The sequence below is a fragment of the Coptis chinensis genome, chromosome 8, assembly GCF_015680905.1.
Source record: "Coptis chinensis isolate HL-2020 chromosome 8, ASM1568090v1, whole genome shotgun sequence".
Lineage (NCBI taxonomy): Eukaryota > Viridiplantae > Streptophyta > Magnoliopsida > Ranunculales > Ranunculaceae > Coptis > Coptis chinensis.
In genome coordinates this window covers 79,502,073-79,563,020 of record NC_141463.1, presented here as the reverse complement: position 1 = coordinate 79,563,020, position 60,948 = coordinate 79,502,073, and the positions used below count along the sequence as shown (strand labels likewise).

Sequence of the window (60,948 nt, the reverse complement as noted above, 5' to 3'; positions counted from 1 at the left end):
TTTGGGCCAGAACTTAGATTGTTTTGTTGGGCCGGTTTCAGTTAAATTTTCGGGCCGAATCCAATTATGTTTTGGGCCAGGTCAGTATAAGTTTTTGGGCCCGTTTCTAATATTGCTTGGGGCCAGTCCATAGGACTTAATATAGATCCCAATTGGGTCAAGTGGAATAAATAAGTTGGTTTTAGACTTTCGGGTTTTAAGGTTTGGGCTTGGCCAGTTGGGTCCGAACCATGACCTTAGTCACGAGCCATGAGCCATGCATTGACCTTGGCCATGAACCATGGCTATGACCCTGAACCTGTTGAATATAGAAATGACAGTTTGACTTCGACCATGATGGTTGATTTTGACTTCGACCAGGGTTGACTTTGACCAGTTGACCCAATTTGACCTTTTAACTCGGATTATGATTTGGGTTATTAAGATAGGTCTAGGGCTATTAGCATACTTGACTTTAGGCTAAGACCTCTATATATACGTGTGTATGTGTATTAACTACTATGTGATTTTGCTGTATTTTATGCTATGCAACGTTATGACACTAAGACATCCCTGAAATTAATAACGCGTAAATCAAAAATACAGGAATCAAGATACGCATTCGTTATCTTAAATGATATATAAAATAAAGTTCAATAACGCGTAAATAAATTTACCGCACTCTTTTAGAATTCTCCACGCCTCAAGTTTTGGAATTGAGTTTTATGACTGATGATGTCATATGTTAGGTGGGCATTTATTGAATGTGCCATAAATGGCCCGTTAGCGTTATATAAGAGTATTCATTGAATGTGCCATGAATGACCAGATTGTAGTGGACTGCCCTAAAGAGGAACTAAGGTATTCGCCTTGCGGGTTAGTTGTATTCCTTGAGTGTACAGGAATGTAAGGTTAGGTATTCCTTGAATGTGGCGGGAATGACCTAAGGTACATAGGTTGTGAAATATGTGTATAAGAAAAGTAATTGATTAATTAATAAGAGAAATTAATTTGATTGTGCGAGTGTGCTTGGGTTTACTTTTGAATACCTATAGGATATCGACAGATGTTTAGAAGTTCTAACTTTCTTTTGCAGGAGGGTAGGACTTAATAACATTTTGTGCAGGGACGCGGTCCTACCCTTATACAACAGTGGATATCGGTAAGTTTTAATTCAATGGTTTAGATATTAAAATGAGGTATTATAATGAGGTATATAATGGAAGTCTTGCTTGGGAAGAAATTATGCGGTTAAAATGACCGGAACTACACATCTTCCAAGCTGAATGATTGAGTTATGGGATAAAATAAAGTGATTGTTTGAATAATTAAAAGTATGATAATGGTTATATGTGGTTAGTCTACTCATACCAAAGAAATTCCATTTTGTCACCCATGTTTGCTTTGTTTTGCTTGTAACGTGGGTGTGTTCTTGGGAACATAGGTGGAAGGCAATGGAACCATGGCGTGTGATTTGGATTCTCGCCTGGAGCAGTCTGGGAGTTTAGTTTATTAGGTCTGATCTTTTTGGAAGGATGTAATAACGTGAGTTGACATATTTATATGACATGAGAGTACGATGTTGAAATTGTTTTTATTTAAAGTTTGTTTATGTTTGTATTGGGATGGAAGAAAGTTTTTAATAAAGTGATAGTTGAGGAATTTGGAGATTTTTGTTGTTAAGATTCTTTATGATGTGGGTTTTAGGTTTTGACAGGTGTTGTATCCACCCCGTCATAGCCTGGGTTTCTAGACAATTGAACCAAGTGATGTTTGAGATATTTATATTTCAAATATTCATTTATTTTAATTGTTTAGAAAATCGGGCTGTGACATTTTGGTATCAGAGCCTAGGTTAGCCTAGATAGTGAAGTTCTAGGTGATCCTCGGATTGTGGTGAATGGGTAGTAGGAGTGTTTCTTTGTGGTATTTGGTTTGGCTTGTTGTTTTGTATGTACTTTTATAGTGGAATGTTGGGATATGATTAGGAAAATAAAATGCTTGTTTTAACGGTTAATTTCTTATGAAATTATAATCGAATTTTTTTTTGCATGTTATAGTGTTGTTTTCCTAACGGAGTTTTCTATTTTTTAAGTAAGTATTGGCTAAAGAAGAAATTGGTATTTTAAAATTTCATATTTGAGTAAATTGGAATTATCCAAGGAATAAAGAAAACCCTTTTGATAAAGGTTGGATTTGAAAGTTTTTTTATTTTGTCCAAGTTATGTATATCGTTGGTGTGTGATCCAATATACATAACATCTCTCTGTATGCATCGTTGGAGTTTGATCCAGTGTGTACATGTACATCGTTGGAGTGTGATCCAGTGTGCATACCACACATCGTTGGTGTTTGATCCTATGTGATGGTAGAGAATTAGTATGCATCGTTGGTGTGTGAACCAGTGTATACTTGCATATCGTTGGTGTGTGAGCGAGTATGCATGCCTCACATTGTAGGTGTTTGATCCTATGTGATGGTGGACATAGTGTAGGCCGTTGATAATATGAATCGATCTATACATTTTATATTTTTATTTTCGAACATGTGGTGTTTGTGAGACATTGAGAGAAATGTTGATATATGTGTAAACACTAAGGTGGTGGATGAAACATATGAGTTTTTAAACAAATAGTTTTGACATGGAAGATCTTTAAAAGGAAATGATATATATATATATATATATATATATATATATATATATATATATATATATATATATATATATTTAAGCCTTGGATTAGTTGGGAATACTAAGAGTGGAACTAACTGCCTCGGTGTGAGAGGAACTCCATTGCCTTCTTAGTATGACTTAACTCGGAAATATGAATCTGTTGAACTGTGAAAGAATGATTTTAATTAAGTGTTGGCAATTGAGGAAACTAATTATGTTTATTTCTTTCGAGTTGTGTATGCTAGCGTATACACGTATTTCTTGGGTTCAATACGTATATAGACACATTTTCAAAGTATGTGATTTGAATATTAGTATGTCTATCTATATGATATTGTATATGTGTATTCCTTTTAAGGTGTGTATACTTGCGTATACACGTATGTCTTATTTTACTTGTTTGACGTACTGTTTGTTTGGTTAATCTACACTCTACCTTGAATCTCGGGACGAGATCCTTTTAAGGTGTGTATATTATAACACCCCGTGTTTTTCTTATACGTATTTTTCTATTTAATTAATTAAATTAATTGTTTATTTTAAAAATTAAATGGATTGGACTCGGGATCGTGGGCTTGGTTTTGGGCCGAAGTCGGTGTTGGGCTTGGGTTTAGGACCCAAGTATATAAACACATTGTTCTAGAGAATAGGGTTTTGGGAAGATAATAAAATATAAAAAATGGAAGGCGGAAGAAAGAAAGGGTTTGTCGGAGAGGTGGAGCACGACGATTCGGGCTAGGAAAAATTCGTCGAGCTGTTAGTTAAGGTGAGTAGCTATTTTTGCTATTTCACCGGATTTATATTTTTCGGGTATCTGTGTATACTGCCTAAGAGTTCTGCTGATTGATACTGTTTATTATCCTGTTTTATTCGACGTCCTGCGTGTAAGTATTTAATAAACTTTGTTAAATATCAAAATTTTATTGAACTGTTAAAGCTTTGGAAGCTTGAAGCTTGAAATGATGGACGTTAATGGCGTCGTATGTCGTTTGGTTTGTTTTAAATTTGTCGGCTTGTATGGGTTATTGTTGTTTTGTTTTGATTGAAACTTCATGGGCCGAGAATGACGATCGGATCGAGGGGCGACCACTGCGATCTTGTCTGGTGGTAGTGTTGATGTTGTAGGTTGAGCGGTTATTTTTGTCTTGGGGATGATTTGGTGCTAGAAAGGGTTACATCGAAGCTTGAAGCTCGGCAGTAATGGTAATGTATTTGTGGAGGAAAAGGTCGATCCAATTTATGGGGTGGTTGTTTTGGTTATATGGAAATTGATCGTTGAATGTTAGAATTTGGGATGGTGATAAATGTAAAATGAGTAGTTTACCTACGAAATGAACGATGAATTCAAAACGTAAGTAAACTAAAACTTAACTTATGAGCGAGCCTATGTTTATCAAAGATTCTACTCTCAATCCTATGAGATATAGTGGAGTAGAGTGATTCGTTCCACTCCTAGTCCTTCCGCATCTTTGTGTTCTCGCGTGTAAGTATTCTTAAAAGTCTAATGAGAGATTTACGAAAAGGCAACTAGACTACGATGCAACTACCCAAAAATGCAACTAGTCGGCGATAGGAATAACTAACGGAATGCTACGTTGATTCGATGATAAGGAGTTAGAGGGGAATTGATTCCACCTTAACTTCGACTTAATCCTATTAACTACTTAATCGTCATAATCCGAATTGAACTTTCCCGAGAACAATTTGGTTCTTCCTAATCCCTAATTACACATGGCATTTCTACCAATTAATAACTAGCATGTGAGCGATTAAACCCATTCTCATGGTGAACTAAACGTTTCTAGAGTGGAAAGGAAATTACGACGAATCTACGTTAATCGAATCAAGCTTTCATCAAGGTTTCTCAACCCCTCTAATGGAGGTTTAGCCGAGAATCATTACGCAATCATTTCGATTAAATTTAAACTAAACATGATATAAAGAATTGAAATTTACTTAATTAAACAATAATGAAATCTAATTTAATGACTAAAATGCAATAAGGACAGAAATTTAAATTAGATCTAGAAATGGAAATGACAAAAATCGAAGTTGATAGAAATACTACTTTATTGATCTAATCAAAATGAAGAACAAGATTCAAGGGGTTTAATCTAATACAATAATTGGATTTTTAAACTACACTTAATCAAAACAATTAAATATAACTAGATCTAGAAGCTATTTTAATGGCTACTTTTTACTCTAACCTATCTACCATTAACAAAGAGCTAAGCTTTTGTTTTATATGTTTTTAGATCCAAAATCGTGCATGGGCTTGGAGCCATGTTTTTTGGGCGGAGAATCGGGCCCAAAACCCAATTCTTTCAAATCCAAAAGGCCTCTTGACTAGATTCGGCTTCAACAGACTTTTCGTCCACTTCTGCTCCTCTGATTGGGTCAAGGCTTGGACCATTGCAAAGCTCTTTCCGAGCCGGTCGTTTTGACATAAGGTAGGCCCAATTCCGGTGGTCCGAGTCCAAAGATATGGCATTCGGAAGTTCTCACGACTTTTGCTCCTTTATCTCGCTAAAGTGGCACATTTCTCGCACATAATGGACTTTGAAGCCTAAAATGCATAAAAACACGTAATCAGTATTAACTCTTACTTATTATTCACATAATTGGTCTAACAGTATGATTATTAAGGGGTTAAAACTACAGTTTTGGGCTCTTATTAGATGGGTGCTGCTAATAGGTGCTATTAAAACTTAGGAAAGCTTGGAGAGGCCATTAATGGCGGTGGGAATAATTGTAGATCTAGTTTTGGGGAAAGGTTGGATTTAAGGAGTTGGGGGTTTCGGTTTTGTTAATGTTGTGGGGGTTTTTCCCCTGAGCAATTTCGGGTAGATTGGGAGGAGTGGTGATCGGTATTTGTGGTGGCCGGATTTGGTGGAAGAGAGTTGGAGAAGATGACACTGTTCATCTTAGTGGGCTTGGGCCTGGGTCGATTTCTTTGGGCTGAAATTGATTTGTTTAGTTGGGCCTTGGACCTTAGCAAATTTTGAGTTGTGTTGGGCCAGTTCATGTCTATTTGGTTTGGGCCAAATTCTTTGAGTTATTTGGGCCCGGTTTGTTTTAGTTGGTTTGGTCCATTTTCTTTTAAGTCTTTGGGCCAGAACTTAGATTGTTTTGTTGGGCCGGTTTCAGTTAAATTTTCGGGCCAAATCCAATTATGTTTTGGGCCAGGTCAGTATAAGTTTTTGGGCCCGTTTCTAATATTTCTTGGGGCCAGTCCATAGGACTTAATATAGATCCCAATTGGGTTAGGTGGAATAAATAAGTTGGTTTTAGACTTTCGGGTTTTAAGGTTTGGGCTTGGCCAGTTGGGTCCGAACCATGACCTTAGTCACGAGCCATGAGCCATGCATTGACCTTGGCCATGAACCATGGCTATGACCCTGAACCTGTTGAATATAGAAATGACAGTTTATTTCGACCATGATGGTTGACTTTGACTTCGACCATGATGGTTGACTTTGACTTTGACCAGGGTTGACTTTGACCAGTTGACCCAATTTGACCTTTTAACTCGGATTATGATTTGGGTTATTAAGATAGGTCTAGGGCTATTAGCATACTTGACTTTAGGCTAAGACCTCTATATATACGTGTGTATGTGTATTAACTACTATGTGATTTTGCTGTATTTTATGCTATGCAATGTTATGACACTAAGACATCCCTGAAATTAATAACACGTAAATCAAAAATACAGGAATCAAGATACGCATTCGTTATCTTAAATGATATATAAAATAAAGTTCAATAACGTAAAATAAATTTACCGCCTCTTTTTAATTCTCCCACCTCGAGTTTTGGAATTGAGTTTTATGACCGATGATGTCATATGTTAGGTGGGCATTTATTGAATGTGTCATAAATGGCCCGTTAATTATATAAAATGGTATTCATTGAATGTGCCATGAATGACCCAGTTGTAGTGGACTTTGCCCAAAGAGGAGCTAAGGTATTAAGCCTTGCTAGTTAGTTGTATTCCTTGAGTATCTGAGGAATGTAAGGTTAGGTATTCCTTGAATGTATGGGAATGACCTAAGGTACATAGGTTGTGAAATATGTGTATAAGAAAAGTAATTGATTAATTAATAAGAGAAATTAATTTGATTGTCTTGAGTGTGCTTGGGTTTACTTTTGAATACCTATAGGATATCGGCGGATGTTTAGAAGTTCTAACTTTCTTTTGCGGGGAGGGTAGGACTTAATAACATTTTGTCTTGAGGACGCCAGCGTCCTACCCTTATACAAAGATGGATATCGGTAAATTTTAATTCAATGGTTTAGATATTAAAATGAGGTATTATAATGAGTTATATAATGGAAGTCTTGCTTGGGAAGAAATTATGCCGTTAAAATGACTGAACTACACATCTTCCAAGCCGTGAATGATTGAGTTATGGGATAAAATAAAGTGATTGTTTGAATAATTAAAGTATGATAATGGTTATATGTGGTTAGTCTACTTTCATACCAAAGAAATTCCATTTTGTCAATCCATGTTTGCTTTGTTTTGTAGCGTGGGTGTGTTCTTAGGAACATAGGTGGAAAGCAGTGGAACCATGGCGTGTGATTTGGATTCTCGCCTGGAGCAGTCTGGGAGTTTAGTTTATTAGGTCTGATCTTTTTGGAAGGATGTAATAACGTGAGTTGACATATTTATATGACATGAGAGTACGATGTTGAAATTGTTTTTATTTAAAGTTTGTTTATGTTTGTATTGGGATGGAAGAAAGTTTTTAATAAAGTGATAGTTGAGGAATTTGGAGATTTTTGTTGTTAAGATTCTTTATGATGTGGGTTTTAGGTTTTGACAGGTGTTGTATCCACCCCGTCATAGCCTAGGTTTCTAGACAATTGAACCAAGTGATGTTTGAGATATTTATATTTCAAATATTCATTTATTTTAATTGTTTAGAAAATCGGGCTGTGACATTTTTATTCCTACTGTTCCTCTCGTATTCTTAGAAACATATGGGTATGGCTGATAAAGGTTTTTGGCTATATTCCTTGTCTGGAGTTGGGTAAAGGGTAAAGGGTTTTATGAAAGAAAATGGCTTATGATAAGAGCCCAAAACTATAGTTTTAACCCCTTAACAATAATACTTTTAGACCAATTATGCGAGTAATAAATAAGAGTTAATGCTAATTATGTGCTTTTATATATTTCAGGCATTGAAGTCAAATATGTGCAGAAATGTGCCACTTTGGTGATATAAAGGAGCAAAGGGTTGGTTGCTAAGAAGTTCTGGGATTAAAGGCCAAGATGGGCAGAAACATCACACAAAAGTTAGCAGAACTTTCGAAGATCGTATCTTAGGACTTAGGCCTCAGCATTTGGCGTACCTTATGTCAAAACGACCGGCTCAGAAAGAGATTTCCAATGGTCCAAACCTTGATCTAATCAGAGGAGCAGAAGTGGATGAAAAGCCTATTGAAGTCAAAGCCACCTGAAAAGGGGCCTGTGGACTGAAGAAATTGGGCTTTGGGCTCGATTTTCCGACCCAAAACATAGACCCTCAGCCCATGCACGAAAATGTGGATCAGGTCTCCTCCATTTCCACACATAAGACTTAGCTCTTAAGAATAAATTAGCTTAGGTTAGAAAGTAGCCATTAGAGTAGCCATTAAAAAAGCTTAGTTCTAGATCTAGTTTTTGGATTTATTTAATTAGTTTCCATTCCATTAATTAGTTTCATTCCTTGTTTTAGATTAGTTATTTGAATCATTGAATATCATTCATTAGATAAATAAAATAGTTAGTTCTTGTTAAATTCGATCTTGTTATTTAATGATTGTTTAGATTAATTTAGATTATTGTTATTTAATGATTTATTAGTTGTTAATTTAGATTTCAATTATTGTTTAGTTAAATTTAATAAAGTTAGAATTTTTATATTATGTCTTATTCAATTTCATTTGGAAATGATAGTTTGATGAATCGGTGCTAAACCTCCATTAGAGGGGTTTGATGAAGCCTTGATGAAAACTTGATTTTTGTTAGCTTAGAATCGTTGTAAGAGTCTATTCCACTCTAGAAGGACGTTGATTCGCCATGAGAATGGGTGGATGTCCTCACATGCTAGTTATGAATTGGTAGAGATGCTATGTATAATTAGGGATTAGAACGACCAATTCTTACCGTAAGAATATAAGAATTAGATTACAACAATCTATGCTAGTTTCTTAAGTTGGATTCAAGGTGGATTCAATTCCCCCCTAATTCTTATTATAGATTCAAACCATAGTATTCCGTAGCATTTCGTAGTATATTTCGTAATTCTCTCATTGACTTTGGTAGGATTGATAGTCGTAGGAAACTTGAATGTTAAAGAACTAGGAGTGGAACGAATCTTCTATTCCAACTCTAGTTCAATAGTATTGAGAGTAGAAATCTTTGATAAGTCTAGTATAAGTTCAGTTTTTAGTTTTACTTTCGTTTAGAGTTTCAACGCTTTATTCATTAGTAAAACTATCATTTTACTATTATCAAATGGCGCCGCTGCCATCTTAGTTGCCTTTAGCAATGTTTTCTTTAGAATTGTTAATTTTCCAAAGTCCCATAACCCACCCACCCTTGTTTGATTCTCACTGTGGTTGTCCATTTCAGCACTGGAAATGAAAAATTACATGGAGCGCGACCCGCGCCCTGGGTAGGCATAATTGGAGCGCGACCCGATCCCTAGCGCCTGGAACTCCACTATTTGGCTGAGCGCGACCCGCGCCTTGCCAAGGCAAAACACGGGCGCCCCCCCCCCCCGTGCTTTGAAGCGCCTAGACCTCGAGGTTTTCCCTGAGCTCTACCTGCGCCCTACCAAGGCTAAATTGGAGCGCACCCTGCGCCCAAAAGCCTGGAACTCTAGCTCGAACCTGAGCGCTACCTACGCCCTACTTAGGCCTATTCTGAGTCCTACCTGCGCCCTCTGCTGAAACTGCCCGATTTCCACAAGTTTGATTCAAATTTCCATTTCTTCATAGTTTTCAGTGTTTTAACTTGTTATACACACTGAGCACGCGTAAATAAGATGCTATTTAGGGCATCTCCAATGGGGGGTGTAAACCGTATAGAGTGGAAATTTTACACCTCAAATATAAAAAAACTCTCTCCAATAGGGGTGCTAAACCGTAGGTAATAGTGTATTAGCTAATAGAGAGGGTGGGGAATTCCCCCTCTCGCTATTAGTTAATAAAAAGCTCGGACGTCACTTAAAATAACGTCTGTTTAACTTAAAAACTCGGACGTCACTTCAACACACGTTTGAAACTTTATTTTTTAACTCGGACGTCACTCCAAGTGACGTCCCAGTTTAAATTAAAGAGGGACGTCACTTGGAGTGACGTCCGAGTTTAAAATCTATTTTTTTTACACTCTTCCATTGGAGAGTATAGAGTGTGGATATTTATGAGCTATACAATACTATACAATTAGAGGTGTAAAATCCTAATGGCACCTACGTGGAGCCTAGGTGGAGGTGTAATTTTACACCCCCCATTGGAGATGCCCTTATAAGCGAAGCAAGGAAGCATTCAGGTACTCTTTTCTTCCACACCTCGCATCTCCTGTTAGAGGTTCATACTAGCATATCAGGATTGTTTGGAATGTTATTGTGTTTCGTTAAGATTGTCTTAGCCTTGCATGAGATTAAGGTCAGGCCGAAGAAAAATGCCTAACGTAATCAACCGGCAACGTCAACAAACACGCCTTTCTAGTATACCACTCACTACACCTCTAACTAATATACCACACACACCACCTGAAGTAATGGCTGAAGAAAGAGAGTCTCCTCTCTCTGACTTTTACTAAGCCTTGAACGATAGCCCGAAATCTTGCATCGTTCTATCAGATCCAGTGGGGGATTTCTGAATCCCCCCAAATATATTTAATTTGTTGCCCATTTTTCATGGGTTAGACCATAAAAAGCCTTATCAGCACATGCGTAGGATTGACCAAGTCCTTACTACATTCCACCATTCTACGATTGGTGCTGAACAAATTAAACTAAGGGTATTTCCTTTCACTTTAGCCCGATAAAGGCTCTTGGTTAAGCGCCCCTGGCGCCAAATTAAATGGACTCGTGGGATAAACTTGTTCAACTATTTATGGAACATTTTTACCCACCACTGAAGACCGATGAAATGCTTTCCAAGATTCATTTCTTTCGACAGAATCCTCATGAATCATTTTCAGAGCCTTGGAATCGTTTCACCGATCTACTTATAGAGTGTCCACACCATAACCTCGCGAAAGACACGCTAGTTCATGCCTTTTTCAAGGGACTGTTACACCACCACAAGGAGGTGCTTGACATAATAAATGAGGGTAGTTTCCTAAGTAAGGGAGCCTCAGAGGCTTATAAATTTTTAGAAGATCAAACTAAGCGTAATAATAACTGGGGGGTGGGTAGTGACGATATCTCCCTCAACGCTAGTTCTTCTACAACAGTAAAGGCCGCTGGTATGTTTGAGATGAAACCCGATCCGGAACTTAAAAATTTAATCGAATCTCTAACTAAAAATGTAGAGGCTATTTCTGTTCAACAAACGCCAATCCCCATCATGAATGTCAACTCCAATCCATGTAATTTCTGTTTGAGTCCAGAGCATCCTGACTCCTATTGTCCTTTCGCCTATGAACAACAACAGTCACAACAAGATAGTATTTGTTCCATTAATAGTGAACCTAACACAGCTTGGCAACAAAATCCCAATTTTGGTTGGCGAAATAATCAACAACCTCCAAGGTTGTTTAACCCAAATGTTAGGCCAACAAACAATTACAGCCAAGGTCCACCAAGGCAAGGACAAGGTTAGGGTAATTATAATTATAACAACCAAGCTCAAACACGACAAAGGACATGGTCGGGGTAATTATAATAATTATAACAATAATAATTATAATAATTTAATAGAGGTATCATTCCGTAAATAATAACTACCAAAATCCACCCATTAATAATCAACGTGACATAATTCTGTCCACACAACCAAGAGTAAATACTACTCCACAACCGGATCGTTTTGATACCTTTATGCAATCTTAACAACATATTTTACAAGCCATCCAACTTTCCTTACAGCAGTTAGCTCAAGAGAAAGTGCAACCCAAAGGTGTATTTCCAGGACAAGCGATACCTAATCCTAAAACACCAAACACAGCCTTTGAGGTAAACGGTAATACTAGTAACGAAAATGCAAACGTAGGCGAGATAAATTCCATCACCACTCTCCGTTCAGGAAAAGTGGTGGATAACAAAGTAACTATGTCTATAGTTAACCCACCAGTAGTCCCTACACTAGATATTACACTAGATACCGAAATAGAAACTGAAGATCCTACCCCTGTAGAGGTACCAGTTAAACCACAACCTAAGAAACAGAAAGCAAAGGTTAAACATCCAGTTGATCCATATGCTAAATATAGAGAAAAACCATCGTTTCCTCATAAATTAGCTATGTTAAACAAGGATACAAATTTTGACGAGATTAGGGAAGTTTTTAAAAATCTAATGATAAACTTACCTTTTCTTGAAGCGATTAAAAAGTTACCTCACCATGCTAAGTTTCTTAAAGAGTTGTGCACTACTAGGTGTAAGACAAAGATTCCTAATGACGCCTTTTTAACATAACATTTTTCAACTTTAACAGAACACAATGGAATAGTTAAGTACAAGGACCCTAGTCGTCCTACTGTACAATGAACCTTAGGGGATACTCACACGACCACTGCTTTATTAGACCTCGGGGCGAGTGTTAATTTACTCCCTTATTATTTATATAAACAAATAGGTCTACATGAAATGCAACCTACAACAATGACATTGCAACTAGCTGATAGGTCTATCAAGTATCCTAAGGGTGTAGTGGAAAACATGTTGGTTAAGGTTCAGGATTTCTACTATCCTGCAGATTTTGTTATCCTCGATACGGAAGTCGTTAACGATTCTGTTCCAATAATTTTAGGATGCCCTTTCTTGGCAACTGCCAACGCGCTTATAAACTGCCGCGATGGTTCGATGTCCTTGTCTTTCGGCCATATTTTCTTTGCGGTTAATGTTTTTAAGACGATCAAATAGTTGCCTTATACAAATATCGATGGAGAGGTTAGCATGATCGAGAGCTTAGCTCATGATTATTTCAAAACCACGTTTTTTACTCAGTCATTCCCATCAGATTCTAAAAATTGGTTTACCTTTGTCTCCAGGTGGTGTCTTTCATCACCCGTCTTCTTTCATCTATTTCCTGCCTTCCTCTCTGCATCTCCAATAATGGAACCTCTAAAGATCATCCCTGAACAATCCTTCCAGGCTATGTTGGATTCTCCTTCGTATGGACTTCATTTCAGAGACCTTATAACCCAAGCCAGTTGGTCCTCCCTCGTTCTGCAACCTGAGCAGACATACTCTCCACGTCTAGCGGCATATTTTTATGATCATATGGAGGATACAACAACATTTAATGGTGCACATGGTTTCTTTTTGAACGGATTCGCAATCCGTATGGGTGACACCAAACGAATCTTTCACGAGCCAACAGTTTCTATGACTTTGGACCTTCCCTATCACGAGCCCACCCCCACCATTCAATACATCATACATAACTCCTTTAATCACTACTTTTGGGAAGATTTCGCCGACCTCTACGGTGATGGCCTCACCCGAGTCATTGAACGTGAGGAAGCTGGCCAATGGCCGGACAAAACAATTCTCCTAGCAAGTATGACAATGAATGTCGGGACTGCCATGTTGTCTATCCTTCTGAACATCATGGGGTATTGGCATTTTTCTACTACCGCCGAATCAGTTTGCAAGACTTTCCATGCTCTCGCTCAGCAACACACCCTCTTCGACATCACGAACCTCTTAATTGAGAACCTAAAAAGGGCTCGTGATTTTCGACACCATTATATCACCTTGCCCATTACCACATGCCGAATAATGAGGGCATTCTTCCCACAGTTTTCGACCACTTTTTATGACTGGGTATGAGTTAAGCAATTCTAGGTTGTATATAGCTTTATTTTCTGTCTAAAGAAGTGTATTTAGTGACAAAGTCTCGTTTCCTTTTCTGTGATGAAAAATATCTAGAAATCTCACCCTAGCATTAGAATTAGGATTTGTTCTTAGAAACTTAAGTTAATACGTATGCAATAATTTTTACATCTTTTCATAAGCATTCATGCACTAACTATCATTGACTGTACATAGCAGTAAGTTTATGAGACCCAAGGATAGACAACTTAATTTCCATATCCTGTGAGAATCTAACCAAAAAGCCTCAAAATGTGTGATATATGAGTAATAACACAGAGGAGTAGTTTTTCCGAATAGAGAAAATCACGCGTCTACTTACTTTATCACTACCCGAATCCTAGGCGAGAATTTAGGCCTTCTTTGGATTGATATAGCCAAAAATTCATACCTGTAAAAAAATTACCGCTAGTCACCCCACTAAACCTTTCATTAACCCTTTCTACTTCACAAAAAATTACTTACCCATCTATTAACCCCAATAAAAAAAACCCACCTAAATGATGAGTATGAGAAATAGGATGAAGTGTGGAAAAATGAAGAGAAAATTTTGTCACAAATCAAAATCAATTATTTTTTTCAGAAAGAAAAGAAAAAGAAAAATAGAAATATGTTTCCAAAAATCAAAAGAAAAATCAAAGTTAGAACTTTCCCCAAAATCAAACCAAAAGGGAATATAAAAGCTTAAAAGAACTAAGTATGGAAACTTATGTTAGAAGTAGGAAAGAAAATAAGGATTTCTCTAGTGTAAATATCTCGAAGACCTTATTCTCTCATTTTCTTCTACACTACCACATAAGCCCCATAACACCTAATAAATACCTCTAGCTCAATTAGGAGTAGGATGGTGTGATAATAAGTAGTAAATGTGAATTCTCTACCTCGGTTCCTCTGACTATCATTGAGTATGTGAGGAAATATGTACCCACTGCACACTGGAGTTAGCAAATACTTGAGTGGAAAAATATGAGAGAATTTGTGTTTCGACATATACCTGTGAGAACCTACTTAAAGACGTTATCCAAAGGATCCAGAAACGGCCATGCTCATACATTTCATTATAAAGATCAATACATGCATGCTCATATGTAGATGTTTTGATTATTGTATGTATATTAACTTGAATTTCAAAGGAATTAACCCTCGTTTCCCCCGCTAGTGAGATGTATAGATATCTGAGATTAATTAAGGGAACAAGCCTTTGTTACCGAGTCGTTGTAGTATAGATGAAATTTGTGAGTATCTTCTATAGAAAACTCTCACGAGGCTATAACTCATCCACTTGGGAACTCCTAGTGGTTTAAGGCCTTGTTGCATACGATCAATGCAACCGCACTCTACGAAATGAGACTTAGTTTAGGACAACACATTTTTGGCCACTTATCGTTTTAATGTCTCTTCTTTGCTTGAGGACAAACAAAGTGTTGTTTGGGGGTGGTGTGATAAGCACCCAAAACTGTAATACTAAACCCCGTAGAAATATAACATTTTGGTTAATTATGTATTTAATAATCATGAAATAATTATATTTTCATACTTTTACAGATTTTCGCAATTAATGTGAATATGATGATAAAACCTGTATCAAAGCACGGGAATACTATGCATACTTGAAGTCTTCCCACTCCCCCGAAAAGCCCAACAAAGCCCCGACTAAAAGCTAAAGATTCCAACGGGACAAAACCAAGTCTTGTAACGGGATCACGCGCAAAGAAAAAGAACTTCCTAAGCTCACATCTTTCAAACCTCGACTCTGATTTCTGAGTGAACTCGCCGTAATCCACTGCATGATGAGCTCTACGGAAAGACAGAAAGTTGTAAAAATGCCAACATTCTGGGCTGCCACTAGACACAACACGTGGACCCACTCTGCAGGCCTATAAAAAGTGATAAGTCATCATGCATGGACAAGTGGCAAGTTATGGACACTCTTGGACACCTTGCAAAACAAGATAAGACAAGAAATTAAATGCATGACTAGACTTTTGATTAGAAAAGGTGTGATAAAATTTGGATGATTTGTGAAGAAAAAGATAAGCTTGTAATAAAAGGTGGGAAGGCTTCACGTGAGAAAGGGGGATATATCTTTTGGGATGTTGGAGAAAGGAGGCATTCCATTTTTTCTTGCAATCCATTTAGGCTGTTTTGCATTTCATGCATTATATATTTTTCTTTTAAGCTTTCATACTAGTGTTGATACAGGAAGTCTTTAACTTCTAATAAGATATGTTTTCTTTAAGTTAAATTTCCAGTTCTTACTTTGCTTCTTCTTACTTTTTCATTTCATACATCAAAGATATTAAATACATCCAAGGACCATGAGCTAAAACCCTCCCAAGGGGAGGGTTAATGATGGTCATGTGAGGATCAGGCGGAGTTTTAGTAGTCCAAAATCACTACTTAGGAAAATAGGTTTTGTTATACATCTGATCCCAAAATAACTGAGTCTGATCAAGTTTGGAGTGCTAATACTCCAGATCAGTCTCGTGCGAGACCCAGTTAACATTAGGTCAAGTCTCATGTGAGATCATATGGTAGCCGTTAGCCCTCTAGTTTGCCCGGCCAGCTGGTGTATAATTAAACTAGGAGTTGAAATGATATTCCAGATATATAATATAAATTCAACTCCTCATGCTAGTAAGATGAACTCAGAGATGAGTACATCTTATTAGGGATCGATACTCGACGCCGTTTCGGGTTTGTCTATGAACTCGAGACAGATTAGAGATGTAGTGATAAAGTGCTCTAAAAGTTTGTAACTAATCTTGCATGATTATGATTGACCCTCTTCCTATATCTCTCTCTCTCTAGTTTACTAAGAAATTTATCTTTGTAGTTTCACGTTAACTTGCATTCCAAGTTTTAATTGAGAATATCTTTAGCAACATAAGAAATAGCCTAAAATCCTACTCACTAATTCCCTTAAAGCTATAAATTTTCAGTTATGAACTTTGCCTAGTCCTAAGGTTTGGATGATCCCTTACTTGATCTATGCTATCAATCCACGTGAATAAGATAACTTGACTAGTCGGACGTTTTACGGACTTTGGACTCAAAAATAACAAACCTATAAAAACTCTAATTATCACAAACAACCAAAAAAATTTAAGTCCAAACGCCCCAGCCATGTCATCTTAGAGACTGCCCAAACGATTGTCTAGCTAAAAACCCAAGAGTTTTGTCTCAATCGACACGCGAAGACCGCTTAAGTGTACACTGAAACGACATGGCGAGACCATTTGAGTGTACACTCAAACGACTCGGGGATTTTAACATGGCGAGACCGGCTGGACCGTTTGTTGGGCTTGGACTTAGACTTAGACTTGACTTGGACTTGGGCTGAAAATATATTTATTTTAGGAAATGGCAAACTTGGAATATTTTTTTTTTTTTTTGGGGTTGGCCAATGCAATTTGATAAGTGCCCGATTAAATCACCTTTATAACACCCAAACAACACAACAACACGCGCAGAAGGCACCACCTTATCCTATCTCTTTTCTTCTTCTTCTCACAAGAACAAAAAAAATGGCAGCATCAACACTTTCCACATTTACCCTCCGTTCCCCATCTTATCCTACACCCACTTCCTCCACCCCATTCCCCAAACAAGTCCTAATTTCCCCACTCCGTAAAAATCCTAAATTTTCCCGCAATGCTACATTCCTCCCACCAATTTCCGCAGTTGTGGATGAAAAAATTGCAACAATTGGTAAAACGCTCTCTGAACTAACTCTCGTCGAGGCTCGAAGCCTCGTCGATTGGTTACAAGACGAGCTTGGGGTCTCTGCTGCCGCTTTCGCCCCGGCGGCAGTAGCCGTGGGGCCTGGAGCCGCAGCGGAAGCGGAAGCTGTTGTGGAGAAGACTGAATTTGATGTGGTTATTGAGGAAGTGCCTAGTAATGCTAGGATTGCGACGATTAAAGCGGTTAGAAGTATGACTAGTTTGGCATTGAAGGAAGCTAAGGAGTTGATTGAAGGGTTGCCTAAGAAGTTTAAGGAAGCGGTTTCGAAAGAAGAGGCTGAAGAAGCTAAGAAAACTCTTGAAGAAGCTGGTGCTAAGGTTGGGATTGTTTAGAAGGTGAATTTTTGGGAGTTTTGTTCATTTTGGAAAAAAATTATATTAGTGGTAAATTTTATGTAGCTTATTTTTTGTGTTTTTGCAGTGTTGTAAAACTTGAAATGTTGTTAATCTGTTATGCTTTTTTTTTTAGTCTTGTTTTTTGAGTAAATTTATTATTTGCACAGCTTGGTCACAGACTCACATTTCAGTGATACACATGGTTTAGAGTATCAAAAGAGTTTAGCAGATATCGCTATGGTATTGGTCCTGATTAAGTGATTAATCCACATTGTTGATGTAGTTTACTTCAACCTGGCTACATGAGTCACCTTCAGGAGTTGAATGTTAAAATGTAGGAGTTAGCTCTGGTTACCCCTGGAAATATTTTAAGCTTATTGTGACTTTTGTGGAGTGTTGCTCTGTGAAACACTTTCTGTTTTCCTGTCTATATTGGATTAAGTTATTTCTGTTTTCCTGTCCAGAGGGGGTTTCTAACATATCTGATAGAATGAGGTTTAAAATCATGATCATTTTAATGATATGCGAAAGAAGTGACCACCTTCATGTGCATCGGTGGCATTTATACTTCTAATAATCCAATGCTGTGATTAAGTAGATCAGTTTGCATTTATTTGTATTTTGGATAATTGTGTTTACACATTTAGGTGAAAAATGGAAATTCAGTATTGCAATGAAGTCCATTGAGAAGGGGAAGTGATTTTCCCACTTTACAAATTCTACTGCAAATCTGCAGTGCTCAATGTAAATCCAGTTATCAGTCCCCATGCTTCTCTTTGAAGGTGTTTCTTTTTACCAGTTCTCATAAGAAAGGCAGAAAGCTGAATAAGGGAAGGACCTAACCTCTGAAATCTGGAGAACAAGAGTGCCTCCTCCAGTTTTCAGAATGAGATGAGAAATATTCGATCCCTGATGATGTCTTGTAGCCGGTCATGTTTTCCTATCTAGCTCTCTCAATCATTTTTATTTGGGGAGGGAACAAGGACCTGTTGAAGATGTTCCAACAATGTGTAAGGTACAAAACATGAGTAATGAAATGGGTATCTTAGTTTCAAGGTGTAGGTATAGTCACAGAAAGATTTTATCATCATATCATGCAGTGTTGCGTAATAGTTGCAAAGTAGTACTACGAACCTACACGAATGGGATGTAAAAGAAGTGTTTTGCAGCACTATTAATGTTATCACTCTTTGTTTGGCCATTTGAACTTCCATCCACTGTTGGATGTAGAAAATCTGATCCGAGCACGTCACACAACACAAGACCATAAATACAGAGAGCAAGGAGCCATATAGATAGCCAATAGAGATAATCTAAAAGCATCTCATGAACCATCTTCCTATTCTCCGGAGCTTGAAAAGAGATAAGAGAATGCTTTGCAATGGAGAAAAAGAGATTGCTGGCAGTGAATCACTGAATCTGTACAATTTGTACATACTCTCCGTACCTATACGTTCTATATTTCCACAATGAGCCACCAACTTTTGCTATTTTTTGATTCACCTTCAGAATACTCCTTTACTCAAGCTATACCCTTCAGCTTTCATAAACAATGCACATAGTGACAGACAGACACGCTCATAAAATACTACAGAGACAGCTTAACTTCCATAGATTATTCAAACATATGTTCCATAACACAGCAAGTGATAGATCACAATGACACGTTCACACAAAACATTAATTTCCAGATAGGAACGAAACACAACTCTAAGATTCGTAACAGACTTCACCATCACAGGTCCATCCTTCCTTTCTATCCTTACTGTTGTCAACTTTTGCACCTTCATCTCTCTATCTAGTGAGGCGCACTTCGGATGGAGATCGTAGTCCCACTCACCACAATAATATGACCGCACCTTTCCCTCCTTGTCACATTTATCACATATGTAAGGCATTCGACGACTTAGCACAAGCTCATGCTCTATGTGAGCTGAATCTTGTATCTTCTCAGGGCACCCCTTGACCTGTTCCTCATTTTCTACCTCGATTTCCTTCAGGCGATCAATGGTGAAAGGATAAGCATTGGCTCCATGAATCATCATAAGTTCTCGAGCATCCTTTGTGACTGTCTTTCCAGAGGGCCCAAGGGCTATAACAGTGGGGATGCCATGGATCTTGAATGTGCAACTCAAGGATATCTTCCTGTCATCACCGAAGGGGAGTGCCAACCATGGCATGGTTGAGAAATACTCCTGAAAAGATGACTCGTCGCGATCGCTCGAGATGAATATTACTTCAAATCCATTGTCTTTTGCCTTAATATCATGGTATGTCTCGATCAGCTTAAGTAGGAAAGCACGACAAGGAGGGCACCAATGTGTATTCTTGCCAACAAGTTGAGATACTGGAATCTGAGATGAAGACAAGTTGAGATACTGGAATCTGAGATGAAGAAAATCTGGTTAAAGTTGTATAATAACAAGTCTATTAAAAACTAATGAATAATTAACACCATCAATCGGAATCTTTTAGTTCGATAATGGTTGCAAAGTGTGAGAGTAAAGTATCAATTCCAGTCACGCAAGTAATATATTCGTGGAATAAAGAGTTCTACCTAGAATCATATACTCAAATAATCTAACCAGTTTTACCATCTTTCCCAAGCACAAAATCTCTATCCCCTTCAACCAAAATTGATTCAAGTGTTTGCGCTTCAAGTTTGGCCTTCTTTATTTCTTCTAGCTCTGCCAACTTTTCTGCAGTGAAGGGATATGTCTGAATTCCGTACTCTTCTATAAATTCAGCAGCATTTGGATGTAAAGTCTTTCCATCTGGACCAAGTATGACCAAGGTAGGAAGTGCCGAGAGCTCAAAGTACTTAATCAGCTTACGACAACTTTTGTCCTGGAAAGGCAATGAGAGCCATGGCATATTTTCAAAGCTTTTTTTAAAAGCTTCTTCATCTTCATCGAGGCAGATTAACACAACCTTGAAGCTCTCTCCACCCTCATTTAATTTAGGGTGAACTAGTATTACCCTAGATGGGAAATTAGGGTCTCCCCCCTAAATACAAAAAAAAAAAAAATCGGTCAACCCACTTTGACTTTTTTTTTGTGTGTATTTAGGGGGGAGACCCTAATTTCCCATCTAGTGGGGGGGAAATCCTAATTGGCTCATCTAGTGGGAGGAGTAATACTAGTTAACCCTTTAATTTATTATAAACTTCCATAAGTTTCTTAGTAAAATCAATGCAAGGAGGGAAAAAAGCAGCCGAAAAATACAAACCAACAATCTTTCCTTCAAGCTCTGCCACTGGCACCTGATAAATAAAATATGTTACCAGTGTTAAGTAAATTGTTAACTATTACATGTATGTCAGCCTAGAATTATTAGAGTAAAAGGTTAATTACCTGAGTTCCATCATTCAAAATCAAAAAGTCCCGTGATCCAGAAACCAAGACGGTATTCAATGTTTGTTCTTTCTTAGCTTTCTCTTCTTCTTCTTTCAACTCTTTAATCCTTTCAGGTGTAAAAGGGTATGCACCTGCTCCATACTCACTTATAATACTCACCCCATCATCACTCAAAACCTTCCCACTCCCATCAATAATTACAAGACAAGGTATCCCTTCAACACCAAACAACTCGTTCAACTTCTCACCCGTCTCGGATAATGGAATAGCAAGCCATGGCATTTTAGAAAAGTACCCATTGAACGCTTCATCATCACGATCAGCAGATACAAAAACGATCCCAATATCATTTTTGGATGAGAGCTCGCTATAAACCTCTATTAACTTTCGGGAAACCGGCGGCATGGTCCACACCATGATGCTGAGAAATATAGGCCAATTGTCTTTCCACTCAAATCATTTATCTTCACCTGCAAATTATGAAATGAACATAGATAACAATTATTCTCTGTTAATAATACTTTAGATAGCTTAATATCTGCACAAAATATAGTCTCTTCAAACTTTTAGTAAAGGTTTATAACATGAATTATAATTGAAAGCTGAAATGATTACCTGATCACCGTTGTTGCCGACAAGGAAATAGCAATTTGCAGAAGAGAGTAGAGATTGCAAATCATGAAGTTTATCTTCATCCATTTCGCCTTCACAAGCATATCATGATTAAAAGTTTGATCCCTGCAAAGGCTGACAAGACGAAAGCAAACAAAGCCCCCTAACAGAAGCTAAAATAGACCCTGTTCCATCAAGAAACAGATTACACCCTGAGCCACCATGGCTCTGGAGATCGTTCTGGCATTCTTCAACAAGACAAAGAGCACGCTGAAGCAACATTACTACATGCTGGCACAATTTTAAATGGAATGTCGAATTTTCTTCTTTAGAACTGCAAGAAAATAAGATGAGTAAAAGGACCAAGCAAGAGCACATAAAACACAAATTAGACCTCAGGTATTAGTATCTTTTGTATTTTTCATTTTGTCAGATTATATGGAATCTAATTATTAGCATCTTGCTAACTATGCGGTGATTTCATGTGATTGTAAAAAGAAATTTGGGAATGAAATATAACCTAGGTTACATTGACATACCACGCGGCGTGTCAGTGTCCATTCTGGATACCGGGTGTCGGATACGGGGAGCAGTTGAAGATCGACACGGGGACACGGATAGGAATAATTAATTAATTTTTTAATAATTATAAATTTATTAAATTAGATGGTAAATCAGAAATTCGAGGTAAATTAAATACAATATGTATCCGTGTGTCCGACACGGATATGGACACGGACACGTGGATACGTATCTGACACAGATTTTTTTCAAAATATGGCGTGTCCATGTAACCTAGAATATAACTTTTATAGATCAAAAAATCAAAGAACAAAGGTATTAGTGAGCAATGACGCAACCCACAAAGGACACTACTATTGTTTCTGTTCAGAAACAATTTAAAGAATCAGTACAAACAAGGAGGCGCCGGTACTATGATTAAAGTCTTGATCATGATTCAAATTCTTGAATATTGAAGTTTTTTATCTTAAATGTGTTATTGACTTGATTGGGGATTGATGTAACGACTTTCTGGTGATGTCGAACTATGCAAGGACACAACTTGTATGCCAGCAGAACAAGGTCGAGCAAGTGAAGCTTGTTGGATTGCTCGAACCTCTTCACAAACGTGCCAGCTACTTTATGCATGTTGAAGAACGAGCTGTTCAGAAAGTACCGGGACAACATTTGTGGTCGTTTACCTAGACCTACCTCTGTGTGTGTGTGTGTGTGCGCGCGAGCGTATGAATTCAATGGAAGAATAAAAAGAAGAAGATACCTTGTTACAATCGAACTGTAAATGAAGTTACATATGAGAGTACATAGGAAAAATATATCTGACAGAAGCATCCTGTCAATCACATTATCCGTTAAGAATGCAAGAATATAGGTCACCATTCCACTTCGCAGGGGATCTGATATCCGACATGGCAGACCACAATGTGTTGAGATTCAGATTGCATTGCCTGCCAAATAAAGCAAAACTATGAAACCAAAATAAGAATTTATTATCTAATATATGTCTACAACAGAGTAATTAAAAAAAAAACACCTTGGCATCAGACCCCTTCTCAATTTCAGCTAGTAGTTCAACAGAGCATTCCAAAAGTTTATACTGAAATCGTTGATTTCCCTTAGCCTACATGCACATTTACGAGTTATACCCCACATGAGAAGTATAAAAAGCCACACAAGTGGCAGTGTAAAAAAAATAAATCAAGGTGGCACAGTAAAATTTAGCCTCTCTGCGTACCATAATCCCACCCTCTACAACTTCAGAAAAATCAAAACAGGAGTTGGCAATAGACAGATTCTTTATTAAGTATGGGAATGGAGCACAACCAACAGAGAGAGAAAAAATAGCTGCTGGCAACAGGATTATCACACTATCGTTCAGCAAAAATGATTCCTGCAAAAGAAATGAATCTCATTACAATGTTGCAATTCCCTGAATCTGGATAAATAAGTGTGCAAAAGGTCAAACAATTCAGTACTACAAAATTCTTCCCAGATTATAAGTAGCCACATATTTTAGAAAACATGAACTGAAGGTGTCAGTACAATTGCAGATGTAATACAACCAAAATTTCACAAAGAGGATGTGATGTTGTGTGTACACGTTTACGAGATGAAACGAATATCTATAGAACATAGACTGACAATATGTCACAATTTAACAATGATGTAAAACTGCCAGACGTGACAAAAGGATCTGTTGGACTGAGTCAGCAGGTAAATAAACACAGCGGAGTAATTGAGTAAAGAAAAAAAGTATACTTCTAAAGTAATAAATCCATAATATTTGTCGAGATGTTTAGAATAGTCCCACTTGGGTACTTTAAAACCTTGCAGTATAGTATACAAAGTTCTTGAGCCTCTCCATTTACGAATTGGTTTTGAGTTGGAAGCTCTTAAAGTTTAAGATGGTGTCAGAGACAGGCTATTTTATTTGGCCCAAAAGGCTGTTTCGTACACATCACCCAAGTATGTTGTCCGCATGTTAGCTTCAGTTAACACCACAAGTGAGGGTGTGTGTTGAAATGTTTAGCATCCAACATGGATGTTTAAAGCCTTGCAGGATAGTAAAAAAGTTGGCCTCTCCACTCATTAAAACTGATTTTCAGTTGGATGCTTCTAAATTTCAAGAAGGGATTTTTTTAGGTCTTGGTCCTACTAATATAAGGGTAATTAGGCTTTAGTCCTACTATTGTTGAAAATTAGGCGTTAGTCCTACTTCTGTCAGTTGACTGTGACTCAATACAGATGTCCGTGGTCTTGATTTTCATTATTTTCAACAGATATGATGATAAACAAAAAGAAGCAAAGCAATTGAAATGAGAAAACTTTGATTAAACTTTCCATTGCAACTTCAATATCAAAATCGGGAGCAATACTATTCTAATCAACTCTGTGAATATTTAATTGATTAAGAAACGTGTAGGTAAGTATTAAAGCACAGAACCTTTCCATTAAGTAATCCCAGAGCGGCTCTTAAAAGATTCTTCCTGAGATACAAAATTTCTCAAGATCACCCTAGACAGATTGTATAAAACAAAGAAAAGTTAGTCAAATGATTGTCTTTCTTTTGAAGATGTACCTCACGCCCTCACATGGAACATTTAAAAGACAACAAAAGCAACAAAACCATAAAAGAGCCCAAGATGTAATTACATAAAGTAAACTGGCAGCACTAAAATGGTGAATGCCAATAAACCATGCTAACCTAAACTTCGCTGAAAAATAATTCTGGTGGGTCAAAGACATTCCATAGTGACCAAAAATGTTACGATCTAGTAAAGACTGGTAGTGGTCCAGGCTTCCTGCAGAAACTCCACACATCTATATACCGATGAATGCTTTTGTACCACATAAATATTCCAGACTTGTAATAATTTCATCTTCCTAAAGTCAACCCACATACCTGAGAACCTTTCCTTGTAAAATAGCACAAGAGAAAGTACAAAGCAGACCTGGAGAATGGTGACAAATTCAAATTTCGATACCAAAAAAATGACAAACAATAACACTGGATACTAGCTTAATATTACCAAAGAAATTATGTGTCTGTTTTTCTTTATTAATACAAATCCTGACTTTACCGATCAATAAAAAATAAAAATAAAAAAAAAAACACACACACACTAAAAGCAACCAGAGCAATTAGATCAGCATACATCCTCAAAGTACCATTATTTACAATTACTAAAGCTTCCAGAATGATCTGAACCAAGTATTCTAAAATTCAGCATGGGGATTGCTCATGCAACTCGCCTAAGATTTGTAGTGGTAACGGTAACAATAGCAATAATAACAATAATCAGTTTTAGTCTTGATCCCTGTAAGTGATGTGATGTTGGGGTTTGCCTCTTCTTTAATGCAATATTAGGGTTTGGCCCCTTGAGCACGAGAGTCAGACCGTGTACTGTTGGTCAAAACTTGGAGTGTTGGTCTCACCGCCTCAAGGTCTTAGATTTGAGTCCCACCTTCACCGGGGATGAATGGATTTAAGGGATTTAGCCATTTGGGGAGTAAAAGTCCTAACTATCCCCACAAGAAAAAGCCCTAACCATTTAAAACACCAAATAAGCGCCAAAAATAGAGAATCCATTCAAATCACCGTTATTTTTTGTTTTGATTTTTTCCATAACTTATGTGCCTTTGGCTGATTGCAACAGTAGGTGGGCATTGAAATTAGATTGCAACAGTCGGGGCCATGATTTTGCCAAAATAGGAAAAGGGTGAACTACAAAACTCACCGGGGAGCAAGAAGCAAAATGAACACCAATTAAATAAAGGAAAACCAATAAATTACAAAGGATGAAAAAAAAGCGAAAATCCTCACCAATCAACCTAATAATCACTTTAATTCTCAAAACAATAATCCCAAGTCGTTTTATGCGGCCAAGGTGTCACAGACCGACGCCACCTGAAACATATGCCAAGAGGGGTCCGTCGGCGGCATACATGATCATGCACATGATCGTGCAGCTCGACCAATACAAGCTGATGAGCATTGGTGCTCGAGTATTCTTTTGGATAGTCAAGACGAAGGTTACCCCATTAACCTCTGGTTTTTGAATCCTTGGGTAAGCCCCCAGAGGAAACTAAGCACACCTATCTCATGTCTTGAGATCGATAACCAATACTCCATCGGAACGGATGCAATGGTGACCTGCGACCGACCAACCGCGAGTAGAGCGATGCACTAGGACTAAGGGTGCAAATGGATATCCAAATATTTGATTTGAATTCACATCCGAAAATTTCGCTTTTAGGATATCGATTCGGGATAATTTTTGTGTCCCAAATAGTTTGGATATCGCTAGGGTGCCTCTTTTTGCCGAATTTCGATTTTGCGAAATCCGACCCAAATCGTAGTCCGCCTGGTGTAGTTTTCATGGTCCCGGGTGTAGTTTTCGTATGGTCCGATTTCCAAAAATTCTAAAAAAATTGGATCAGATTTGGATATAACTCTAAAAAGATATCCGATCCGGTATTCGATAATATAGTTGATCCCGAAATTTCCGATATTATTCTTAGATTTCTTCGAAACTATTCTGAAAAATATGTACTTATAAACTAATATATCTCCCTTTCTCCACTTGATTAGACAATTCTGAAAAAAAATTGATTGGATTTGGATATAACTCAAAACCGATCCGATATCCGATCCAAAAGTTCGACATATAGTCGATCCGAAATTTTCGATATTATTGCCGATTTATTCTGAAAATATATAATTATAAAACTATAATAAATCTCCATCCCACTTGATTAGATCCTCGAATCGTTCATTTTTTCTAGTTTTTGGAAGTTCGAAGCGTTTTATCGCTATTGTATATTACTATATTTTGAAATTTAGTGATGTCAAATTTTTTTTTTCAAAAATAATTGAAAGTAAAGAGATCTGTGAAAATTCTACCAAGTATTCGAAGTGGATATATATTTGAATCCAAAAAAAAATTGGGTCGGATTTGGCTAACATATTAGGTTCCAAAAAATTCCGTTCAAGAAGGTTAATCCCATCCAATCCGAGTCACCCCTAGATTTTCATCGCCATATCCGCATCCGGAGATAATATCAATCTGGATCCAAAAGCTGATATTTATTGTAAATTGCTAATTTATTCATTCTTTGTAATATAAAAATATTATATAAAATCACAACTAATGACATAAAATCATAATAATAAAAAAATTAATATTAAAATGACAAATTATGTATAAATATACATTTTTTTTATAATGATAAAATAAATTAAACAAAGCAAATAAATTAATTAATATTAAATTTTCGGATCGGATATTATCCGATATCCAATCTTCGAATCGAAAATCAGATCTTCGATGCAAGCATGTCCGTATTCGAACCTATCCGTTAAGCACCTCTAACTAGACGCGTGGTATTTGGAAACCTCGTTGTTACCCAATGGACCCAAGTACTAACTAAACTACATCCCTAAACCCATCCTTCTAGAAGTCAAATGGGAATCCATGACGACTTTTCAATGTCGTCATGAGGTAGCCCCGTATCCCAGCCAGATAAGTTCTCGCATATGGTTCGGACCATGAGGACAATGGGAACTCAATCCTCCCTATATATATATCTAAGTAAGATTTCCACTATAACCAAAAAGGGACCATTGACCACATCTTTGACTAAAGTTGATTAAAGCGGTCAGAGTCACTTTGTGACACAAGGGCCCCATTTATAAGAAAACATGGTTTTACAACCAAATAGAAAACAAAACTACTTGGAATAATTAGCTACTAACACCAAGTCCTATGCAAAATAAAGATTACTAATCAATATAGAAAAACAAATTGGAAACAACTAAAACCAAGTCCCAAAGACAACCTCATTTTGATTTTGATAAAAGAATATTACTAAAGCTAGAGTTTGCAAAAATAGTAAAAAAATGTAAGATTTTACCATGAACCATGATTTACTATATGAATTAAAACAAGGGAAATGTTCATGCTCATAAACTATCCTAATGTTTTTCAAATCATCCATATTAAGATTTGGAGGGGTTTATATATGCAGAGTTGTGTCATTTTATTACACTTGGTTAAAAGATCAACCATTAGATTTCCACCATCTTTGATAGTAGGATATCAACACACGCCTCTTTATCCCAATAGATCATTCCGCGAAATAATGTGTTTGACTCACAACAACAGCCACAATCGATAATAATTATAATAATAACATTAAACCATAAAGAAGCGAACTCTCAAGATATGGTCGAGAATACCAATATTTACATTAAAAGGGATAAGGGCCGGGGAGCTCATTTGAAAAGATTTTCACGAAAAACTTCAAAGATAACAATTCAAGAAATCAAAATAGCCACACCTAGAATCATAAGATAAAGAACCACCAACTAGATGGGTAAAGAAAGGGATTGATCAAACAAGAGGAGGCTCCCCTTACATTGATGACATGTGCATGAATAATCAAACTCCCATATATCCTGAGGGGTACAATTGAAGATTGACCAACTCCTGAAAAGATAAAAATTGTGATAATCGAGCAATGAGCATTTCAATTTTTTCAGTCTAGGGCCACTCCAAAAAGTAAATCAAAGAGGGTAAGATAAATAATATAGGACCGATAAATACTACCTTTGAAATGATATTTGCAAGAAGCAACAATGCAGCATCTGCCTGTTACTCACCAAATACCACAACAAAATTTACAAAAAAACCTGAAAAACTAAGGGGAACTTCAAGACCATACAAAAACACGAGAGAAATGTTCATGGATAACAAAATGCAAGGGATGTCCTTTGCAGGAATGTCATATAAGAAACAGGGTGTAGCAAAACACACCCAATGATGTACATAAAAAGATATTTTAGAACTCGTGTGAAAGTGGAAAAAGTTGAGTATCAAAAATCAAAATTCAGACAACAAAAAATGAACTAAGAAGAGTATATACTTCATAACAGTTTTAAAATATTACATATGATTCCAGACAACAGCTCAAGTTTATATATTTGTTTAGCGGTCCCTTTTAATCTGAACTAATTCTGCTCTATCATCATTTGTAGAAACATCAATTGCTTGATCCCAGAATGGATGTTTGATATGCATTGTCTGTTGTTTCGTAAAAGCAAAACTTCATATCTTATCATTCCCAGATTCGGAAAAGCATACTTTTCCGCCTATATTTCAACAGCACATAAATTGATATTGTCCACTATATCCACACTACCCAAACTATCTCAAGTTCCAAGCAAAACAAAACACCAATAAGGTCTATAAACTAGTGCCAAAAGAAAAGAGCGTGGATCAATTTGGTGATTGAACTGGCCATTAGAAAGGAATCAACGCTAAAGGCAATAGTGTGGGGATGTGGTTGAAATGTAATCAAGATTGTTTTGAAAACAAGGAAAAATAAAATGAAACAAGAGCTTAGAAGGATATTAAGTGGGACCATTGTATGGTTTAAGCTGAGTTAACGCCACCATCTTTAGGAGTTGAGATTTCATTTTGATTTTTTTCCGTAATTGGGACATTCTAGTTTCTTTGTAAGTTTTGTATTTGGGAATCATGTGGACTTTTGTAGTTAGTTATGCTTTTAGTATCTTGTTAGTGCTAGCAATCTTGTTTGTAAATAATTTTATTAGGAAAGAATTATAACTTTTACTGATCAAAGAAAAAGAAAAGAATCAGCTAAAATACTGATGTAAGAAAACTTTACAGCTGCTGTCAATGCTATTGAAAATGGGTAGTGCATGAACCAAAAAGAGCTCCACACTGTTAGCCAACCACTACCAAGCTGTATATATAGTTTTCAAAAAAAAATATTCAGATTAGTATGTATTACATTTCAATCGCAAGAAAGAGCAAGAACTTCATGAAGAAAAGAAGTAGGGATCCATTTTCCAATATCCAAATTGAAAGCAAAAACATTGCCAAAAATGGAGAGTTATCGCTCAAAGCTGCAATAACAAAAAGAGTCCAAATTTTGGACATACAGGCAAATCTGTCCACAGGACAGCAACAAGTGGTGGTCCAATGCATTTACCTATAAATCAGTTTTTGAATTGAAAAGAAGAGGAAATAAGCAAATCCTTCCAATTTAACAAAAAGAAAGTTGTTCAAGGGAAGCTTTCTGACTTCGAGCCCATCTCCATTCTTTACTTTGGTGGTCTCTCTCCGTCTCTTCATATCGGTTTGTTTCCTCTCTTTTCTTGAACCCAAACCTATATTGATCTCAAAACTAATTGGTACAAAGTCCCTAGGCATAACCGAGCAAAAAAGCACCTAGAGCATCCTCCACACTCATTACATGTACCTACTATCTAACGGAGGAATACTATATAGTGTCACACAAACACACTGATTACAAGCTTTTGCTATACTCATAGCAGGCCCATTACAATCTACTTGCTAATATGCATCACTTCTATTACCTTAGACGGTAGACATATAGGGCTAATAGAAGTTTAATATTTCTCCATATCTTGTGTTCCAGCATTTACCATCAGAGTCTTGCAATGAAATTTTTAACTAGAATCTCTTTAAGATCCATTACAACTTCAAATTAGTTCAGAAGTAATAGAACTGGGTACCAAAAAGCCTTAACTTCGGTACCAGAAAATCTGAGAAGGATGCAATTAGAGTTTTTTGATTGAAAATGTACATTGTAGTACTTCACAAACATGAGATCCTCTGAAGTTGGATGGGCAAATTGCTTTATAACAATATCAAGAATAAGAGCTGAAAATTGAAGCTCATTTGTATTGTTAATTTGAATTTTCCACTAACCTAACCAATCAGATTCAAAAATTAGTGTAATCCATTGCTTCCATATATATATGCTAAAACCAGGGGAAACCCCATTCCAATAAAAAAGAATAATCCTAATTCATACCCTAAACACTGTGATGCCTCCACTCCTAGACCTGGAAGCAGTTGTATGGAAGATAACCCATCTAGGGCCCTTCAAAACCATTGCAAAAGCTTATAAATTTCCAATAAAAGAATGGCGAGAGAGAAGAAGAGAAATTCAGATTTGAATGGATAAAAATAATAAAATATATAGTATGCAGAATAAGCCAGATCCTAAAATTACTAATACATAAAACACTTGTTTGTAAAAAGAAAAATTAGGTCAATGGAGAAAAACAAATAGAAGTACATCCAAGCAAGGGATCCATAAGCACAGCATTGAACTAAGATATCCTGGGCCTAGGTTAATTAGTCTTGGCCCACTCTATCCTGAGGGATGGGGTGCAAGTTTACAAAACAAAACAAATAAATTGTAACTACAAAAAAAAGATTTACTTACTATGAATCAGGGTGATCCTTTTCACAATAAACAATTTTTCCAATTTCCATAACCTAACTTCCTAGCTGAAGGCAAACCCAATAACCACCTTTGTTTCTGTATTATCCCCCAAACTATCTTGGGGTGCCTAACACTTGTGTTTTTTTTTAGGGGCGGCTTTATTCATCAATTATATACATTCATATGGGTATTTCTTTTTAACAATAATACACATACAAGGAAATATGTAAGAGGGCATACAATACAGATAATAGGAACCATACTGTACCCTTCCCATTTGAGTACATGTTTTCTTAGCAAAATCTCTAATTCACTTGTTTCATTTAAAAAATTCACAAAATCCCATAATTTCCAGGTGGGGAGAGGGGAAGACGAAGAAAAACATACTCAGCACCACCTATAGTAAAGCCATCATAAGTACTCAAGATGTATTTCTTCGCCACAATCCTGCATATATAGCAAAAACACTCCAAAAGTACAATATTTAACAATAAAATGAAGAAAGATAGGATTTCATCTTGCAAATCAATCTTCAAGCACCAATAAAGAAAAAAAAAATTTTATGTGGATTAAAAAGTAACTAAAAGCTCAAATCTGACCAAATGCAAAACAAAATGAAGTGCTTTTAAACTGAAGTTTGTAATTTTCTTTCCAAATATAGCATTTATCTGGAATTACGGACAAATATGAGCTGCATCCCAATCTTTGACACCAGCCGAATATGATTGATTCACGATTCTTTCTCAAAAGGGGTGGCATACCCATGCAACACAGCCTATTGGTGTGGGGATGGAACTCTATCTTTTTGGCGTTTTCGGCTGTAAGAGCTCTACTTGACGCCCATTAAAACAAAACAAAACAAACAAAACAAAACAAACAAACAAACAAACATTTGAAGAACCTCCCTCCTCCAAACTTCCACGCCAATATTCAACTCCCTCACCCTTTTGTCCTCCAATATCTCAATGTAAAACCAGCATTGTATCATTTTTACCTGTATCTAATATGTGCGCCAAAACTGCCCACACTCGATATCCCAATCATTCTAGAGAAAGTAGTAATCCAAATCCTGGATAGCATCTCATCCTCCTAAGTAGAGGATTCCTTGATAGTGCATCATCTTTGAACTTGTTGTAGATGGACTCATACTCCTCTTCTTCAACACGCTCTAGATGGGCTTATACTCACTTTTGAGGTTTCGCTCTCCAAGCCATATATCCTCCCAAAACATTATCTTTCACCTATTCATCTTGTTTCATAAGTTATTATCTCGCTTTGTAATTGGTTTCTTCTTTCAAGGCACATCACATTCTTCTTGTAGCTACTTCTACTCAATCTTCTCCTATTATGGTCTTATGATATCTCATATGGTCCAATATATCGTGGACTCAACTTTCCTTTCATGCCAAACCTCATAACTCCTTTGATAGGGGAAACCTTCAAAAATACAAAATTGCCTACAGAAAACTTAACCCGTTTCCTCTTCAAATCTGCATAACTTTTCTGCCTACTCTGTGCTGTCTTAATCCTTTCTCTAATGACTTTAATCTGTTCAAATGTCTCTCTCACTATCTCAGGCCCAAGCAATACTCAGTCTCCCACATTTACCCAACAAGCAGGTGATCGACATGGACGCCTATACAAAGCCTCAAAGGGTGCCATACCGATGCTCGACTGGAAACTGTTATTATATGCAAACTCCACCAAAGGCAAATGCTCCTCCCATCCTCCACCAAAATCCATTACACAAGACCGTAACATATCTTCTAATATCTGATTCACCCTCTCTACGGCGTCCATCTCAATGCGAGGGATGATAAGCGTACTCATCATCGCCAAACTAGTGCCCATAGCGCGGCGAAAACTCTTCGAATCTGGAAGTGAACAAAGGATCTCGATCTGAAACAATACTCACTGGAATCCCATGTAACCGGACTACTTCTCGAATGTACAAGGAAACCAACTTATCTGTATTTCTACGCACGTCAATAGGAATGAAATGAGCAGACTTCGTTAAACGATCAACAATAACCCAAATAGATTCATTACCTCTTCGAGACTTAGGCAAACCATCAATGAAATCTATAGAAATGTGTTCCCATTTCCACATCGGTATCTCTAATGGTTGCAATAATCCAGACGACCTCTGATGTTCTGCCTTAACCTGCTGACAAGTTAAACACTGAGAAATATATTCTCCGACATCTCTTTTCATTCCTTCCCACCAAAAGGTCCTCTTCAAGTCTTGGTACATCTTCGTTCCTCCAAGATGAATTGTAAACCGAGAACGATGAGTTTCATATAATATCTCATTCTTTAACTCTGCATCATCTGGTACACACAATCTCTCATGAAATCTCAATCCTCCCTCAGAATCAACTGCCCAATCAGACGGACAATCATCTAAAATATCAATGACCAGATCATCTAAACGACTCAAAAGAAATCGGTCTCTCAGGCCGCATGACAATCACTCTACTGAAAATCACCGGCCTAACCTCCAAACTGCATATATACCCCTCATCTGTATCGGGTGTAGTCCGGACATCATAAGCTGCTATAGTCTCTAAACTCTTCCACTCTTGCACCATAGGAGTGGTCAAAACACTAGGCAATCGACTAAGTGCATCCGCAACTACATTGCCCTTGCCTGGGTGATACTGAATCTCGAAGTCATAACTACTTATGAACTCCATCCATCTCTGCTGTCTCATATTCAACTCTTTCTCTGAATAAAGATACTTCAAACTCTTATGATCTGTGTAAAGCTCAAACTTATCACCATATAAATAATGTCTCCACACCTTCAAAGTAAAAACCACTGCAGCTAACTCCAGGTCATGAGTAGGATAACATCTCTCGTGTATCTTCAACTGTCGTGAAGCATACGACACCACTTTCTGGTCTTGCATTAACACACAACCCAAACCAGTTCCACTAGCATCTGTAAAAACCACTAGTTTTCCGCCTCTAGTCGGGATTACTAGAATTGGAGCTGTAGTCAACCTCTGTTTCAATTCTAAGAAATCCTTCTCACAATCATTAGTCCACATAAACTTCACGTCCTTCCTAGTTAACTTCATGAGCGGAGCTGCAATAAGTGAGAACTTCTCGATAAATCTCCGATAATATCCATTAACCCCGAGGAAACTCTAATAACATGCCGGTGGTTGGTTGTTTCCATTCTTTCACTGCCGCAACCTTTACAGGGTCTACAACAATCCCTTCACTAGATACCACATGTCCCAAGAAACGAATTTCTTCCTCCCAAAAATGGCACTTGCTAAACTTAGCATACAACTTACGTTCTCTCGAGCGATCAAGATTACTATCTTCAAATGCATCTTATGTTCTTCTATGTTTTGTGAATACACTAAAAATATCATCAATAAAACAATCACAAATTTATCCAAAAAGGGCTGAAAATACGATTCATCGGGTCCATAAAAATTCAGTGCATTCGTCAACCCAAAATGCATCCACCGAAAAACTCATACAACCCATACCGAAGTTCTAAATGCAAATAAAGGAATACTCTTCTATTCAACTCCCATCTGATAATAACCAGTCCTTAAATCAAACTTTGAAAATATCTTAGCCCCCTTCAACTGATCCAATAGGTCATCAATCCTAGGAAGCGGATACTTATTTTTTATAGTCACCTGGTTCAAATCCCTGAAGTCAATACACATCCTCAAAGTACCATCCTTCTTTGAAACAAAAATAGCAGGCACACCCCATGGTGAGTTGCTCGGTCATATGAACCTGGTCATACACACCTTAAAAGATTCAAACCCATATACTCAAAAGATATGGTTAAGCCAAAAACAAAATCACTAAATATTAAACTCTTACCCTTCTTGAGTAATTCCTCGACTTGCACTTTCATTTTATCCGATATAGCTTAGGTGCCAACCGTAAGCCGACTTTGAAACAGTGCAGTCCCGAAGAACAAGTCTATATAAAACTCCCACTCCCTTTTGGGTGGCAACCCGGAATCTCTGAAAAACATCTTGAAGTCTCTCACTACCTCCACGCGGCTGATGTCCCTCGTTAGTATCTCTCATAGAGCATAGGAAACTAGACATCACCGAAGTCCTCCTTACTAACATTGGGGCTGAATCAACCTCGGCATGCGGTGTATTCACTATAACCTCCCTCCTCAAGCGCAATCCAAGGTAACATGATAACGTCAACCGATCCATACCAAGTATGAAATGGAAACCTTCAAACCCCAAAACGATCAAGTCTACCATAAAGACACGGTCTAAGAAACACAACTTAAAACCTTTGCACTTTCGTCATACAAGGTAGCGGAACCTCCTAACGGTTGTCTCAACACACAAGGGCTTAGATAAAAGGGTAGTTTTAAAACTTTCTTTCTCAACATCTTGCCGAGATATAAAGGAATGTGAAGCACCGAATCAAACAAAACTCTGAATGTAAACTGAGATGAACTAAAGGTACCTTCAACATTCCCAGGTCCTGGCATAGCTGCATAGGATCTAGCACGAGTGACTGGTGCTGGTGCTCTGTTTTGCTGATCACCCTGTTTGGTAGGTCAATAATGAGATAAATGCCCCACCTGCTTACACTCCCAGAAAGCCCTTTCAACAGGAACTATGGCTCACGAGCATCAGGTCTTTGTGCGGGTAAAAGTAATCTTTGCTAGTTGATAATGGAAGAAGGCGGGAGCTTTCGACCTTAAAGTCGGGGACCCCTGCCCGCCGATGATTCCCTAAGGTCTATAGCCTCCAGTCTACCCCGGTGGCCTATAACCACCTTGCTGTGCAAATCCTCCCTGGGGTCGGAATACACCCTGCTGATGAAATCTTCCCTGAAACCCCTGGGATGGTGGTCTCTGAAACGGACCTCTCTGAGGTATATCATAAGGCCTAAACCTATTCGGCTGCCTGCTCTCAAAAGGCCTAGGACCAACAACTGGTATCTCACCAAACTTCCTCTTCCCCCTCGACTCCCTTAGGGCTGCATTCTGTTCCTCATATCTCAATGCCAAGTCCAACACACGATCAAAAGTGTCCCCGTCAAAAGAAATCAACTTGCTGGACAAGTGACTCTCTAACCCACGTATGAACTTTTGGTTTTTCTTCTTGTCAGTATCCACAAGATAGGGAGCAAACCTCGATAACTCATTAAACTTGGTCACATACCCAGTCACAGACTTCCCGTCTTGAGTCAACTCAGAGAACTGTTGAGCCAACTGCTCTTTTACTGCCTCAGGAATGAACTTACCCTCAAATCTAATCTTGAAGTCCTCCCAAGTCAAAGTTCTAGTGTCCAGACTAGGGGTGAGAGCTCGCCACCAAAACCTAAGCGGCGTCATCAAGTTGGTGAGCTGCCAACTCTCTACGAACCTCGGTAAAGTTGCATGCGGCTCAAATACATTTTCCAACTTTGAATCAAAACTCCGCTCGCGATCGTATTCCCAACACCGGTAAATCGCTGCCCACCAAGAGTACCAAACTCCTTATTGCGCTTTTAACAAAAGGATCTCCCCGAGCGGGATGGTTATTCTGCGATACCGCAACAAGCGATTAACTGTCCTCCGGACATCATTCAGATCTTTGAGTGTTCATCGCAGTCCATGAGTATTACCATCACGTGTCTCAACCATGATCTACAATTAAAAAAAAAACTCCCATTAATATTCACATATATCCAAAACTCTCAACACTATAACTCATATTCCACATCCGAGGATCACTTAGACTTTCCAACACTAAGCTAACCTAGGCTCCGATACTAAAATGTCACAGCCCGAATTTCTAAACAATAACAAAATGAATATTTGAAATATAAATATCTCAAACATCACTAGGTTCACATGTTTAAAAACCCAGACTATGACGGGGGATACTACACATACAAAACCTTAACAGCCATATCATTCAAGAATCAACTTAAATTAAAATAATCCCAATAATTATCCGCCATTGCTTTATTAAGATATCATCCCGTCCAAACAAAACATCAAACAGACTCTCTGAATTATTGTCCTTACTACCATGTTCTCATGCCATGAAAAAAAAGTAAACTACGTTATTACATCCTTCTAATAAGAATCAGACCTAAAAGAAAACTAACGGACTCCTCCAGGCAAGAATCCCAATCACACGCCGCGGTTCCACTGCCTTCCACCTATGTTCCCAAGAACACACCCACGTTGCCAAAACAAAGCAAACATGGGTCAGCAAAATGGAATTTGCTGGTATGAGTAGACTAACCACATATAAACATTTCAAATATTTTCTTATCCAACTAACACTTTAACTCTATCATAACCTAATCATTCTCAGCTTGGAAGAAAGGTAGTTCCGTCATCTCAATCAGCATAGTTTCTTCCCAAGCAAAACTTCAATTATATTAACTCATTCTAATAACTCGTTTTAATATCTAAATAATTGAATTACAACTTACCGATATCCATTTCTTTGTATAAAGGGTAGGATCGGCCCTCAAGACAAAATATTATTAAGTCCTACCCTCCTGCAAAAGAAAGTTAGAACTTGTATATAACATATGTAGATATCCTATATGTATTCAAAAGTAAGCCCAAACACACTCGCATAATCAAATCAATTTCTCTTATCAATTAATCAATTACTTTTCTTATACACCCACCCTTTAGTACCTACTCCACGATTTGCACTCCACACATTTGCCAAATCACATATTCTGTGTGCCTCTCTCCCAATTGAATACCACAATATCATAGCCACCTCGGCTTTCATACACGTATTTCCGCGACCTCATTGGGTACAAAACTTCGGGTCATTCATGGCACATTCAATGAATATCTTAGGTCATTCCCGCCACATTCAAGGAATACCTATCATATCACTAACGGGCTATTCATGGCACATTCGATGAATTCCCGGGTCTGGGTCATTCTGCTACATTCAAGGAATACCCAATCCTACATTCCGTCTACACTCAAGGAATACAACTAACCCATGGCTGAATACCTTAGTTCCTCTTTAGGGCGATCAAACAATCACGGTCATTCATGGCACATTTAATGAATACCATATATATAGCATTAACGGGCTATTTATGGCACATTCAATAAATGCCCACCTAATATATGACATCAGCAGTCATAAAACTCAATTCCAAAACTTGAGGCGTGAAGAGTTCTAAAAGGGTGTGGTAAATTTGTTTACGCATTATTGAAATTTATTGCATATATTATTTTAAAGAACGAAGGAGTATCTTGATTCATATATTTTTTGTTTACGCGTTATTAATTTCATGGATGTATAAGTGTCATAACGTTGTGTATCATAAAAGATTGAACTATCACAGAGTAGTAAATACATGTACACAAGTAGATTTAGAAAGGTCTTAGCCTAAATTCAAGCATGCTAATAGTCCTAGACCTATCCTAATAGACAGAATAATAATCCAAGGTAAAAGTCAAATTTGGGTCAACTGGTCAAAGTCAACCCTGGTCAACAGTCAAAGTCAACCTGTCAATGGTCCACCGCAGTCAACCAGACCTAAACTCCTCTAACACTGAAAGCCCAAAGCCTAAGGCCCATAGTCTAAACTTAAGTCTAAAAATAAAAATCTAAAATTTACAACCCATAAGCCCACCCACGAAATTTGGGCCCAAGCCCAACAAAACCAAAAAAAAACTTCACTATTCATCTTCCTCACCAACGCCTCCACTAGCGCCTCCACATCCAGCCACCACCAATCACCACTTGCCACCACTATTAAACCACTCGGTTTTGACCCTCACAGGGTCGATACCCTCCAATCTCGATTCCCTCACACTTCAAAAAATAGCATCCCACGCCATTAACGCTCCTGTGACAGCTTCACCATCATTCAAACACTAGCCAACCACACCGAAACCACTCGGTTTCAATCCCCAACTAAAACCCCAACAATATTGTGTAATCAACTTGCTTTTCCCCCCTCTCCTTACCATCGCGTTTTGACGGCCATTAATACTCTGTCAGAGCTTCACAGCCCTCAAACAACAATCATTCACTACCCATCATTCCCCGACAACCCACACAACCTATATAGATCATCCCCTTACCACCAAACACTTCCAATCACCATCCAAATCCTACAGACCAACAATAGCAGTAAAACAAAACCCTAGTAATAGAATTCTATTCAAATCAAAATAAACAATGAAGTTGGTATTTACTAATACATATTCTCATCCTCATCACAGCATAACAATCATGAATTTAGATTTTTGTCAGAATTTTTATACAACTGTAGTACTTCAAAATTTGATCTAACAGCCGGCACCATTTCGGATATGATTAGCAGTTTACAAGATATCAAATATGAAAACATTATTTCGGATATGATTAGCAGTTAACGAGAATGTAAAAGAATTTCTTCGTACTACTCACAGTTTATAAACCGAACAGCGAGAAAAATCCCGAAAAACCGAAGTCGACTGTTGTGCGAAAGGACGATCTTCCTCGTTCAAAACCCTTTCTTCTTTCAGTAAATCTCCCCCTTTTTTTTCTAAAACTCTCGCTAGGGCGGTTTTTTTTTCTCAAAACTCTACGTGAGAATACTCTATTTTCTAGTTCTTAAAACCTCCTCGAAAAACAAGGGTTGAAACTTATCTACTTACTTATGGGCTTTTATCCGTAACTGCTGGATATCCTATATCTGTTTTATCTATTTTCATTATTATTATCTTTATTATTATTATAAGAAAAATAAAATAAAAGACGGGGTGTTATAAAACTTGTCCTGGGTTACAGCCACTAGGAGAAAATTATTGGTACAAGGTATACTTTTGTCAATCACCTGCTGAGAGAGATCAGAAGAATTCATACAAAGTGAAACCTAGTGGGTGGGAATACTAGTATCGAGGATCTGACTATAAAGGACCCAAAAGTCTTGAGAATCTGACTTTAAAAGACTCATATTACGTCTTGGGGATCTAACATAAAAAGACCTAAAAATTTGGCATCAATGGTAATATCCTACCTTTTTCTCAACCATTTCATTTATTTCTTTATACATTGAGGTCAATGCATGCATAAGTAGGGGGAGGGTGTACTTGAGAAAAATGAATTTCGAAAATTAGTTTTCAAAAAAAAAAATATATATATATATTTTTGTTTCTATATCAGCAGCATGAGAAAAATGAATTTTAATGATGAGTCTGGGATATTTATTCTATAATGCTTAGTGTTGAGTTTGATAGATAGTTGATATTATTGATTTCATTACCGCTTAGACTATTTATTATGCTCGGACATAGTTCTTGTTGATAGAATTCTTTATCAAGGCACCACCATAGTACTTGGTTAGTTTTGTGTACTTTTGCTAGAAGAGAGATTTAACCCCTAGTAAACTGGAAGTAGATTTTTTTAGACTTAGTCCGTGAGACTTAAGCTTTATACCCATTCTTTGGAGAGTTCTTACGAAAAATCCGAGTCTTAGTGACTCAACATCTTTCAGTTCTTTATGTCGTTGTAATATAGTCTCATTATTTGTTGATTTGGTTAATCACGAAGTGACATCAACTGGGGAGATAGCCATTAGGTCTTGTAGTCTATTCGAAACAGAGTATCATACTGATAAGTCAAATAGTGAACCCATTCAGCCTTTATCCCACCTAGTAGGACCGTCATGTTAAACCCTTTTGAGCCTTACATCAAGCCATTTCTTCCAAACCCCTTTATCCTTTACCCAACTCCAGACAAGGAGTATAGCCAAAAACCTTTATCAGCCATACCCATATGTTTCTGAGTATACGAGGGGAACAAGGAGGAAGAAAGAGCATAAAAGGAAGATTATAAGGAAATATTAGAGAGATACAATGAAGACCATCATTCTGTTCTAAGTGAAAGAAGCTAGTGGAAAACAAACATATCCAGTACTAATCAAGGATATACCACTGAGTTAAAAAAAAAATAAAAAAAAAATAACAGAATGGATGGAAAAGCTAAGACAAAGGAAGAATTTTCTCTACAATACAGAATTTGAAGAAATCTTCCAAAGAATGAAGCAAAACCCTTAGTGTTTTTCAGAAACAACGTTTGAATCCATTTTACCTTTCCTTCATAAACCAATACCCAAGCCAAGTTACAGCCCATGACTTATCACTACAGTATGGTATGAAGTCTAGAATAGGTGAGAGGATGCTAAAGTGAAGGACTCGATAGTTCATATGTGATTGACATTCTTTCCATGAGACTACTTTCATTCAGAAGTCTATTTTTCAAGTTAGTATGTGGGATGTTCGTATGCATTATTCTTTTCCCCACATACATGAGGTAAAATAGTAGGCCATCTTCGGAGAGATTCTTTGTTGAGAGTATGACCGGTGAGGATTGAAAGTCAAGATTATTTGTCTAAAGGTAAACTAGGGATTCAAATTCTTGGATAGGAGAGTATAGGAGATTGACTAAGTACAAACATAAGCCTTGATTGAGAATTTTGTCAATTTTTACTATCTCCCATCATAATCTATGAGTCTTTGCAGCAATGTAGTTAGCAATGGAGACCGTCTATTGGAGTAAGCACTAAGTGGGTAAGAAATTTCTCTCTCTAAAAAATACTATTATTCTTGAACATGCTATTGATTAATTTTGTGGGTATATCACCTGAAAACCCTCACGAGACTATAACTTGTCCTTTTTGGAGAGCTTAAAGGTTTAAAACCTTGTTGCATACGGTAAATACAATCGCGATGCCTGCAAAAGTGAGTTAAGATTTTATTTTTGTTATTAGGATGTGATTTCGATCACTTATCTATTTTTTTTATCATATTTGCTAAGAGACTAGCAAAATGCTAGTTGGGAGTTATGATAAGTGCTCAAAAAGTGCAATTTAACCCTCGATTATGCCTCTTGTTTAGCCATCTTAGTGGACTGACAGTGTTTGTAAGTTATGTTTTATAATTCTACAAGTGAAAAAGAGAGTTTTGTAGAATATTAGAGAAAAGGGGTAAAAGCAGACAATTCGAGACATTAAGGATCACATGGGAAGCCCGTGGACAATCATGGAGAAGGCCAAGGAATTGAAGCTATTAAAGATGCGACTTGGAACTATTTTAAAGCCTATTTGGAAGCCCAAGGCAAAAGGATTCGTTGCTTGGACCAAAACCCCCAAAAGAGGAAAGAAAGATGGAGCAAAAGAGGAAAAATAGAGTCTTGCATCTGAGATGCATGGATCGTGCGTCCAGACGTATGAAATGACACTGTAGCCACTTCCTTCTCAGTTTTGGAGACAAAGTTGGACTCTGAAAGAAGTTGATTTGTATTAGGAAACAAATGGCGGTTTGGAATGCTTCTAGAACTCATTGTAATCCCTATAAATAGAGGACCTAAGTGCCTCATGTAATTTGCCAATTCACTTATATTCTTGTCTCCAGAACTTGAGGTAGAGAGATTAATAATAAAAGGTTCTAGTCTTATGTTCTTCGACTCTTCTTCTTCTCGTTCTTCGTGTTCTTCCTTCTTTATGGAAGGCTAATCTTCTCCTTCAAGGGAGGAGATGAAGTCGATGCTTAAGGTTTAATGATTCTTCTGGTTCATGGTGTTCTTCAATCAGGTTAGTTCTTTATGTTTTTAGTTATTAGTTCCATTGCCTACACCAGGGGATGGAAGTATAGAATAGGGTTTATGTTTTGCAATATTAATATTATGCTAGTGTTCTTTACTTTTCTTCTAGTAGTATAGTTCTTTAGAGTTAGGGAAGTATTCTTTGTGTTACCTTAGAAGGGGTAGCTCAGGGAGTGGCTACCTAGGGGAAGTATTCTTTGTGTTTGCCTTAAGTTGTGATTCATTGAATGGCCGCCCTATTAGGAAGTACTCCTTGATGTTGTTCTCGGTAATACATTGAATGGCCGCCCGAGCTTACATAAAAAGAAAGAAGATATTAATAGTATAAACATAAGAACAACTTTAAGTAGAGTTAATTGTTAACGATGTTTCTCCCAAGAGGGCATCGACACTGGCTCGATTGCCTAATTGTAGTCTACTTATAAGAACAACCATGAAGCAGAAGGTCATAGATCAAAAGTATTGGTGGATTCTAATATCTTGAATTCCCTCTCTTATAAATTCTTAATAGTTTAGTTAGTTTAGTTTAGTTTAGCATTAGAATCTAAAATCTCTACAATCATAGTTTTTAATCCCTCAAACCCCTTTCCAGTCCTGTCCTTCACATAACATATACTTAAAAGTGGAACGATACCTACTCATCCTTTATTTATTGAGGGATAATTAGGTTTTGATATGCTTCTATTTTGTTCAACGACCATCATCCATCTACATCATCTATCTGCATCATCCATATACCATCTACACACACAAAAAGAGGCAAGGTCAATTACACCGACAATGAGGAAGGCATTGAAAACATACTGTCTTATATGTACATTGTAAAGTCTAACTTGATAACTTATTAGTAACCATATGATAAGGCAGTAATTGTTTGGTTTACCCAAGAATGAAACGAACAACATAAGCAATGAAATAAGTAAATACATATAGTGATAACAAATGCGAGGATTCTCTGAAGTAGGTCATAGCTTGGGTGAACTATTATGAACTATTGTCATATATGTGTACTGGTTGTCCATTGATGATCCCCTTCTGTGAATAGGCGTAACTATGTGGGATTAGCTTTAAAATTCTTTTAGGAGCAATAAGACTTGAAAATCCAAACACATTAATAAAACTGGCAATAATAAGATTCAGAAATCCAGATGCGTCACTTGAGAATAAATTAAATGGCAACCGTTTTTCAAAATGGTGATATTTATTGGATTTTAAATCTCAGGGAACAAACCAAGATTTTCAAATATTAGGAAACATTCGTACTATCTCAAACAATAGACACGATGAAAAATAAAAAGAAGGAGATAGAAAAGAAGAATAGTGGTACCTATTTGTTTCTGAAGAAGAAAAACCTTATTTGAGGTTAACTGCAAATTTGAAACAAAGAAAATAAATTAGGAATTCAGTAGAATAGAAATTGAGTGAGAAACTCAAATGGACGATTATCGTAATGCAAGTGAAATTCAGTCAGTAGGGCCAAACTTTAGCACACTAAATCGAAGAAATTAGAGTATGTACCAAGACTTAAACAAACATTAATGCTGAAAATTAGTGAAGAAAATTGCTTGATCAACAAACCAAAAAAGAATGAAAAGTGATAGGAATTATTATAGAAAAAAAAAATGTAGAAAATTCATTGCTATTGTATTGTTTCAAAGATATAGGGTACCACAGTTCTTCATACGGCTCTAAAAACTTCAATTATGAGTCAGCCAGGAATTCCCGATTTGCATAAAAGATTCACCAATAGTAAGGAAAAAACAGAGCAGAAAAAACTATAACCCAAAAGAAACAAAAAACAAAAAAAAAAAAAAGTGTATTACCTAATACAATAATTTTTGTGAGGAAAAGAGAAATAGAATTAAGGACACCGGGAAAGGAAGACGCTTGTATCTGAGACTTTGAGTTTTGAGAAAATGGAGACCGATGCAGCTGTTTAGAAATTAGAACTTCATATTGTAATCGTTTAGTTTGTTAAATGATTTTTAATTGGGAAACCGTGAAATGGTGTCTCAGTTTTCTGAAGACGTCGAGTTTTATAGTCCTAGGAATGTTTTAAACTATCGATTTACCCTTTTAGCGAAGAGCAAAAAGAAAGTGGCTGTCCAACTTTCTGGTACTCTTTCGATTTAAAACTTTGGTCTAAATCCGGGAATATGGGAACTAATTAGAAAATCAAATATCCACTTTATATATCTACTATCTATATACTAAAGCAGAGACATCTAAAAGAGATTTTTCTCTCCCCTAGGTGGCACTCTAATACGAGAGATAACTTTTTATCTCTCCTACGTGGCTTTCTACAATGCTTTTTACCATGCCACGTGGACTCTTAAGAGAGTTTGATTCAATTTCCACTTTCCAAAAGAGTGCCTACTTACGATTAATATAGTTTTACCACACGGTTTCCTATTTTAGTACAACTCTTTCAACTTAAGGGTAATTCAAATTAGTCCCCACAAATTCCGCAAACATAATTATGTTTAACTAGCAATTATTTCCTCAAAAATATATAGGAAAGAAATTACCACACAAATTCCACATGTATAATGGATATATCAATTATTTCCTTAAAAATAGGAAACATGATCTTATTACCCCCAAATTATGTTCGTATAAATTTTTCTTCAATGTTGGAATTAAAGATCAACATAAGCCATTTAACAAGACGTACTATTTTAGTACAACTCTCCCAACTTAAGTGCAATTCAAATTAGTATGTACAATTATTTCCTAAAACAAATTCCACAAAAATAATTATGTTTAACTAGAAAAGAGGATGTCGGCATAAAATTGTAGGCATTGACACCACCAAAATAAATGTGCATAATGGGACTTGAAATAAAACACACTCATTAAATTCAAAGTTGTAAAAGAATGACCATTGCATTGAATTAAGCAAGATTTGGCACCAAGACATCTCCATCTGCCCCTGTGAATAGATTTTGATCTTTCATGTTGGAATTAAAAAAAAAGAAGATCATTATTGTTGTGGCCAAATAACCTCCAGCTCATTGCTAGTTAAGTAACCTTTTTATCGGAACCAAAAATTAAGCAAACGAAGTTATGTTGCCTAGCGTATAATTGAGTCCCGTTTTGTGTTTTCCTATTATATAATTTCTTTAATTGACTCATAGAAATTGTGTGTTTGTCAAAAAATCATAAAAAAAGTCTAGAAACTATGTTATGTACGTGTCTAGGTTCCATCTTAATATAGAATCCATTTGACATAACATCACAAAAACCTTGACTGGAAGTGGGGCTTTTGCTTGGATTGCAAAGGGGCTTGGAGAATGTGACATATGGGATAGACTGATGATAGGTGCATTGGAGCATAAAACACACTTAGTCCAAATAAATTCCTATTTTGAAATATTATTGACAGGTGGCCAAAATATCGCTAGGGATGAGATTGACCAACTATAACTTGGAAAAAGACAATAATATATTCAAAATCTATAAGAAGGAAATAAAGAAGAAGATAAATTGAGTAGGGCAAATACACAAGGAGACTCTTAATTGTTGAGATGGCAAATTTTTTTCGAATTAAGCTATTAAGTTTAATATTAAGGGGACTGGGGGAGATAAAAAAAAAATTTGAATATTTTGTACTTATAACTTATAAGTTATTACTACTATAAGTACTTGCTACAGTTTGTACCTACATAGATTAATTATGATGTATTAATTGGGGCGTGTGGTGTCAGGAGTTGCTACTAAATGCGTAGTTAAAACCTTTTGTATATTGAAGGGTTTAACTAAAACATCACATTTTGTGCTTGAATTAGATCGTAAAAAATTTAAATGTAAAATCTATCAAAATGAAGCATTTCCTATTAGGAAACTCTCGATATATAGGGGAAGTTTACATCTTATTAGCCTTAGGGATAAGGCAGAAAAAAAATGAATCGATAATTCAAGTAATAAAAAATTATAGGAAAAAATAAGAGTAAAAAAATTATAGGGAAAAATGAGAGTAAGAGAGGCATATATATGTGGTATATATCCATCCATATTGAATTGCGGATACATCAATGATAGAATCATTTTTTATTGGACTAAATACAAATATAGGTCCGGTCTCTAATATATGAAATGCAATAAAATAGAACAGAAATCAAACAAGGGAGACAGATGACTACGGATTTTGCTCATTTTATATGAAATGAAGAAGATTTTGCTCAGCATGTTCTATTCGATACGGGTAGGAGAAGAACCCGACTCGGTAGTCATACAAATTGGTTGATGATTTTGAAGAACTGGAAACTAAAGAAGAGTCAACCGAGGATCGTGGTAGTCATTCACGAAAAGCCAAACTTTTAATCATTTTTAATGATAACTAAGTTATAAAGTTGGTTGTTGAATTGGACTCCTTATGGACATTACCTTGTGTATCAATTCCCAAACCAATCTTTTGCAACACCTTCTCACTCAATTCATCAAAATATTGTTATGCAACCATTTGGTAAGTTTACAGTTCCTTCGAAACAAAAAACAAAATTGATATATAGTGTTTGACCACCACATCAAGACATAAATAGTACTACCTACTACGACATACGTAATTTTGATATCTATAAATTATAGATTAATTTTATGAACAACACCACCAAAAGCACAATCAAACAAGTAGAAGACGAGTCAATAAGCACAAGTGAATAACTAACATGTCGGGATCCTATTTTCTAAATAATAAGAAATAATAAATGGCTTCAGATGCATAAGTGGACAACATGCAATGATTGATTAAGTGTAGTCAGAGCACGCAAAGAACAAAATCTACCTACAATTCCAGAAAAGTATTACAAGAGATCAATTATTGCCTGTTCAATTTCAGAGAACTTCACAAAAAAGTCCTCAGGAATCGACCAATCAAAGCAGTAAAGATTCTCCATCATCCATGCCTCTTAGGTAGCACACTGTTACCCATTCAGAGTCCCCAACTAAGAGCAATTTGTGCAGGAGTCTTCAACAATTTCTCTAACACCATACTTAATCTTAGATGCTTACGCACAATACGTACTCTTTAGCCATGTTGAACTAGGGGAACCTAATGGTTAATATCCCTGCAAAGTGAATGCCATGAGATATGAAAAAACGCTCTGCAAATAGGGGTATAATATTAAAGTTAGAAGCTTAAGTTCCTTAAAACTTATAACTCACGGATAGATTTACTCCGTTCAATTGGCAAAAGGCATGCAACTGAGACTGTTGCCAAGCTGGGTGGCATTCCACCTGATTGACAGCAGCAAAGACACTTGAAACTTCCAAAAGCTCTCCCAACATTTTTGACAAAAAAATTCTAATACCAATAGCATGAGACTTGCCAAAATCATAAAGACCCTCCACTGCTTTCCAAGGTACTAGGAAATTCAGGTTGGAATTTCATGTGAATCTATTATAGTTTTCACACATGAACTATTGTATGTGGCGATCTTAAGAACAACATCTAGACAGGGATTGAGATATTTATCTAAATTATCTAGACAATATAGTTGAATCATTAAAATGTGAGAATAAGACCTCATTAATGATTTGACCTTATTTTGGATGTAGAAACTAGAGCATGTATACTGATTACTCAAAGCAACATACATGCAAATATACAATGATATACACTAATATAGTGATACACAATTACACATAACCAAGTACAATAAAGATTGGAGAACAAAATTTTATTTCTCTAAGATAATAGGCCCACACAGGAACAAAAACAACTTATCTGGCCTATTAGTTTAAAAATCTCAACAAAAAAAGAATGAGCTTCTCAGAACATCCCATAACATCAGTGTTACTTAAACAATTCAACAACCGAATCTTTACCTATATCACATTACTGTGGACTAAAATACTGGACAGGTTAAAGAGGTGCTGAGGTGGGATGGTCAACGAATCTTTCCAAGGAAATAATAAACAATGCAACAATATACTATACATTACTACATATTTAATCAATTACCAGCCTAATTCTCTAGAACGGATTTACTCATTGCACTAAAAAATGTATTTAAAAACAAATATATCAAATAAATACCTGCAATAACACTGTCAAGAACGAAGAAGAACTGTTGAAGGAGACGAATGCAACTGATGAAGAACATAAAAGGAATTTAAAAATCCAAAACGAATATAATAACTTCAAATTAATCCAAAGAGAAATGAAGTAATAACTTCATTCTCAGTTTCAAGTTTCAACTAAAAATTGGATAGGAGTTTCACAAAAAAAGGTCGAAATAGGAGACACCATGACACATGCTCTAACTTCACTCTAATAGCAACTAAGTTTGGACCAATTACAATAGCCAAGCCCAAAGCCCATTAAAGCCTAAAGTCAGTTTATATGTAAGTCGAATCCTGTATGACTCTCAATAGTCTCAATTCAAATATATGAAACAAGTTGGCAGTACTAAAAAACTGCAATTGGAACAATATATTCGTGCAATGTTTTTGGGGTTTGGAGGGATGACATATCTAGCTGCAGACTAACTTTCCAAGCAATGCAAATCACAAGAACAAGCATAATGGTTTTGAATTTTTTTTTTTTGTAAACTCTATTTCAACTTGGAAACTTCAAGTGATGATAGTAAAATTAGTAGTGGGTCACTGCCTCATTGGTTGGGTTAGTTGCTTATACTCTTAGGAGTCTTACGCGAAAAATCCATACACATTTTGTGCTTGAATTAGACCATAAATTTTTTAAATATAAAAACTATCATAATAAAGTATTTCTTTTACATTACGAAAGATACCTAAAAGATCCCCAAGCGTATGCCTGGGTTCAAAATCTAATAAGATACTATTTAGAGGTCTCTGAGGCCCCCCACAGCTGTGAAGGATAAGAGCGAGGCTAAACATATGTACCTATCAGAAGTTAAGTAACTTCTAGTTAAAGAGTCTTTTATATTGTGATTTGATGAAAGATTGGTGCCAGATTTGATGATGCTTGGGGAATTGGGGAATTTGGTGCAGCTTCTCACAAAATTTACGAAGTTCTTTCCTAGGTGAGGCACTTGACAACACTTTTCTCAGACACCAACGCATTCAATTCTTCAGTAAAATTTTCCAGGTCAAATTGGATCGCAATTAACATGTGATGATACATGCATCACAATGGCAACCACGAATCATTGTATTCACTATTGTGTGTTGAGAAATTCTATGGCTATACTTTGAGAAAAAAAAAAAAAGGAAAAATTCTCGCTCTGCGTTGCGGTCGAAAATCACACCCTGACTCTTCAAAAACACTTGGAAATTACGTTAATAATCCCTATACTGATGAAAACAACACAATGCTTTGCCAACTAAACCTACAAAGACCAAAATGCGGACTATATATTCAGAGTTTAGTCTTGAGTAGTACATCACTGTGTTGCATGGGTACGGGTACAAGTGTCCAATTTGGACACGGGTACGACAGTTCGGACACGGCAAGCTCTAAAATATCAGACACGGGGACACGGCTAATATTTTATTTTGAATTTTTTATTAAATATATTTATTATTTTATTTCAATCCTCAAAAACAATGAAATTTATAAATTACTAAAATTTAGTACGGTATTAAACCAAAACTACTATAAATGCCACTTAATTGTAATTAAGATGGAAGTAAAACAAAGATGGAAGTAAGTAACTGAAAAATGCAATATGACATCAATAAGTTGCCATTTCTTTATTTATTTTATTTTGTTGTACAAAATCAAGATAAATTAGATATCACGGGTCCTTCTTCTGTATTCACAAAACTCCTTCCACGTGTAGATGTTTCATTACCTGAAAAACAGAAAAGTGAAAGCTCAATTAAACAAGGCCCAAGCCCAGTAAACTTCTCTCCCAACATACAAACCCTACCTCTTCTCAAAAATAGATCTGGTAGCCGCCAACCACACCTACCAAAGAAAGAAGAAAACCAGGTTCTTCTTCATCATCGAAAACGGATCGTCATCATCAAAGAAAACCAGATCGTCATCATCAAAGAAAACCAGATCGTTGAAAACAGGTTCTTCATCATTTACTACTTTTTATAGTCGTTTGTGTGTTCTTTACTCGTGCTCTACCGAATTTCCACTCATTTAGCTGTGTCGACACGCGAATCCGTGTCGACACGGTGTCGACACATATTTATTTTAGATATTGCCGTGTCCATGTAACCTAGTTTTTTTCTCAAAGCCCTCCGACCACTCCGACCGTATGCATCGTATTGTCGGTCGGTATCGATCTGACGACATGGGACACGGCGGAAGGAGAGGCCCATCCATCCAGTGCGTCATCAAGGAAGCCAACAAAGCTGTAATCCTAGACTCCTAGAGGAAATGCGAGCGATTAGTGCAATGGCTGTCACCCCAATTTTTCGAATTGGACTGAAAACATTATTTGTTCCCGACTCTTGATCTCCGAGGTGTGACGCTCTCAACTTCCAAAACCCATAAACAGGTTTAGAATATGCCGATAATTAAAACCAATAAAAATTTTAACTTAAACAACGGTCATCTTCATTACCAAAACAATTTACAAATGAAAATGCAAATAACCTTATCTCACTGAAAATCTATATCACCTCAAGGGAAAACAAAACTTATCCCGAGATGCAACGCTTAACGCAAAACCACAAGCAAGAACCAACCTTCTTCAACACTAAACCCGCAAAACTTATCAACTATGTTCATTGAATGAACACACCCGATAAGCAAACATGCATATCGGGTCAAGATTATAAACAATCTTTGGTGTGAGTAGCCCTAAAATACAACATATAATTATACAAATATATATACATAAGTCCATAAGGCGGTTAGTTCCTCCACCGAGGCGCTTTTAACTTTCAACGACTAATATAACATCCTTAAGTTCAATAATCTAGCAGGTAGTTCCTCCAATCGAGGCCTTTAACTTCCCACTAACCACAACAAACTATCGCATCATCAATAAGGCATTTAGTTCCTCCACGAGTATTTTTAGGATATAACTAAACTACTAACCCGACCAAACATATACAATCATCTATCTAGAGATATATTATTTACCAACATATTACCATAATTATATTAGTTTAGACTTTCTTTTGTGTGTCCCTAAAATCACGTCGTATCTATGTCTTACCTAGTTTCCTGGCTACCACAATCGCAGAAACCCAACGCCGAACATGTACATCCACATGCCTCCCTTACATAATGAGCCACTCCGCGGCGTAACCACCTGGCGGGATGCCGCGACACCGTAAATCCTCACACGGAAGCCAAATCTATGTAAGCACCGCCACTATTCGGCAAGAAAAATATTGCATCATCGTTCTATTTTGCGAACGGAATAATCAACCCATTATTCGGCTCGCCCGAGGAGGGCGCCGAAGGCCATTCAAAGCTTTTAACTGAAACGCCCGGAGGGTCACTTAGAAGCGCCATTCAGATTAACTGAAACGCCAGAAGGGCCAATCACATGAGTTGTGGTAGTCAGGTTCTAGGATTTTCGTTATGTAATTTATTCGGTGTCATACATTAATGACTCATAAACATTTCTACTATATCACGTGCAGGTCAATTACCTTATTGCACTAAGCCATAATATCTAGAAATATCTCAATTATATCTCATAGTCACTTTCATTCTTTCACGTGCCAATATATTATCAAGACAACGCCACACTCAGGTGGGCAAATATTCACCGATCTTTATACTAGCATCTCACATATAAAATAATGGAGTGTATATACATTTCTCCAAGATATTGCATCAATATATTATAACGTATTATATCATGTCATGTCACAATGCTTCCACGTATCGCAATACATTATTTATTATAACGTATTCGAATATAATGTCTCCTAACATCTCAATATCGTCACGTGTCAAAAATACACAACATCACTGTCAAATCTTTCTTAGACAGTGACTAACCAATTATGCAGGTTTTCGTACCATTTTATTTTATGGCTTGTCCATACAATATACAACATAAAACGTAGCACAATTAGACAGTGAAAAAGTCTACAATCAAAGCCCAATATTTATATACTTTACACACTACTCACGTCAAATCTTAATTAGATAATGACCAACCAAGTTATACAATATCAACAATATTTTCTTACTATATATATCCATATGATCAAATATGTGAAAAACTGGAAAAGTCAATGGTCAAAGTCAACCGTCAATGGTCAACGGTCAACACGTCATGGTCAAGGTCAAAGTCCACATGTCCTGGTCAAAAGTCAAAGTCAAAGTCAACGGTCAAAGGTCAACACCTTATGGTCAATGTCAAACTCAACATGTCATGGTCAAAGTCAAACTGTCATCGTCAAAGTCAAAGGTAAAAGTCAATCGGCCATGGTCAAAGGTGAAAGTCAACCGTCCATGGTCAAAGGTCAAAGTCAAACTATCCTGGTCAAAGTCAACAGGTCATGGTCAAAGTCAAAGTCAACATGTCATGGTCAAAGTCAAACTGTCGTTATCGGATTCGAACCCGAAGTAAAAACCATGGTTCGTGGCTAAGGTCAAAGTGCATGGCTCAAGGGCTCATGACCAAGGTAATGGTTCGGACCCAACTGGTCAAGCCCAAACCTTAGAACCCGAAAGTCTAAACGTTGGAAGACCCATTTAGATATATTTTAAGTCCAATGGACTGGTCCATGCAATATTAGAAGCGGCCCAAAACTTTTATTTTGGATCGCCCAAAAACACAACCGAAGTTCGGCCCGAAAACAAACAAAGAAAACTGTCCCAACTTAACTTAAACTGGGCCCAAACTAGACTTAATAGAACTGGTCCAAGCTAACTTAAAATCGGGCCCAACCAAAAACTTAATAAACTGGCCCAACTAACAAAACCAAACTAGCCCAAAAACCAACCAAGGCCCAAGCCCAAATCGGTGAACAGTGTCATCTCCTTCCTCAAGTTTCTCTCCTCCACCACCACCAGCTAAAACCGGCCACCACAAATTCTAATCGCCTACCCATTTTGACCAATCGGTTTTAATCCAAATCGAAAACCTTACAACTTTACTAAAAACAAAATCCCCAAATAATTAGATCCCCCATCTTCCTCAAACTAGATCTAGAAATTGACCGCCATTAATGGCTTCCCCCAAGCTTCAAATGACCATCATTTACATCCTAACATACCAACATACCTCAACAATCCATCAAACCGTTCAAACTGTTTTACAGAGGCTGTTTGGGCGAGCCGCCATTAAAGCTTCTTCTCCGAGCTCCCAACAGCACTCAAAATCGGCCACCACCAGCCCCCCAATCCACCCTCAACAACCAATAACCAACCCCTAACCCACATCACAACACATCACCACAAAACACAACAAAAAGAGTTCAAAACATAAATTTGGACATTCTCTTTGCGGCGCCATTAATGCTCATGGAGCTTCAATGCTTTTTCCAAAAACTTCAACAATGGGCCTTCTTCTTCCTGCAGAACAAAGACCCACCTACACACCCCTTCAGCATACCCAACACTCAACCGACCAAACATTAACCCTTTATCAACCAACACAACAATATAAATAACAAACGTTGGTTTGGCTCGCGGCATTGACAGCTTCTCGAAGCTTGGACAGTTTAAGGCAACAGTGTTTCAAAAATACAGTTTAACCAATATATTTTTAACAACCACAGTACGAACGACAATAACATAAAAATGAACCGAAAACATAAACATAAACTTTTAACAGTATACGCCGGTACACGGAAAACTATAATCCGGTGAAATAGCAAAATAGCTACTCACCTGTATGAACAGCTCGGCGAATCCTCCTAGCCCGATTCGTCGCGCTCCACCCTCCAGAAATCCAACTTTCATCTCTGCCTCCATTTTTAATATATTTTATTATTTTATGAACCCTATTTTCTAGAAAAAGTGTTTATATACTTGGGTCCGAAACCCAAGCCCAACACCGACTCGGGCCCAAAACCAGGCCCACGTATCCCGAGTCCGGTCCGACGAATTTTGGAAATAAATAATTTAATTAAATAATAAATAGAAAAAATACGTATTTTAAAATACGGGCGTTACAGCTATACACATCTCAAAAGAATCTCGTCCCGAGATTCGGAAGTAAAGCTATACGAACAAGTAACGTTGGTTATTAACTTAGAACCTATACAAGAATACACATTGATTAAACTTAAACAAGATAACATTGGTATTAATTATTTTTAAATAATACCCGAATATATATCCTCATGCCATTACAAAACCTATTATAGTTTAGCTGTCTATATTAAAACAATTATTATGGTCACTTAAACACCAGATAAATATATCATTATCTTTTTAGCATGCAGTTTCTTGACACGTAGCAGTCTCTACAAAAATTAATATTCTACTTAACTAATCAATAATATATGGTAAGTTCATCCTTGCATAAAACATTATGGAGTCTTTTATTATCATGCATAAAAGAAAATTAGTGTCCTAACATACTTAAAACAAAATGTCACTCATGTCATTGATACTACCATAAAACTTTATAGTTACTTTAGTCATGCTATCAAAAATATTAAATTTTAAAACCACCCTTGAATCCTAATTCATGCTTGCAACTGGATCAAATATAGCACATATTCAAAAAAAAATTCATATCCTCTATCAAAATCATATAGACTGAAACAAAACAATTCAGAATAAATACTCGAATATGCCAAAATCATGTGAAACTAATTTAACGATATTAATCAATCATATACGCACGGTAATAGTTCACATATATACAATAATATAAAAATGTGTATACGCAGGTATACACATCTCAAAAAGAATACACATGTATACGCAAGTATACACATCTCAAAAAGAATACACATATATTTTATTATTATATTCAATCTATTTCTAACTAATCACCTCTAACAGATTAATCTCTTATACTTTAAAATACTATTCATTCATTACAATGTACGAGTGAGGCGAGATAGTTCCTCCAACACTGAGGCAATTAGTTCCTTACTCAGTACGTCACAAAGCCATCAGATAATACAACTCATTCAATATAGATTAAATATCTTATTATTTATTGAATAATAACATAACACTCAAATACAAAGTTCACAAACATGTTATTGCACTTAATCCATAATCCATGTGAAAATGAACACAAAATAAAATCAATATTACAAAGACAAACTCATTTTGATCAAACCCATTAATAATTAACATATTACACATATAACCACTCCTCATATGATAAGGAAAAAAATAAAAGCATTCCATATGCACTCCACAAAAGTAACTAATATAAATATACACATTACACATACAAACCAATCAAGAAAAATATCGACTCTTTTTATTTATGTATCTTTTTTTCATTTTCTTTGTAAAAACAAAACAACTAAGCGGAAATAGTTTTGAAAATAAAACTCCTTAAACACTACCCATAAACCACGATCCGAGAATCACCTAGACTCACCCTAGTCTAAGCTAACCAAATGCTCGATACCAAATCGTCACACCGAATTTCATTTAATCGGAAAAACATTATTTGTTCCCGACTCTTCGATCTCCGAGGTGTGACGCACTCTCAACTTCCAAAAACCCATAAACAGTTTAGAATATGCTGATAATTAAAACCAATAAAAATTTTAACTTAAACAACAGTCATCTTCATTACCAAAAACAATTTACAAATGAAAATGCAAATAACCTTATCTCAACTGAAAATTTATATCACCTCAAGGGAAAACAAAACTTATCCTGAGATGCAACGCTAACGCAAACCACAAGCAGCAGCCAACCTTCTTCAACACTAAACCTGTCAAAACTTATCAACTATGTTCATTGAATGAACACACCCGATAAGCAAACATGCATATCGGTCAAGATTATAAACAATCTTTGGTGTGAGTAGCCCTAAAATACAACATATAATTATACAAATATATACACAGTCCATAAGGCAGTTAGTTCCTCCACCGAGGCGCCTTAACTTTCAACGACTAATATAACATCCTTAAGTTCAATAATCTAGGCAGGTAGTTCCTCCACTGAGGCGCCTTAACTTCCCACTAACCACACAACAAACTATACGCATCATCAATAAGGCATTTAGTTCCTCCACGAGGCGCCTTAGGATATAACTAAACTACTAACCAGCCAAACATATACAATCATCTATCTAGAGATATATTATTTACCAACATATTACCATAATTATATTAGTTTAGACTTTCTTTGTGTGTCCCTAAAATCACGTCGTATCTATGTCTTACCTAGTTTCCCTGGCTACCACAATCGCAAACCCAACGCCGAACATGTACATCCACATGCCTCCCTTACATAATGAGCCACTCCGTGCGTAACCACCTGGCCGGGATGCGCGACACCGTAAATCCTCACACGGAAGCCAAATCTATGTAAGCACCGCCACTATTCGGCATAAAAATATTCGCATCATCGTTCTATTTTGCGAACGGAATAATCAAGCCACTATTAATTCGCCGGGGTCGCCCGGCGCCATTCAGCTTTAATCGAAACGCCCGGGAAGCCCGAGGCCATTCAGATTAATCGAAGCGCCGGAAGGGCCAATCACATGAGTTGTGGTAGTCGGGTTCTAGGATTTTCGTTATGTAATTTATTCGGTGTCATACATTAATGACTCATAAACATTTCTACTATATCACGCAATGTGTCAATTACCTTATTGCACTAAGCCATAATATCTAGAAATATCTCAATTATATCTCATAGTCACTTTCATTCTTTCACGTGCCAATATATTATTCAAGACAACGCCACACTCTCCGTGGGCAAATATTCACCGGTGCTATACTAGCATCTCACATATAAAATAATGGAGTGTATATACATTTCTCCAAGATATTGCATCAATATATTATAACGTATTATATCATGTCATGTCACAATGCTTCCCCGTGATCGCGATACATTATTTATTATAACGTGATTCGAATATAATGTCTCCTAACATCTCAATATCGCCACGTGTCAAAAATACACAACATCATCATCAAATCTTTCTTAGGCGGTGACTAACCAATTATCAGGGGTTTTCGTACCATTTTATTTTATGGCTTGTCCATACAATATACAACATAAAACGTAGCACAATTAGACAGTCAAAAAGTCTACAATCAAAGCCCAATATTTATATACTTTACACACTACTCACGTCAAATCTTAATTAGATAATGACCAACCAAGTTATACAATATCAACAATATTTTCTTACTATATATATCCATATGATCAAATATGTGAAAAACTGGAAAAGTCAATGGTCAAAGTCAACCGTCAATGGTCAACGGTCAACACGTCATGGTCAAGGTCAAAGTCCACATGTCCTGGTCAAAAGTCAAAGTCAAAGTCAACGGTCAAAGGTCAACACCTTATGGTCAATGTCAAACTCAACATGTCATGGTCAAAGTCAAACTGTCATCGTCAAAGTCAAAGGTAAAAGTCAATCGGCCATGGTCAAAGGTGAAAGTCAACCGTCCATGGTCAAAGGTCAAAGTCAAACTATCCTGGTCAAAGTCAACAGGTCATGGTCAAAGTCAAAGTCAACATGTCATGGTCAAAGTCAAACTGTCGTTATCGGATTCGACAGGTTCAGAGTCGTAGCCATGGTTCATGGCTAAGGTCAAAGTGCATGGCTCAAGGGCTCATGACCAAGGTAATGGTTCGGACCCAACTGGTCAAGCCCAAACCTTAGAACCCGAAAGTCTAAACGTTGGAAGACCCATTTAGATATATTTTAAGTCCAATGGACTGGTCCATGCAATATTAGAAACGGGCCCAAAAACTTTAGGCTGGACTGGCCCAAAACACAACTGAGTTCGGCCCGAAAACAAACAAAGAAAACTGTCCCAACTTAACTTAAACTGGGCCCAAACTAGACTTAATAGAACTGGTCCAAGCTAACTTAAAATCGGGCCCAACCAAAAACTTAATAAACTGGCCCAACTAACAAAACCAAACTAGCCCAAAAACCAACCAAGGCCCAAGCCCAAATCGGTGAACAGTGTCATCTCCTTCCTCAAGTTTCTCTCCTCCACCACCACCAGCTAAAACCGGCCACCACAAATTCTAATCGCCTACCCATTTTGACCAATCGGTTTTAATCCAAATCGAAAACCTTACAACTTTACTAAAAACAAAATCCCCAAATAATTAGATCCCCCATCTTCCTCAAACTAGATCTAGAAATTCGACCGCCATTAATGGCTTCCCCCCCAAGCTTCCAACAGCCATCATTTACATCCTAACATACCAACATACCTCAACAATCCATCAAACCGTTCAAACTGTTTTACAGAGGCTGTTTGGGCGAGCCGCCATTAAAGCTTCTTCTCCGAGCTCCCAACAGCACTCAAAATCGGCCACCACCAGCCCCCCAATCCACCCTCAACAACCAATAACCAACCCCTAACCCACATCACAACACATCACCACAAAACACAACAAAAAGAGTTCAAAACATAAACTGGACATTCTCTTGCGACGCCATTAATGCTCCGCGGAGCTTCAACAGTTTTTCCCAAAACTCAACAATGGACGCCTTCTTCCACCTGCAACAGCACCCACCTACACACCCCTTCAGCATACCCAACACTCAACCGACCAAACATTAACCCTTTATCAACCAACACAACAATATAAATAACAAACGTTGGTTTGGCTCGCGGCATTGACAGCTTCTCGAAGCTTGGACAGTTTAAGGCAACAGTGTTTCAAAAATACAGTTTAACCAATATATTTTTAACAACCACGATCGCGAGCGACAATAACATAAAATGAACCGAAAACATAAACATAAACTTTTAACAGTATACGCCGGTACACGGAAAACTATAATCCGGTGAAATAGCAAAATAGCTACTCACCTGTATGAACAGCTCGGCGAATCCTCCTAGCCCGATTCGTCGCGCTCCACCCTCCAGAAATCCAACTTTCATCTCTGCCTCCATTTTTAATATATTTTATTATTTTATGAACCCTATTTTCTAGAAAAAGTGTTTATATACTTGGGTCCGAAACCCAAGCCCAACACCGACTCGGGCCCAAAACCAGGCCCACGTATCCCGAGTCCGGTCCGACGAATTTTGGAAATAAATAATTTAATTAAATAATAAATAGAAAAAAATACGTATTTTAAAATACGGGCGTTACAAACGCGCTACAATTTTTAAGCATACCAAAATTAGCGGGAAGCAACCTCCCCCATGCAATATAAATCGTGTCTTTGTCTATAAATAATATAAATACACATGGTTTTGTTCAAAGAAAAAAAAAATCTCCCATCCAAATATTGCCAATTTTCTTTCTTCTTTCATGAACAATGTTCAATAGAGAAAATATGTGGTAGAAACATCATGTGAATTGAAGCAAACTACAACTTGAAAATGAATTTATAACATCATTATTACTTATATATATTTCTTTAGTTTTCTGAATTATATTTTTTAGATAGAAATTGCAGAACTAATACTGGAGCAGTAAGAAAAATGATTCATTGTGAATATTTTTATCCCTAATTCCTTAATTTTTAAACTAATAGAATAAAAAAAGCGATGGGGAACGTGGACCTAATATGTTCGAAGTTCTTCATCAACACGGAGCTAAACCGGAACGTCACAAGAACGAACCAAGGGGAGCCACTATCTAACCAACCTGGAACAAAAATCTTCGGGTACTTGGAGATCAACTTCAGCGACGTCCATATTTGATCCTTTTTAAAACTTACTTCCATTCTATCATCATCGAATTGATAAAATTCTGGATCAGGGCATTTTTTAACACGGTGTTCCAGAGTTTTTTTTCTTTGAAATTTCTCTTAAATATCTCCTCTCTATCATTTATTT

The 60,948-nt window shown here is 36.9% G+C and overlaps 1 protein-coding gene, 1 long non-coding RNA gene and 1 pseudogene across 3 annotated transcripts; 1 reads left to right on the top strand and 2 right to left on the bottom strand.

Moving 5' to 3' along the window:
* Positions 1-17,135: 17,135 nt before the first annotated feature.
* Positions 17,136-17,904, top strand: LOC147483333 (large ribosomal subunit protein bL12c-like). Its single transcript, XM_086575675.1, has one exon. It carries the CDS (start codon positions 17,223-17,225, stop codon positions 17,769-17,771), a length of 549 nt encoding a protein of 182 aa, XP_086431801.1. The 5' UTR covers positions 17,136-17,222; the 3' UTR covers positions 17,772-17,904.
* A 1,465-nt stretch (positions 17,905-19,369) lies between these two features.
* Positions 19,370-21,883, bottom strand: LOC147483332 (putative nucleoredoxin 1; annotated as a pseudogene). The gene is made up of 5 exons (XR_015203652.1): positions 21,746-21,883; positions 21,128-21,600; positions 20,914-21,036; positions 20,346-20,723; positions 19,370-20,128 (listed from the first exon to the last, which is right to left on the bottom strand). The product of XR_015203652.1 is annotated as a putative nucleoredoxin 1 (transcript).
* A 34,834-nt stretch (positions 21,884-56,717) lies between these two features.
* On the bottom strand, positions 56,718-60,063 carry LOC147483331 (uncharacterized). Its single transcript, XR_015204847.1, has 2 exons — positions 59,971-60,063; positions 56,718-56,899 (listed from the first exon to the last, which is right to left on the bottom strand). It is a non-coding gene; the product is annotated as an uncharacterized LOC147483331 (long non-coding RNA).
* Between the last annotated feature and the right edge of the window lie 885 nt (positions 60,064-60,948).

What these genes read in the sequence shown, in the direction of transcription:
- LOC147483333 (XM_086575675.1), top strand. Translation starts at nt 17,223, where the DNA reads ATGGCAGCATCAACACTTTCCACATTTACCCTCCGTTCCCCATCTTAT.